Source organism: Tachypleus tridentatus, chromosome 2 (genome assembly GCF_004210375.1).
Source record: "Tachypleus tridentatus isolate NWPU-2018 chromosome 2, ASM421037v1, whole genome shotgun sequence".
NCBI lineage: Eukaryota > Metazoa > Arthropoda > Merostomata > Xiphosura > Limulidae > Tachypleus > Tachypleus tridentatus.
Genome location: NC_134826.1, coordinates 64,398,312 through 64,460,328, shown reverse-complemented (window position 1 = coordinate 64,460,328; position 62,017 = coordinate 64,398,312). Strand labels below are relative to the sequence as shown.

The 62,017-nt window shown below is 32.8% G+C and overlaps 2 protein-coding genes across 5 annotated transcripts; one reads left to right on the top strand and one right to left on the bottom strand.

The window, feature by feature from the left end:
- Window positions 1–2,061: 2,061 nt before the first annotated feature.
- Window positions 2,062–40,629, bottom strand: Mccc1 (Methylcrotonoyl-CoA carboxylase 1). 3 transcript variants are annotated; one of them, XR_013024867.1, is made up of 18 exons: window positions 40,558–40,629; window positions 38,214–38,257; window positions 37,218–37,366; window positions 33,828–34,045; window positions 32,994–33,141; window positions 31,444–31,565; window positions 30,454–30,565; window positions 28,612–28,693; window positions 26,340–26,467; window positions 23,659–23,842; window positions 22,294–22,403; window positions 20,977–21,190; window positions 20,725–20,811; window positions 20,263–20,453; window positions 19,187–19,366; window positions 18,776–18,996; window positions 18,375–18,467; window positions 2,062–4,314 (listed from the first exon to the last, which is right to left on the bottom strand). XR_013024867.1 is itself a non-coding variant. In XM_076487952.1 (16 exons), the coding sequence occupies exons 1-16, from the start codon at window positions 40,602–40,604 to the stop codon at window positions 18,862–18,864; spliced, it is 2,151 nt and encodes a 716-aa protein (XP_076344067.1). In that variant the 5' UTR covers window positions 40,605–40,629; the 3' UTR covers window positions 18,626–18,861. The 3 variants fall into 3 exon arrangements, 1 of the variants encoding a protein (XP_076344067.1); XR_013024868.1 differs by lacking the exon at window positions 18,375–18,467; XM_076487952.1 differs by lacking the exons at window positions 2,062–4,314; window positions 18,375–18,467 and having other exon boundaries at window positions 18,626–18,996.
- A 4,859-nt stretch (window positions 40,630–45,488) lies between these two features.
- Window positions 45,489–49,267, top strand: LOC143244011 (protein FAM43A-like). 2 transcript variants are annotated; one of them, XM_076487950.1, is made up of 2 exons: window positions 45,489–45,640; window positions 47,059–49,267. In XM_076487950.1, the coding sequence occupies exon 2, from the start codon at window positions 47,301–47,303 to the stop codon at window positions 48,216–48,218; it is 918 nt and encodes a 305-aa protein (XP_076344065.1). In that variant the 5' UTR covers window positions 45,489–45,640; window positions 47,059–47,300; the 3' UTR covers window positions 48,219–49,267. The 2 variants fall into 2 exon arrangements, with proteins under 2 accessions (XP_076344065.1, XP_076344064.1); XM_076487949.1 differs by lacking the exon at window positions 45,489–45,640 and adding an exon at window positions 46,762–46,910.
- Window positions 49,268–62,017: the final 12,750 nt, after the last annotated feature.

The following is a 62,017-nucleotide window of genomic DNA, read 5'->3' as shown; positions in this document are numbered from 1 at the left end:
GATTAATTAGTTACCCCAGCTTTTTCGCAAAACGACGATAGATAACGCTACTAAAGTGTATGAGTTTCACTGTGTGGGTATTTGGGTATTGATGTTGTTAAATACCCAGGAGGGTCAGGTACATTTGACCTCTTCCTCCCTCCCGAACGATTATAGCGTCTGTCTTTAGGGTTTTTTTTTTTTTTTTTTTTTTAAAGCTTTGGGCCAGAGTAAAAGTATAACATTATACTCAGGTCCATGACTCGAGTGCAAAGGTTTGTTTTTGAATTTCGCGCAAAGCTACACGAAGGCTATCTGCTCTAGTTTTCCCTAATTCAGCAGTGTAAGACAAGAGGGAAGGCAGCTTGTCATCACCACCCACAGCTAATTCTTTTACCAACGAATAGTGGGATTGACCGTAAAATTATAATACCCCCACGGCTGGAAGGGCGAACATGTTTGGTGCGACGGGTATTCGAACCCGCAACCCTCGGATTACTTGTCGAACGCCTTAACCCACCTGGCCATGGCGGGCCTGAGTGGAAATGGAATGTTGCAAAGACAATGACATCATAGTTCCAAGAAAAATAATCGGAGGGCGCCGCGTTTCTAGACCCCTATGACTTGTGACAACAACGTCAGAGTTCCACATGTTGGGATAAGCACGAATTTCATTCAGATCAATATAATTAATACGGTCTGTTTAACCTACTCAGGTCGTATTCCCGGGTTATCGGTAATTTCAGACTTGACTATCAACCGAATTCCAAGTATAGCGGGCCCGGCATGTCCATGTTGTTAAAGCACACGACTCGTAATCCGAGAGACGCGGGTTCGAATCCTCGTCACACCAAACATGCTCGCCCTTTCAGCCGTGGGGGCGTTATAATGTTACGATTAATCCTACTATTCATTGGTGAAAGAGTAGCCCAAGAGTTGGTGGTGGGTGATGTTGCCACCAAGCTTCCTTCCCTCTAGTCATACACTGCTAAATTAGGGACGGCTAGTGCAGATAGCCCTCGTATTGCTTTGCGCTAAATTTAAACAAATACTGTATAGCGGGAATGGGAAACGCCTACATTTAAACGAAGTCAAACTAAAAGTAAATCAGATAATCAGAATAAAGGTAGATTGTGAGTGCGGTATTAATATTATTTTACAAATGGCAGCCTTCGGTTAACGCCAATTTCGTTGTTTTTGTAAAGATATTTGCTAATTTTTTTACCATAAAGCGTAGCTTTCTTGAACGAAGCACTTCGAGTGAGAAAAGACAAAGGCCTAGGATGTTTATAACTGCTGAGGTATTGCAAAAATTAGATGAATCAGATGAAGATGAACAGGAATTCGATCAAACGTGTCCTGAGGATGACTTGAAATCAGTTGAAGATGAAGAAAGTTTAGAAGAAGAATCTGAAAGTGATGATGATACACCTCAAGCCAGCGGGCGTGGTCCTCGATTGGTTGATGGTAGGGGTGATGTGGATGTTCCAGATGCAGGTTGAAGTAATATTTTTTTCTGCATCAGGTACTGATTTACAGTTTTATGGTAACAATTCAGGCATGTCTGGAAATTGTGTGTGTTGTGTGCAGTGAAAAAACCTCAGATATAAAAGAAACCACCCTGGAATACCATACAAGGGCATTCCTTTCAAACTGGTCAAGAGCTCAATTGGGTGCTACCTCTGCAAGAAATATCTCTGCATCAAACACGGGTCAACATGCTGGGAAAAACTGGTACACCAAAGTCCAGTATTGGTACTTGATTAAGAATAAACCTATTACAGATAATATCCTCAAATTTTATTTTATGTATAGTAGTTTTTCATGTAATTTCTGTTTCCGTGACAAGTATTTTTGTGCATTTTTGCTGTGGAGCTTAGGCCAAAGGACAGTTTGCCTCCCTTGGGTCAGGGCTGATAGGATTAAATATGTAATTTATTAGTTAATTATATTTCTTGCCATTTAATTAAGCCATCCTGAAAAACAATATCAGAAAATAATAACTGAAACTTACTACTTATTTATAAATTAAGTGAATAATGATTTATGGTAACATGATTATAATAAAATAATATGGACATATTTTTTTTCCAACAATTTATTAATTTTCTCACAATAAAAATTTTGCACAAAACAACACCATGACACTTTGGCACAACATGTAACCTATTCATCATTCTCGGCTGTTCCATCCTCTAAACTACATTAAAATAATTTTAAAAAATTATAGCGAGCTGTTATCATTCATATACTTATCAAGCTTTTTTCTTAAACTCACTTAAATTTACTACCCTTACAATGTCTGAAGGCATCCCATTCTAAAGGACAACCACATCTCATAAAATTGAAACTTTCTCAGCTGAAGATGACTCCAACCCTTCCAAAAGTTATATTAAAGTCTCTTAGTCCTGCTATTCTCACTGTTAAATATTTAAAAAATATGATACATCAACAGTTGCCACTCCATTGAAAATATTAAATATCTCAACAGATTCTCCTTAAACTTCTTTTATCAAGAGAAAGCAATTTAAGAAATTTCAGCCTCTCCTAGTATGACAACATCTTCATCACAGCCACCATCCAAGTAACCCTTCTCAACAATTCATTACCTTTATTAAGGTAATAAGCCCAAGATTTAATATAATATTCTAAATCTGATGCAACCAGTGACACATTTAATGAAATTATAACCTCTTTAGACTTGTATTAAATATTTTTATAGATACAACTTAAAATCCGATTTGTGCTCTAACAATAGCTGCAGCACACTATTTAGATGGTTTCTAAGAGACTGATCCAACCATTAACCCAAGTTCTTTTTCTTTCATGACATTATTACGGTTATTACCATACAAATTTACTTATAATTCAAATTATTTAAATACACATAAAACATCTTAAATTAATCATAATTAAAACCCATCTGCCATTTATTTGTACAACTCACTAAATGATCTAAATCCTTTTGTAAACCAGCAGCATCGTTTTCACAGTCAACAACAGCCAATAACTTGGTATAATAATTAAATGTAAGTAATTTATTAACCATTTTTTCATACCATTACTGTAAATCAAAAAAGATCAATGGTCGTAAAACAGCTCTGAGGCACCCAACTTACAACATTAATCCAGTTTGACTGAATTCCATTTGTAACAGCCCTTTGCTCTTTACCATCAAGCCACTCTTCTAATCCAAGTAGTTAACTTATCTCCCACACATATAGAGATAAGTTTCTTTACAAACCTTTTATGTGGTGCTTCATCAAATGCTTTCCAAAAAATCCAAATACACCAAATCTACACCCTTACCCTCATCTGATATAAGGAGTAATGTTTTCAAATAATCTCAAAAGGCAAGATTTTTTTAATGAAACTAACCAATGAAATTTTAAACTTTGTTAAATGACTTTGCAAAGCACTGTTTAATAGAATTTACAAATCTCTTCCCATAACTGATGTAAGACTAAAGGGTCTATATTTACTGGGACAATTTTTATTATGTGTTTTGAGAAAATAATTTACCTTAGGTAACTTTCAATCCTCTAGTTTCTGCATGCTTTTTAAGAATTGAGAAAAAAATAGTAGTAAGAGGCTCACATATCCAACCTTTAGCTTCCTTCAAAAACATTGGGGAAATATTACCTGGCTCAGGAGATTTATCATTTTTTTCAATCTTCCAAATTACTGCATTAATTTTTTTCAGTCTCATTTACATTTATCAACTGTTGAAGATGTGGAACACTGCTTAAATCTTAGTACATAAAAATCGAAGAAAAAAGCCAAATTTAGTAACCTAGCCATCTAACAATGATCAACTACTAGAATTTATCACCCACAAAGGGTCCTACCCCCATTCTAACATTTTGTTTACACTGTTAATGTTTTCAGTTGTAGCCAATCTTTTCACGTACCTTTTTTATGTCTTAATTTCCTATTTCACCAGCTTTATGACCTTCTATAAGTCTCCTGTCATACCAGTCAAGTTAAATATCTTAAATTTATGATACTTTTCTTTAATCTAAAATTCCACTGTAAGTCTTTGTATTTACTGCACTAACATTAAGGATTCAACTCTTTTTGGTGAACACAGCAAACAGTCTGATGTGGCTTTTCTATTAGAAAAACACACAAACACTCTTCTATTTTATCTCTTAAACTCTTTGTAAGCCAAACTGGTTTTGTACTTGTACTTACCCTTTTCGTTTTATAAGGAATATGTTTATGCTGAACGTTGAAAAATTTTTCACAACTGATCAGTGTCACCACATGACTTGTCTGACCATTCCACAATAGATGATTCTTGTTGTATCCTTTCAAAATATGTTTTTTTCAAATCTGTAACCAAAATATTGTCATTCTTTATCTCCATTTGCAGCAAAACATTGAACCTAATAGAGAAATTATCATTTGCCTGCAGATGTTCTCTTATTTCTATCCTCTTGATCATTTCTGCATTTAAAGTTAACAATACATCTAAAGTAACATTGTTTATAATAGTTTTTTGACTAATTGGTGAAGAAAGTCATTCCAAAAAGATTACAAAAACATTTTCCCTCATAGTTTGACTCTATCATTTTTAATATATTTAAGCCTAAAATTAAGATCACCCATATTTATAGCTTCATTATCAGCTGTAGCCTTACTCTCGTCATTTCCAAAAAGATTACAAAAATATTTTCCCTCATAGTTTGACTCTATCATTTTTAATATATTTAAGCCTGAAATTAAGATCACCCATATTTATAGCTTCATTATCAGCTGTAGCCTTACTCTCGTCATTTCCAAAAAGATTACAAAAATATTTTCCCTCATAGTTTGACTCTATCATTTTTAATATATTTAAGCCTGAAATTAAGATCACCCATATTAATAACTTCATTATCAGCTGTAGCCTTACTCTCGTAAAAGTTCTCACTAATTTTATCAGTATCATCTGTTGGACTGTAACATATTCTCACAAAAAGGCTTTTCCCTTTATATCCACTAATAGAGACCTCAATTTCAACAGGATGTTACATATGTTTTACACATCAAGCCACTTTTCTCCACTCAATCTTATTAAATATCCAATATATCCAAATATGAAATATATAAAAATCATTTATGTTTAACCATGTGTAAGTTATTCCCATTATATCAAAATCCTTCATTTCTGCTAATGCTCTAAAATCACCTATTTCATTTCTTATAGTTCTAGCATTACAACAGTAACAATGAAGCCTGCCCATGTAATCACTTCTATACTTATTTCCAATGTTAATCATTTCTCTGCTTCTTAATCTTTTTGTATTTAGATTTTCCTGATCCTCAACACTGTCTAATCCTAGTTTAAATCTTTTCCTACAGCTGAGATGTTACTGATTATTCATAACCAACTTTTCAGCACAAATTTGCTAAATTTGTGAAATTATTACAATTGAAGAACATTTAATATTATGTGATATTAGCTTAATTCATTAGCATAAATAATTATGCTTGGCACGACTGTACTGACTGAATGAGAGTGATGACAAGAAACTGTTAATCTAAATTCCATGGCGTTAGTATGAAGAAAGCTATTAACTGTTTTAGAGAGGAAAAGCTACGTACATATGTTTTAAAGAATCTGGTTGGTTCTGTAAAGTAAAAATCAGATCTGAATAATAGGTTCTGATCCTGAGACTAATGTTGGTCACTATCAAGTGGTTCTTTCTTATTTGGTGTGTGTTGAGAAAACGTCATGATATCCAATGAAAAAATTCTTGGTTGTGAAAAAATGTGTGGCCAAGAAAGGATTCAGCTTGTGACATAAAGGTGCAAAGTCAAAATTGGCAGCCAAACTGGTATCTACAATAATAGCGTACATAAGGTTTTACCTCAAACATTCATTCGTTAGGTAGTTAGATAACATATTTTATTTTATCGATCATCATACCCCAAACTAAACAAAAATATGAAATCCATAATATGATTGTAACTGGTAGATGTTTTAATCTTTAAATGTAAATATAACCTTAGCCATTCTAGTCAGCTAAATGTTTCTCAATGAACTGTAATGGTTCATATCAAATTTTTCTATAATAAAAAAGAATGCTTATTAACCCATCTTTTCACATTTTGATGAAACAAAGTTTTTTTTTTTTTATTTTGCACAAAGCTACTAAAGGGCTATCTGAGCTAGCCATCCCTAATTTAGCAGTGTAAGACTAGAGGGAAGGCAGCTAGTCATCACCATCTACCATCAACATTTGCGCTACTCTTTTACCAACAAATTGTGGGATTGACTGTCACATTATAATGTTCTCACAGCTGAAAGAGCAAGCATATTTGGTGTGACAGGGATTCGAACCTGCGACCCTCAGATTACGAGTCGAACGCCTTAAGCTACCTGGCCATGCCAGGCCTAATGAATAAGTAGAAGAAAATGAAAATGTACTATAATTTCCAAAATTAAGTCTAAATGTTGAATATCTATAAAAAAAATAATGGAATATAAATTAATATACTAAAAATGAAAAGTTTTTATTTGTGTATAGTTTTCCATAAAAAAGGCAGGAAAGTACGAAAAATGCAGGATGTGTGATTGTAATTTTGTAAAATTTTCAAACAAAATTACATTATATTTTTTTTCTTCAAAGCAAATCATGGAATTCTTACTTATATGATACTGGAAAAAGCTTCTTTATTACGTGATGTGCAACCCTCAACCTCATGATATTTTTATCCTGTGCATATGTAGATTTGCGAGAGGAATCATGATTTTCCCGTTTTGCATCTGTTTCCAGCCACGGAAAACTTTATTATTCTTGATTCTCAAGGTACAGATATGAGGTAATGAATATGTCACACACGGATCTAATGTACTGGTGCTATCTATATAAATATAATAGTACTGCTTGTTTTATGTCTATGTAATTACTTTGCATGGTTTGGTTGGATCTTCACCAAAATTGGTGTGGAGGTTCACTGGGTCCATGGAGAGATACATACGAATTTTCAGTTTTGCAGATTTTAAAGGGAGATTTTATATTTTTTACCATTACCTCACTTTCTTTGAATGGACCATCACCAAATGTGGTAAGGAGGTTCATTGAGTCTGTAGAGAGATGCATAGAAATTTTCAGCATTGCATTTTGTGGATTTTAAGTTTTTTTAACCACTACTTCGCCCTCTGTTGATGGATCACTACCAAATTTGGCATCAAGGTTTGTTTGGTCCATGTAAATTTGCAGTTTCACATTTTGCACTTTGGACTTTTTATGGGCATTTTTACGTTTCTTTACAGTTACATATAAGAGTTACATATAACTTTCCATATCTTAAAATAACCTTTCATTAATCATGAATCTACATAATTTCCGTCCAGGTGACGGGTACTCTAGCTAGTAATAGTAAAGGAAACTGACTTTCAAATTCAGTACTCTTGCTAGTTCGAAAACAGACAGTAATCAACTACATGTAGCTAAACTTTTTTATGATCCTATAAATATTTTTTTGGAGATAGCCAATAATAAGCCGTGAATCTGAGTATGACAAAGTTTTGAATTTTGCGCAAAGCTACTCAAGGGCTATCCACGCCAGCCGTCCCTAATTTTGCAGTGTAAGACTACAAAGAAGGCAGCTAGTCACCACCAACTCTTGGGCTACTCTTTTACCAATGAATAGTGGGATTTACCATCACATTATAATGCCCCCACAGCTGAAAGGGTGAGCATGTTTGGTGCAATGGGGATTCAAACCCACAACTCTCGGATTATGAGTCGAACGCCTTAACCCACCTGGCCATGCCGGGCCTTAGTAGGATAAAGGGAGAATGGTTCCCTCTGGCAGTAGGAATACATACAGAGACTAAAATGTCATTCATGATATTATTATTTTAGTATTATCCCTTTCTTGTGAAATTTAAGAGGATTTGGTTTGGCTTTATAATTGTTAGATTGTTTGTATTTTCAGATTTAGCAATAAATTAGAAATAGAAAATGTTAGTTTTTTTTATCATATTGAGCTGAGCGTAGTCCTTGTTTAATGTGCCAAACTACGGATCTGAGAACCTGCGATTTGCACCTTATTACTGTCAAAAGTTAAAAAAATATAGAGCTATGAACTCTACATTCATGGGTACACCTTAACATCCCTTGCTAGTACAGCAGTAAGCCTTTGGATTTACAAAGCTAATATCAGGGGTTTGATTCCCCTCAGTGGGCTCAGCAGATAGCTCAATGTGGTTTTGCTATAAGAAAAAACACACACATACACCTTGAGAGTGATGGTTCAAATTTCAGTTTTCAGTTAATGAAATGAGAAAGAGGGCACTGGGTAGTGTTAATTAGTTGTTTTACATTTTGTGTACCACTGTAAAATTATGGATTATTGTAGATAGCCCTCGTATATCTTTGTGTAAAATTTAATAAAGGAATAAACTGCATATATTTTACTTAAATTTTCTACATACACCACAGTTCTATGCCTATTGTAATATTTAATAAAGAAACAAACTGCACATAATTTTTACTTAAATTTTCTACATTCACCACAGTTCTATACCTATCATAATATTTAATAAAGGAACAAACTGCATATATTTTACTTAAATTTTCTACATACACTACAGTTCTATGCCTATCATATTTAATAAAGGAACAATCTGCACATATTTTACTTAAATTTTCTACATACACTACAGTTCTATGCCTATCATCATATAAGCCAAAGCTTAACACTGCATGTATTTTCTAGAATAAGATTAAAGGAACTCTTATTGTTAAAAATTAAAAAAATAAACTATAAGTTACATATGATATACTTACACTTATATATAAACGTTCTTAGCAGATTAAAGCGTTTTCACTAATGTGTCACTAAACAGGTGAAACAAAAATAAGTTAAAAATCAAAAGAATGTCATTTTCACCCCCATATTTCGGTATTATCGCTAAAATTTACAAATTATATGATTGGAGGAATTATGAAGACATATTAAACATTAGAATAACTTTATCTTAGCTACCTTAAAATATATAGGAGTCAATAAAACACCTAAAAGTGTAGAAACTAGTTTTCTTGTCTTGTTTCTATATATATACACATTAGTTGTTTTCTGTATGCTATCAGCAAGTTTTTCAGTCATGGATTGTTTTTTCACCTTTAAATAGGTATATGATATTAAACAGTAATATGAATAAAGTTTTTTCACTGGTCTACATAATGAGTACATTAGGCTAAGATGTTTAATTTTAACAGTGACTACTGTACATGTAATATGTTGACATATTTTAAAGGAATGAGTGTGATTAATTTTATTTCTCATATGACCGAATCTAAGCAACGTAAAATCACAATGTCCCAGTTTGTCAGTAAGACGAGAATATCCTAGTATTGTATTCAGTTTATTTTCTATGTTAAAAACATTCAATGTTTTTATTGATGTTCAGTTAACTTTATTCTAGAAAAGACGATCATTAGACGTTCTAAAATGAATGTTGACTTATAATGTTTACTGTGATATTAGCTTGAATACTTCAAACATGTTAGAATTAGTAAAATTCTAAACGAACAGAGGAACTTGAAAGAATTGATTATGTTGTTATGTGCTTGCAAATAAAAGTGAGAACTGTTTTCATTCTCATAAAATAGATATAATTTAACAGTGTTACTGCAATGTTTTTTGGTAAAAAACAGCAATATAACTTTGGTAAGTCAATTATAAAGGCTGCCTGGCAAGAATGTTTTGTTTCAGTGTTACACTTGCAATATTTGGATTGTAACTTATCACTGAACACATTTGTCCTTTCTACTTGTGGTCCTTATTACATCCTGTTAAGTTTCTCAGGAGTTGACGAAGGTTAGTGTTGAATAGTTCACCTCAAAATTATATATGGCTAGCAAACAGAACGCACAAAGCCCATTGTGCAACTTTACGCTAAAACATAGTGAAACAAGCAGTTCATTATAATATTATATATGTATTGTTACGAAATAGCATTTATTAAGAACGACAATAGTGATTTATAATAGGGGTCATAAGGAATTGCACAAAATCCAAATAGGACATTTGGGCAAAAAGCACCTAAAACAGTAATGATTTTAGTTCAAACAGCACCTTAAAACATTTACTATTGACTGCTAAGGTTGTAAACATAAAAATGTTCACAAAAAGGAATTTATGTTAGACTTGCAAGAAAAAGTAAACCTGCTCAAAACAGTCTATTTGTAATTCTTACTATTTTCTTGCTAGCCTGCAACAAAAAAAGTGACTTGTTATATTGTACTGAAACCATTTTTAGAATAGTAAATAAGTACTGCTTAGTCTGTGTGGGCATTGAAGAGTCGCTTTGTTTCTTCCGTCCTTTATATAAGCTAAAAACATCATAATTCTAGTGTAAATAATGCACTTTTAAAGTTAATTTTTTCTAATATTTGGTGTTTCTTTAGTTTTAACCTGTATGTAAGCTTTGTAGAATTACCAGCTGATAATAGATGAACAATAGATAACTAACATGCACATACTTAATGTTTTGTACATTATACAATAGGTGTTTTTAAGGAACCAACCCTATACTACATGTGAAGTGAAGAAGTAAAAACATGTATTAAATTTCATAACACACATTCATAAAATAATTACTTTAAAAGTCACAAAGGTTTATTTAAAGCAATGTTTCAGATGTATATGTTTTATTTTAAAAAAATGCTGTTTTTCTACAGAGGAAATGTTATACATTCTAAGTGCGGGTTGTGTCTTAGTCTAAATAGAGAATTTAGTTACACAGAAACTGTAAATGTTTGCTGTATTCCAAAACAAATCCCCAGCTGCTGCTGAACACTTTACTTTTTGAACTAATGCTGTCAAATGTTCAATAGCTACAGTAAATCATCATGTACCGAAACAGATACCTACTCGCTATGTTTATTATCGTTGCAACATATAAAGTTAGTTACCAAATCATGTAATCCTAGACTCACGGTTTAGCCTAAAAAAACACAAAACAACAAATAAGATGAATAAAAAATTGTTAATTTCAAAACTTACACACAGGAGTCATAAAAAGCAAGGAAACAAAGATGGAGATACTGTAGACATTATTTACTCAAACTACAAACCCTTATTTTGGCCCCACGGTGTTACCTAGAGTTACATTTGGTGAAGTCAAAATAAGGTTTTTAACACTCCTACGAAAAGACGTTTCTAGTCCTGATTTCTCCAAGCCCGTTCCCCTGGCTGTGGTTTCGCTAGATAGTAGATAGGGACAGTAGGAATCTCGTTAATCCATTCATTAATGGATTTAAATGGCAATTTCATTTAAATACAAAATTATTAGCCTAATATTAATAACCTTTCAAGTTGCTCTGGGGCCTATTAGGCCCCACTTTTCGTAGGAGTGTTAACTTCCCAATTTTTATTTATCTGGTATACAATAAGTTGTACTAGATAAGAAGACTTTCCAATGTATCATTTCATAAGTAATATATATTACACCTTTTCTATGTTCACACATGCACACATGTCCAATCTCACAATTAAATTCATCAGTATGTTGTTTCATTATTTTTCAAAATGTGCAAGCACATATCTAACTGTATCATTACATAGAAGATCAATATTCAAACTGACTATCTGGCAAAAAGAGATTTTACATTCTTCTTTCCAATTATATCATTAGAGAACAGGTGTGTTTAATAAACACTGCAAGTGTTATTGGAATGATCAAACCTTGTGCCTTGAAAATCTAACTGTGGATGTTTTAATTGTTATTTCACTATCCTAATGCTCTTTCAGTTTATTCAACTATTGAGAAATGGTGTTTAGAGCAGGAAAGCCTAAGCTACTTTGCAGGACTATCAGTTGGACATAAGTAAAGGTCTAAACTGTTAATGTGATAAGTGCAAGAACGAGGGAAAAAAAAATATCGGGCATCATGGGGAATTGTCCAGATATGTGACCTTTGCAGTTGCATTTATTCTTTTGAGGCCACTGACCATTACATAGGTAAGTATTAGATGCTGGAGAATGATGGACAGTGAGAAAGATATTTAAAACTGTTCAAATTAATTCACATTATACTAAATGCCTTCCTAGATCATGTGTAAACCAGATATTGTAAGAAAGTTTGCCACAAAAAAATTTAATGTGTGAAAGTTTGCTGCATGAAGTTTCAGAGAAAAACGTGCTGTAAGTATCTGTGTGTGTAGATTGTACATAACACAGTTGCTTATGAATTCCATTATAGACTGAAGTTTGTGACTTTCCCAGCACTTAATTTTATTTAAATGGAATTGTTTTTAAAGGTATAGTATGGTAAATTTAAACTGAGTAAACCTTAGAGCAATGGGAGAGTTCTGCTTAATAACAGGAAGTTCAACAAGGTAGCTATTACAAAGTAATATTAAAACTCCAAATAAATGAGTTCATGAAAAAAAAAAAAAGGGATACAATGTCAAATACAAAGAATCAGTTTTCAGTAATTCATAAACACAATAAGTGTACTTGCCTCTACTGGATTAGTCTGATTTGTACTTCACAAGAAATGTTATATTTACCCAGATATTGAAACTGCTAACCCTGTGACAAGCCATTCTTTTTCAAGCATGTGGGAGGTCATAGCCTCACGATACTACCTCAACTACTACTGAAGGACACTGCTGTTGTCATTCCTGCACAATGTATAGCATTATAGCAATATCTTTCATGAGCAGAACGGCTATTATTTCCAAGAAAATTACAAAAGAACAAAGTTACTAGAATGAGTTTAATAGCTTTCTCAACATGTTATGTAAAATCTGCACATATAAAAAATAAAGGATAAATTCAGAATAAATAATGTAACAATAAAAGATAGAAACATGATCTACTTATTTTTTAACACTGTTGCAAAGATACTCATTTTAATTTTGAGAATAATATGACTACCTGTACTTTTATGGCAGTATGCTTGTGTGGGACTGACCAATTGGTTGGATGGAAGCTAATTATAGTGTAGCTTCAAAATATGACTGTACTCTGGTATAATGGTTTTTGAAAGAGACCCAAATCTTGATTAGTTCACAGTGAACTATATACAGCTAGTCATAGTGCAAATATTAAGAAATGTTTCCCCTCAGTGAACTTGGAATAAACCCTAGACCACTTTCATGGGGCATCCTACAAAGCAGGATGCTTCACAAAGTAATTGTTTATTGTTACAAAATGAAACACCATGAAAAATTTCTAATTATACAAGTTATAACAGTACATAGCATGGAGATTAAGTTAAAGTATGACTGGATAAAGAGTTTCATTAATACAATTGGTAGCCCTGTGGTAATGCTGAGAATATGAATGCATGAAAGGTATGCAGTTTTGTGGTTGTCAGAAAACTTACTTTTTAACAATATATAGGTGTGCTGGGCTAAATATTCTTCTGCAGTAGGTGTCTGTGACTTGTTAGTGATGAATTTGATAATAAACAAGCAGCATATAATCCACTCATTTTTAAAATATATATATTCAAAGTTAAACATATATACAAACATTCTTCACAGTATGGAGAGTATACTTGTATGTTAAACACTATACAATTATTTTCTTCTTGTCAAAAGTCCAGTTAGGTCTAGTCAATTGCTTTAGAATTCAGTTGACAAGCCAAAATATTTTTCTCTTTCTTATTGCTATGGTGTCTACATATAGTTCACGTGTGTTGTTGCTGAGTTATCACAATTGTATCCTGAATTTCCAATAATCATCTGCCTTTTGTAAAAGTCCACTTAGGTGAGTTCAGTTATTTAGAATACCCTTTGACAAGACTTGTTCTCTTTATCTTCATTAAAATTGTTGATCTCACTCTAACATCAACCGTTAGGTTTGTTACTCGCACAACAGTTAATGTACATTTAACTTTTCTCTGACTGGTCTTCTCTTTTGCATGACTTTACCTTTTCTCTCTGTTTCCACTCATCTGGTTGCTGCTATCTAAACATCTACTGCTTAAGACTTCTAGAAATCTCTATAGCCTTGATATCAATGAATTACATGTAATGCTTAATACCCTTAAGATCAATGAATTACAGGCACAAAATAAATCAATTAATAATATTACTTACACTAAACAATCTTTTATATCTGATAATGATGTTGGAATAGGAACTTATGAAAAGTAAACTAGTAGAAACAGTAGATTAGTGGTTATATTTAAAGATGAGGAGTTAAGCATTTTTGTTAGGTTAGTCAAAAAAAAAGACACCCCATTTTTAATTAAGTCATACCAACAACAAATTAATCTTGATCTAACTTTGTATCACAAATAATCTAGCAGATTTTAACATTGGACTTAAATATGGAAACAGTGATCAAAATGGGTAAAAAATGCAAATATTAAGAAATTTCCTCACCTCCCTTTTTGGTATAAAAGTGAACTATACCAGAGTAAAATTTCTGGTTAAGAAGTTACCACACAGGATCACACACAAAAGTTCATTGTAAACTAATCAAAATGGTTCAAGTTGTGGGTGGTTTCTTTTGAAAAACATTGCAACTTCTAAGAAATAGAGAAAAACAGTTCAGCTTGTGAACTAAGTGGACTTTAGACAGGAAAAAAATATTTTAAAAACAAGTGGAGTGTGTACTATTTGTTTATTATCAAACTTATCACTAACAATTCACAGACACCTGCAACAGAAGAATCCTTAACCCAATGCACCTACATATTGCTATCTATACTGTTAAAAAGTAAATTCTTCTAACAACCATAAAACTACAGACCCTTCAAAAAATGTATTCTCAAGATGTCATAGGTATTATTGAGAATACATTTTTACTCCAAGTGGGTTTCTCATCATCAAGGAAGACCCTTTGTAAATTCATATTCTTAACATTACCACACAACTATCTATTGTATTAACCAAACTCTTGATCGAGTCATACTTTTTCAGCCTTTTTTGACTTAATCTCTGTGCTATGTACCGTAATAACTTGAATAGTTAGAACTTTATCATATTATTTCATTTTGTAACAATAAGCAATTACTTTGTGAAGTGTCCTGCTTTGTAGAATGCCCCATAAGAGTGGTCTAGGAGTCATTCTCCCAAAATTCTTAAAACCTGGATTTTCTGAGCTATCATGTTTAGCCTGTTTGGTAGAAGGAAACGACTTCTTATCACTTGTAGAAACAATAGTAATTTTAATATTTTTTGTATACTTAAATTTAGAAAAAAAAAAAAGGTTCAGAGAAGCTAATCAAAATTCTGGTCGGTTACTATGGGTTCTGAAACGTGTGTCCATATAGGCCTGTTTCCTGTGTAATCATATTTCTAGGATAGGAAAGTATTTTAACATTAAATGTGCAAGACTGAACAGTATCATCCAGGTAATTGTGTTTCATAGTGTTGACAATTTCACTTGTTTGAGTACTCAAGTTTCAAATGTTATTTTTACATCACAATGTGCTATTTTTAGATAAAACATTTGAAAACTAACTCATCACAAAGCTATTAGAACGTAAAATTACATCAAATCAAAAAGAAATTTAGCCTTCAATAACACTTATGATTTTATCTTTGCAGTTTAGATTGACTGAGGAAAAACAGTCTTTATTTCAAGTTTAACATAGTAACAAATGCATAATGTTTGAAGGTTTTGCCACAGAGAAGTACGAATAGATTAACTAGAAGTTGCATGATTGCAGATTGCTTAAGGCCAAATAAAAGTATCTTCTTCATGTTTGATTCTTTGTTTTAAATTGATACACTATGGTTTACTGAATGCAATGTTTGTAAACATGAGTTTCTTTTGATTATGCCCACAAAATCATCATCAAACCATATAAACTTAAGTTTACTGATTAGTGAGTATTTCAAATTTACCCATTTTCCAGAATATTCCAGGTAGATTCAATGATCACAAAACATTGTTGCCATGCCATAATGTTATTCACGGTTAGTAAAAAGTAAGTTTAATCAACATTTGTCTTACACACTAGAATTATGATTATTGGCAGTTGTTTTGATTTTCATATTTATTCAGAATCAAAACTTTTTACATAGATTTCTTGTTTCGATCGTGCTCGTAGAGATAGTCTAGATTATTCAACTGTCTGGTTTGCATAATAGTTACTCTCATTCACAATCAAATCTGTGAACGCATCTGGTAAAATATCCTATCATTAGAATGGTGTTGGGTTACTTGGGGAAAGTACCTGAACACCAGGTGTCCAAGAAAACTTTCCTGCAGTAGAATCCAGACATTAAGGGCATCCTCCCAAGTACAGCATGGTGCCATTAATATCAAAATGAAACCATGCAAAGCTGGATTTGTTTGGTGTATCCAAGATATAAGAATTCTTGAGTTCCACATTACTATAACATAGAGCATTGTCATTAGCAGTTCTCAGAAGATGGATTAGCTGTGCCCTTTTTCTTTATTATTAGTTGCAAACTTTCAAACTATTTCTCTTCACAGTCTGAACTGCTAAACATTTCATGTTTATTTTACTGTTAATGACTGAAGTCAAAATCTGCTGAAAATAAAACAACAAATCACTACTTGTGTCATTAGACTTTACATAAAAAAGTAATACAAAACTCTTGAGAGAAATAAAGCACATGCACAGAAACAGGCCAACTTGACCGTTACCCTGTGCACAAAATGTGGAACGTATCAGTTTATGTATCCTACAGTGATTACAACAAGAAGTAATAAGACTCTGTAAATGTATGAAAACATTAATTACAGTATCTGGTCAGGGCCAATCCATTAAACATCATAAGTGTTTGAATGCTGGTCATCCTTCTGGGATTTTTGGAACTTAATGGTCTGTCATACAGTCATACAAAGACAACTGTCCATTTTATTGAGTGTACAGAGAACAAGACTAAACATACTGCCCTTAAACCTGAAAAGTTGTGTGCCCATTATCACAAGATTTATTTTAGTTACGAATAGTAGAAAAAAGAAAGAGACTGATAAAGTCTACCCTTAATGGTATGATGCCCATTGTTTTGAGTTGCCAAATAATCAAGGTTTTGTTGTAACTTAGGGATGATCTTCATTACATCTGTGAAGTTTCCATGGAGAACATCCCTAGTTTGCCCAGCTCAGGACATCACTTGATATAAATAACTCCCTTCTAGATTTATATTCACATCCTCAATATATTTCATTAAATTCACTAAAAAAACAGCAACAAAAATATCATGCAATAACATCTTAGGTTTGCCTGTAGCAGCCATGTTTGACAAGCAAAATGGAAGAAAGGATAAAATTGTACAATACAAACACCACAGATCTTCTGTATACTACACAAAATTTTCAAGGGGCACTAAGAATACTTGCTGTTTATTAAGGGGTTAAACAGTTTGTTTTGAAAGTGTTGCATCCATCATTGTACAACAACTTGCTTTAAACTTGAATATTAGTGATCTTTCTGTATTCCAGTGGAAATACTTTTTGAGATACTAATAATGGTTCTAGTACAAGTTATCAATGCTTACATGAAAATGAAATCATGTTTAGATTGGTCAGGATGCCAGCAATTTCATGTAGCTACCAGTTTGGCCACATATTTTGGTTTCATTCCTTTAAGTCAAAAAAGGATTGAGCATGTGACTTAAAGAAATGAAACCAAAATCTGTGGCCAAACTGGTAGTTACACTTATAGCATTGATAAGAATTTCATAGTAAATATTCATTAATTAGTCAGCTAGGTCATGCATTTAATTTTACCCACAATTATGCCCTGAGTTGAATACAAAATGCAGCCTTGGTGACTGATGAATGAATATGTGGTGTAAAGTTCCTATCAATGCTGTAAGTATAGCTACCAGTTTTGATTTCATTCCTTTAAAGCATACCCTAAATGCTATTTTTGGCTGTACTTTTTTTTTTCACCCAACATGATTTTGATTAGAGTTATTTCCAACTGGAGCAATCAAAAATACAAATTACATTCCAACCAGAAAGTTTTTTTACTGCTCGTTTTATCACAAAAATGTAAACAATTACTATATCTACTATAGTTGTGTTGGTGATGTTTCTTGACTAAAAATCTATGCACATTTGAACTGCCAATAAATCAATAAAGAAAATGTTTAATAAAGAAATAAAAAAACCATTTGCACATTTTTTGCTTTTCGGTTTGTTTTAATTTGTAAAGAATCAAATCCATCATGATTAATTACTGCAGTAGATGGTCATCCATTTTTAAAATATGTGCTCTTTATGTTACAATTAGAAACAAGTTCTGAGATATACCGAGTATCCAAAAAGTCACCACATAAGTTGAGTAGTTGAGTATTATTGGCACTGCTAGCATCAAGCTGCACTCTATCCATAACAGGTAATCAAACCCTATATTTTAGAGTTATATGTCAATACATTTAGCACTGGACTTCCACGAAACAATGAGGACCAAAAATTTACAACGGTTAGACACTTTTTTACCTACTTACTTTTGACGCAATGTTGTTGGCATAAAGGTTGTTTTAAAGGTTCTTCAGTGAAGGATGCTAATCACACACAAACTATGTCATGGAAACCTACAACTGTGGATCACAATTTGGTATAAATAAGGTTTAAAAACAGTAGATATTATTATTCTTATTAAAATCTTTGACATATATAGTTTTGTTGTGTAGTGTACTCTGGTGTAATATTACCAATGAAGCAACTGAGGGCAGAAAGTTTGCAATGCATCACATAATTATATCACAACATGATTTATTCTCTTGTATTAAAACAAGTTATTACTGCAGATTAAAATGTATTCAAGAAATGACATTGTTTGTGAAATATTCTTTAAATATAAAACAGTGATCACTATAATTTGTATTTATAATTACAAAATGCTCACCTATTTTACAGATTATTGTATGTACTACTACATATCTTCTCACTGTATACAAAATCTTGTCAGATGTATACATATGTAATCTCATTTTAAGCTTCTGAATCTGTAGAGCCAATGGGAGCTTCTTCCTCGAAGTGAACTAGAGGAGAGTTCTTTGAAACTTTGTCTCCAGCTTTGAACAGTACTTTCTCAACTTTGCCATTCTTTGGGGCTTTGACGACATACTGTTGAAAAAGGTGAATAGGGTTAATAATACGTTTTTGATAAAGGTTCACAACTATCATGTTTCATTACAACTTTTTAAAAGCTCTAATTTATCCTCCTTTTATGAAGCTTTTGATGAGTGTTAAAATAATTAATATAATTCAAATTCTTTATCCCAATATCAATAACTGAAATGCTATTTATTCTAACCTCCATCTTCATAGCTATGATCACCACCAAAGGATCACCCTGCTGAACTGTATCACCATCATTCACATAAACTTTTTCTACAACTCCTGGCATTGGTGATACAGCATCTTGAGTACCTGCTCCAACTGTTCCAACTTTAAGGTACTTTGGAGTGGGAATGGTGACTTGGTAAAATCCTTCCTGTAAAACCAACCATGAAGAACCAAGAGAAAATTATCAAAGAGAACAAAATTTTCCCAAAATTGCACTAAAATTAGAATCATAAGATTTGCTCAGGAGAGTATAGACATGGTATAGTTTGCTTAAAAACTTGTGTTATTTCTCTTGCTTTCACCAATACTGTGTAATGTGGCTTCACTACGAGTTTTATTACTGATCCTTATTTCAATAAAATCATTGATGTAAATGAAGCTTATTGAAAAAAATGTTGGATGATCGCATTATCATACACTCGAAAGAATGAGCCAGTGAGATTGTAACACCCTATAGCACATCGACATTTTCTGAAACTTATCCCTTTCGCTCCAGGTCAAGAAGCTTTTAGGATATGAAATATTTATAAACAAATCTGTATTTTTACACTGCACCTGGAATCTCCATTATTAGGTAAGGTTTACATACTTAAAATATTAAGTTTAGTCTAAATGGATGTAACTAATAAAAACAAACTCCTGACTAGAAAGTTCGAATGAAACTTTGAAATATTTTGTTCCATTCTAGAACACTTCATTGCAATAAAATTTATTATATTTGTCACACTTAAAGCATTACCATTACTCCACTTTCAGCTTATTAGGTAATATTTCCAACTGAAAAAGAACATGCATCTTTGGAATTTTTAACTACATTTCTTAATAGAATATTGCAATTTCAGATGGAAAACTTGCTATTTGCTGCTGCAAATTTTGGACCTTGTACTGTCATTGTTGGTACCAATACTACAAAAGACTTGAAAGATATTTCAGAACAAGTTATCTAAGTGGCCTCTTAAACTTCTTTTCAATAAACATTAGTAGTTAATAAAATAGTTTTACAATGTAGGACATAAGAAAAAATGTTTCAATATACTAACTTACTCTGGTGAAAATATGCAGACTGGGCCCCTCTTTAACTAAGTTTGTTTTGATATGGTTTCCATCTATACTGCACTTCAGTTGCAAGAAACCATCCCTGGATCTTTCAAGATGGCCATGAACAAGATGATTTATATCTCCAACTCGTATTGAGTAGCCTTCATCACAGTTGTATGTCACTTTGATATTGTGTACTGTTTAATACAAATACATCCAATTTTAAGGATATAAAAAATAAAAACTCTGCCAAAATCTAATTATTATTTGTACTCAGATGTGTGATTTACTCTTTGTCATTTGACTAATCATTGCACATGAAAGTACTTGTATCACTAAAGATATGAGAACATAAAGCAAGTAATACTCATGACACAATCACACATTTAAATATTTCTCACATTTTAAAAGGTGAAGTTAAAACCTTTTTATACACATATTTTAAAGAAAATACAAATACAAACTCACTTGTTTCCTTGTGCTGCAAGTTAATTTCTCTGACAAACTGTGCATTAGCTCTTAATGCATCCATAATTCCAAAGGGGGAGAATGGATCTGTGAAGTGACATTGCTGTTAGTGACTTGGGTTGATCCTTAGTTTTCAATCCTTACAAAATAATTTAAAGTTGTAAATTTATATAATAAGTAAGAATATTTAATAATTAAGTACCTTAAAAATACTGTAATCATGGCTTACAACTTATATCATCACAATTTTACCTAGGTATTGTAGAGATGCACTGAAACCTTCTATTCTTTCTTGCAGAATGAATCCAAGTGCAGCAGCACACAATAAGTTATTAGAGATTGACCTCTGGGGAAACAACTCCTTTCTGTACATTGAAATAAAGTCTGTGTGAACATTCCCGTTCAAAAACTCCCGATGAGAAGCCAAATCCATCAGAAAAGTAATGTTTGTATTCAAGCCTACGATCTGTTACGGAAAAACAAAAATCGGGTACAAACTCAAGTAGTCAAAATAATGAGAGAGAACTAGAACCTTCTAATTTACCACTAATATGCTCTTAATATTTAAAGCAATATTAAACAAAGTGATAGCAATAAATCATGATAATATGTAAAAAAACTCTGTTTTCATTTTGGCCTTATACTCAAGTTCAATGTCACACAAAAAAACATTACCAAAATTCAGCAATATTTTATTATTCATACAGCTTATGCATATTAATTTCAACTTTGTTCACTCATTTCTCAGAGTGTGGGTTAATATAATGCATCAAGGAAAAACATTATAAACCTGCTGACAAATTAAAATAAATTACAAATTTCATGTGGAACAAACTTACTTGTTTCTTAATGAGAGTTATTTTGATATTTTAATGTAAAATTTATTTTTTATAAAAATAATATTCTTAATACTAACAGTAACTTTATCATGAAATGCTGAAACTTTGGTTCAATGTAGTCAGTAATGTTAAAATTTCCAATTGTTTTAAACATATCACTTTGAGATCGTTTTTAAATAAAAGTTTAACTGAAGGACTTCAAGTCAACTAATAAATTTTAACAGCCTTGTAATAGTATTAGTTCACACCATTTCCAAACGAGCTAAACAGGTAGACAAAAAGTCCATTAAAAGTGTTGAAAATACATCTCAGTTTTTTCATAAACAACCATGTCCCATGTTATAGACTTGGGAGAAATAACGAAACAACCTGACTGGTTAAACAGAATCACTGTAAATGTATTTTCTTATATGAAAACTAAATCATTTTAGAACTGAATGCACCTGTTCACTTAGAAACTAAGTATATAAATGTTTTATTAATTGGTTGTATATCATGATGCTCAATAAACCTTGTCATTGTTATTATCCATAAACTCTTTATCCTTATTCCATTTTACTTCTTTAAATATTAGGATGCAGCCTTTGCATTTCTAATAAGTTCATTTAGCTAGTCATTACTGTCAAAATGTGCAAAAGAAATAAGTGAAAGCCACTACTGTTAACAAACAATAATACATTTAATGCTAGAAGACACCAATAATTTAAAAACAATTAGGGCCAACACTTACATTATACTCAGACAGACACTGATGAAGTTTCCTTAAGGCAAGGTGACGATTAGGTCCCCAAACCACCAGCTTTGCAATCATAGGGTCATAATGAACTGACACTTCATCTCCTGTTAATTTAAAGAATTATTATAAAAATAAAAGAAACAGATTAGCAATTTATTGAAAAATAACTGTTTTTAAAAGAAGACAATGTTTAAAAATAACTTGTATTTGCTTTTTCTTTTACTACACAAATATCTAAATCACCACAAAGTATTCTACACCATACTTTGATGTATCTACCTGCTTTCAGTTTGTAAAGATAAATAGTTGTATTCAGTGAGGACCATACAGTATTGTAATCTAAATATTACTAAATCAAGACCCCACTGGCCAGATTCCTAACTGGTTTAGTACTATTGGTCAGATTCCTAAGTACCTTAATACTAGTGTTGCATTAAAAAGTAGCCATTTTGATACAATATAAAAGAAGTAGGCATTATAGCTGAAACAGATTTTTAGAAAGATGTTTCAAAAATGCAATTTTTTAAAGGTTATTTTATCAGTTTCAGAAATACTGTATTATAGAGGTCAAAATGGACAACAACAGATTATCTTAATGATTAGTCTACAATAATTACATTTCTCCTCTTTAGTTTCTGCACACTTCTTTCTCTAACAACATACATTAATTAACTGGTAAGTTTTTTCACATTAACAATAAGTACTTTAGAGAAAGTTTACTATCTTACAAATCAGTCATTAACATATATTCATAAAAAATGGATTTCATATTTTGTATCTTATGAAATACTTGCAAGTTAAAGCAACGTATCAAGCTAATGTGTGGATTTGATGTTCCACTTGATTGACTGTCCACACACCAAAAAACACTTTATATCACTGTTATTTTCATTTAATCTCTCCATTACAAACTTTATTCTGATAATTACAGGGGATACAAATTTTATTAACTAAAATATTCTTACCACTTAAAGAATTAGAAAATGTCTATCTAAATAAAAAGTTAGTGTATAAATTGGCTTACGGATTACACCCTTGTCAGTAGATTAAAAACTTTGTATAACTGGATAGCAAGCATAATTTTTCCAGAAACTTAACATTTTTAGATCTGGGATTCCTTGTACAGACTGTTTAGAGTAATAGCTTCAAACTGATGGATTGATTAGCAATCGATATTACATACGTACGTGTCTAATTTTCCTTAGTTATAATACAAATTATTAGATAGTTTTTTTTAGTTTTATTTAATCTACCACAGCAATAAACATTTCTTATTAATTATACATAAGAAAATGTTTTTTTTGTTTTTTTTAATTGTAGAAGAAATTACAAATATCAAAATAAATGAAATTTCCATACCTTGTTGAACTCCAGTCTCTATTCTAATCCCTTCTTCTGGAACAGGGATGTTAAGATATGTCAAAGGACCAGCTCCAGGCATGAAATCACTGTCAGGATCTTCAGCATAGATCCGAGCTTCCAGTGAGTGACCATTTAGTCTAAGCTCGTCTTGTGTCAGTGGCAGTATTTCACCAGCTGCTACCTGAATAACGTTAGAGCAAAGGTGAAGAGAAGCAGAGAGAAACGAACCCAGAAACATAGAATGCTGTTTGTCTCATATTTTAAAAACTTTAGCTGTTCTTGAGAAAGGCTTCACCTTTAATATTAATTTTAATGTTTCTTTGTTTTCAAAAGTTAAATCATTTTATAAAACCATTATACTTCTGGGTACAACTGACAACTAAAATGTCTTTAACTGCTTAAGTACACAAGTTGAGAATTACTTTAGTTTTTATACTCATTATACACGAATGCTGATTGTACCAGGCAGAAATAAAGGGTAAATTTACAAATACTTTGAAATTACTAGATATTAGCCAAGTAACACAAGTTTAATGGGTCAAAAAATTAACATATTAATCTATTTTTGACTGGGAAAACAACAAAACGTTAAGGTACCATTAAGTATAAGTATTTGTATGGATTCTATATGAAACAATACAGCTGACAATGTCTACAAGTTCCCATAAACTAAAACAAGATGTCACTCACTTGCTTGGGAATTTGTGAAAGTCCAGTCTACAATGTTTTCATCACACTGACCAAACTGTATACAATGTAGTCCATTACCTCTGGCTGGTACATGTGGTGATGTTTTTGGATCATCGTAATTTAGATTATATATTCAACGTAAATGGAAACCCAATCAACAATGTGAATGAAGAAAAGAATCTTGGTGTATTAGTGACAAAGATGCTCAATTCACTAAAGCAGTGCTCTGCTGTTAGTAGTAAAGCTAACAGAATTTTAGGATGTATTTTAGAGACAACTGATTGTAATTTCAAAACAGTTATCCTTATACAACTCACTATACTGCTGTATACAGTTTTGTTTCTCTGTTTGAGAAAGGTCATTAAGTATTGGAAAGGGATACTAGAATAATTTAAGGAATGAAAAGGTTGTCTTATAAGAATTAATTATCTCTATATGAGTTACTATTTAGGTCTTATTTAGAAACTGTTATAGTTTTAATTCCTTCAAGAAAGGATACAAACTTTGTGAAAGAAGATACTAAAATGAGTAATATGACGATTTCATAAACAGGAGAGTTATAAAATAGATTATGATATTCACTTATATTCTCTTGAGAAAAGATGGATAAGAGGCATTCTTATTGAAGTTTAAAGATCATCTACTGGATATATAAGATTTAAAGTCTTCTGATTTCTTTCTGTTATATTCTGAAGAAAACAGGAAAAGATGTTTTGTTTGATTTGAATCTTACATAAAGCTAACCAAGAGCTATCTCAGCTAGCCAGCTCTAATTTAGCAGTGATAAATTAGATGAAAGGTAGCAAAGCAACACCACATTTCACTACTCTTGGGCTACTCTTTTTATTAATGGTGGGATTGACTGTCACATTATAGCATCCCCACAGCTAAAAGGGCAAGTACTTTCAGTGATAGAAATCTGAAGCCACGAGTTGCAGGTTGCAAGTGCCCTAACCATCAAGTTTAGGAAGAGAGGAAAAAATATTTAAGATTTGAAATAAAACAGGCTAGTCTTTATTTAATAATTTTGTTTTTCTCTAATAGAGTGACTGACTTATGGAATGAGTTGCTTTCAACAGTAGCTGAAGCCAGAAATTTAACAAGAGAAACTCCTTGAAAAATAAAATGAGGATTAAAGTTCTCATGCTTCTCAAATATAAGCATACAAGGATAGTCCTGAAGAACCAAATGAACCATGTCATATAAAGTGTCCCCATAAGTCTTCTACTGACTGTATTTATATCTTTCTTCATATTTAGTTTTCTAAACATTTTAACAGTTTTAAAACATGTCTATACTATATTTGTTTATTCAATTCTGAAAATCCTTTATAAGAGTGGATCGTAGTGACAAGTAAACAATAAAATGGTGTAAGAAAAATGAGAATGTTACATCCAGAAGCAAAAAGTAACGGTCATGTCACAGACTATGAAAGAAAACTTAAAATGTCATGAGTTTAAATGACAGTTGATACACGGGTTTAATGAACATCCTAAATATGGTCAACATCATGATGTACCAAAGAAAATGTTCACTGAACATCATGTTTTCAAATTACTACACACATAACAATGTAAGGTAAGCTATGATAAAGCCATAAAATTATAAATACAAACTAAGTTATTACATTATATAAAAAAGTTGTTTCCATAAATTATGTAGTAAATAGTCTTAAATTTGATGGTAATATCAACAAGATAAAATTTCTGATTCTACAAAAATATGTAAGAGGTTTATCTTAATTATACATTTTTCTTTTAAATATGCAGATCAAGAAAAAAATAAAGTTGTTGATTGATTAAAAAAAATACAAGATACAAGTGAAGATTTAACAACAACTTCATAATTTAGTTAAACTAACCTTAAACTAACTTATAAGTTGTTTCAAATGAACTGCCAAATTTTATGATTTTTAAATACATAATTTTTTTTCAAAATAAACAGTACATACTTATAGCTGAGAAAGAAATCTGTGGCTGAAATCTTACCCTTAGCTGCCACTCCACTAGGTCTGTTCCTGTCACCATTTCTGTCACAGGGTGTTCAACTTGCAGCCTAGTGTTCATTTCCATGAAGTAAAACATCTGATGTTTATCCATAATAAACTCTACAGTTCCTAGAATTAATAAGGTTTTAATTAGTCTCTTACTAGCTCTACTGTCATCTCAATCAACAGGAAATTGTTCATCACATTTGATTAATCCTGTTTTTTTTCTTTGTTGTTTTTGTCAAGAGACGTTCAAGATAGGATTTACTTTTAAAATGAATAAAGACAATTCCAAGCTTTTTAGAAATAACCACCTTTTTTAGAATATTTTGAGAAAATTAAATTTGGGTTTAACATTTAATGGTGAAATATGCACATTAGTTAATGTCCCATGTAGAATTCTTTATTTGACGAGATCCCCAATGAACTACAGTATTCTTATATTGAGAATGATTTGTCATCCTTCTTGTCCTTAGCATTCTTAACAGTTCCTCACAACTAAACTAAATAACTGTTCTCTAACGTGTTTTGGTAACGACTGTTATTTAGTAAGTGCTTCTAGAACCCTCAGAGAAGTTTTTCATGCTTTTTGTTTTATTGCCAAACTACTTCAGTTTTTATCAGTTTACATATGCATTTGGTTTGCTGATTTTTCATAAATTATAACATACAAAAGGTTTTTCAACTTATTTTATAATCTGTAAATAAATAAAAAAGTACTCATTAAATATTAACTGCGTATTTTATATTACTATTGTTATGAGTACCTGTTAACCCTATTGCCATAGGTAGGTTAAAGTGAACATTGAAACCTTTTACGAAGTCATGTACAAAATTTAATCTATTTTATCATAAATGTATTTGAATAAACCTGGCATTAAAGTGTAGTTAATAAATCAACTTTTAATATTATATAGGTTTTATTTTCTTAATTTTGAAAGGAAGTATTGGAATAAATCTTTAATTTCTCCTTGCATAAGAGTCATGATATCTGTTCTCTATGTCTTTGCCAAATTACCACTACTTTCTGAAGTATGGAGTTTAACAGAAATTACTCATTATAATAGTTTGATTTTCAGTCTTCAATATCTGTTGTTAACAGAGGTGTAAACTAGAAAACAAGACCTACTTGACATGTTCACCTGTCACATTCTTTCAAAAATTACCAGTTATTTTATCTGATATTTTGTCATTTATAATCTACACAAAGACAATGTTTTAATCTGTTTAATGATATATTATATTACATTGCTTTCATCAGAGGGTACTAAGTATTTTCAATTTGAAACTTTCTCTTGTGGTTTTCAGATCAAGAAATTTGGAGAATTATTTTATGGCTCTCATATGCCATATTTAGAAAACCAGTTAAATTATAACTGTTATAGGACATCAGTTGCATTGTCATTATTCTATATTCTTATGGCCATTATTTCAGTAAAAAAAAATTTCATGTACTAAATTTAATTGGCATTTCACAGCTAAAGAACAAGAGGTGAAAGTTGATTACTATATTTTTTATTGTTATAGAAGTAATTAAAATGTATAAATTAAAAACTTATTAGGTTAAATTATGCTAATTCAATTAAGTTTAATACTAACAATTTGCTATATGCCCTCAAACAGCTCATGCATTATCCCATTTAATATGATAACTTAAACTGCATATTTGCTAAGTGATTCACAGTTCAGAAGGGAATAAAACATACAATTAAGTTCACACAAATGTAAACTGTTCTAAGCTTTATGCTATTTAGAATAAACATAGTTTCTTGTTGCAATATGCAGTCATTATAGAAAGAAAAAAAGAGTAAATTTATTTTGTATTTTTTACATGGAAGGTACAATGCTGATTAGATGGACAGAGTAAATGAAAAGTTAAAATAGAAAAACAACACATAAAATATAAAGTTTAATTAAAAAGAAGTAGTTAATATTTACTTAGGAGGTTTTAAAAGTTAGACAAATACAGCCTGAAAAATTTCAGAAAAAGGAAAGTTTTTCCAAATTTAATATGTAAATCATATGTAATCAGAGCAGTCAACCCTCTCTCTCAAAATATTCACAGACAAATATTTAATAAAAATACTCAATTAAAACTTGCCATGTTTAGGAAAAATACACAAAAATATTAAGTTACAGTATGAATACTCTGATGACTGTGGTTACAAGGTTGGTCAAATTTGATGACCCCCATATGGAAAGAGTTACTGTAGTTATATACTGCATTTGAACAGACATGAACTTAAAAGTTATAGAAAATTATGTAAACATACCTGCTCCTACATAGTTAACAGCTTTTGCTGCTCGTACAGCTGCTTCCCCAATTTGCTGCCGAGTTGTTTGTGTCAAACCAGGCTAGAGGAAAATACAGAATGTAGTTATAGAAGATAAAATAAATGTTTAAATCATTTTATAAGCTACTCATCAATTATATTGGTATCACATGGCAAATAACAATGATTGGTTGGTTGGTTATTTTAAATGTCGAGCATGGACTATATGCACTAGCCATCCCTAATTTAGCAGTGTAAGACGAGAGGGAAGGCAGCTAGTCATTACCACCTACCATCAACTCTTAAGCTACTCTTTTATCAATGAACAGTGAGATTGACCATCACATTACACTGCCCCCACAGCTGAAAGGGCAAGTATGTATGGTGGGACAAGGGTTCAAACCTCCAATCTTCAGATCACAAATGGAACCAACCCCCTAACCACCTGGCCATGCCAAGATAAATAACACCTATGGGTACTACAAATATTTTAAAGATGCCTTTTTTTTCAGTACAGTCACAGTCAGAAAAATAACAGTAAAGTATTGAAATCCACTAGTATTTCTCCTGTAGTCAATTTGTATTTCACAATATAGTAATTATAAGCTTAAATTAAAACACAAGTTCAAATAACTGACCAACAACTTTCAGATGTCAAACAGCACCTCTTCACATTATACTAAAATATAACAAATGAAACATTAAAAAAACACTTAGTATTGGAAACAGCAGAATATATTTCTTATCAAACATCCTGAACTGAGCACTTATATATGAGTCACTGAAGTCCCAAGAATCTTATAGCAGAATGGTTTTATAAAAAAAGGTTATTAAGAGAAAGCAGAATAGTAAAAGAAGTAGTTTTTAAACTATATTGGATAAATAAGAAAAAGCATATATTAACATTTCAAAACAAACTGGGGCCTTTCATTAATTATATTTGAATAAAATTAACCATAATTTCTAAGCTACTGATATCAACAACATTGAAAATTGTATCGCATAGGAAATAACAATGATAACAATGTTTTTCATTTGTCATGGTTGTCATTGTACTCATAGGGTAGATTATTTATAGTTAAATTATACCTTCCAAATGTAAAACTATTGTAAAAATAGTACAATTTATAAATAATAATGTAACACTTTATTTTTAAAGCAAAACCATGTGATTTGTGTCATCTTAAATAATCATAGTAAATAAGTCATATGATTCTCAACCTTCAGCAGCAACAGGAACAGAATTTAGAAAAGTGAATCACAACAAAGGAACAGGAAAAAACAAGTGTACCATTTCAATGAATATCAATTAAACAGGAATTACTGCACAATTTACCAGTGTACAATTTCTACAGATCATGTTGGACATTATAATGTAAAAACAATCATAGCTGACAAAACATATCCATTACATAAAGTTTTTGTAGGAGAGCTATGCAGAGCACCAAATGACCAATAGCACTTTGAAACTAAACATTTTGTGTTAAATCTGTTTCATTTTTGTTTTTTATATTTGAAATCAACAAAAATGTTCGAAGTTGATGATATGATCAGGTTACTTATAAAAAGAGCTCTTTAATGCAATACTTAAGAATCTAATAAAAACAAAGTGAATAATTTTATTCACAAAATTAACATAATCTAATTAACAACACGCATGAATGGATTAACGAGATTCCCACTATCCCTATCTACTATTTAGTGAAACCACAGCCAAGGGAAGGGGCTTAGAGAAATCAACAGAGAAAGAAGACCCTGTTGAGCTTTGTAACAGTTTATCAATTTTATAACAGTTCAGTTTATAACAGTTTACTGCTGATTTAATAAAAATGATTTGCTTACAGCTGGAGCCTCTTCTATTATTTTCTGATGTCTCCTCTGAACACTACAGTCTCTTTCAAACAGGTAAACATAGTTTCCATAATGGTCCCCAAATATCTGTACTTCCACATGGCTTAAAATAGACATCAGTAGTATATGCAAGTAGAATAATTCATCTTCAGTTGAGTTATACAAGAAATTGGATATTTCAAATCTTTTATGTTACTATAATTTATAAAATAATTCATCTTCAGTTGAGTTATACAAGAAATTGGATATTTCATATCTTTTATGTTACTATAATTTATAAAAGAAAAGTTAACCACAATATAAATAATACAAATAAGAGCAACCTATATTCATAGACGTGTGATTTTAGGCACCACTATCTTTGTCCACTTGTTAAGCTACTTCACTTTTAATATTTAATCACCACATGAAAATGGTCAAGCTAGTATCTTCCTAGTTCAAAATCAACTTCTGATGACCAAGTTTAGCTAAGAACAAAATAACCGAATAAAACACTTAGCTTGTTTTTATAATGACAGAAAAACTAAAAGCTTGGGAACATTTTAGGGTTAACTTAATTAATGCTTACTTAATGCACCTTAATTAAAGTTATATGAATAGTTTTTATGTGGGATTGTGGCATTATATTTAGTTTTCATAAATTTGGCTTAACATTGTTTTATGTTCAATAAAGTAATAATACTGAAATAGCTCTTCAAGTGCGTGTGTGTGTGCGTGGAGAAATTATGGTCACAGGTATTGAACCTTTAGCTGCAATTTGTTTTTTATTTGTGTAACTAAAACCAATCTATTTTCCTGAAGTGCACACTTCAAAAGTTCTCTTTACTTTGTTGTACTAACCTTTACAGCAAGATAAATACAGATTTATATTTTCACATATATGTTCACATTAAAAACTCAACAAGACAGACTATAGTTATTACAAATGAATCAAAATAAAACTATAATTAAAATGGACACAAACATCTCAAATTTTCTTACCGAGGATTTTCAACAAATTTTTCAATTAACATGGCATCATCCCCAAATGATTTCATACCTTCCCTACGAGCTGATTCAAGCTGAGCATCAAATTCTTTTTCTGACATTGCAACCCTCATGCCCTGAGGAAAGTTTAATTATTGGTTAAACCCAACAATCAGACACTAATAATTCTACAACTTTAAAGAGGGATGTTATAATTCAAACAATACCTTTTTAACATAAACAAAATAAGCTAAAAAAAATTAAAGAGATACATTTCTAAAAGATCATAAAACACTAAAATAAAATGGACTGTTAGCACAATGCTTAGATTTAATTGCATAGCAAGCTAAGAATGATCCTTTCTTCTAACAATTAATTTATTTTACTATAGTAGGACATACTACTGACAGAGACAGAACCAAAAAAAAGCAAATTATCAGCTAAAGAAAACTAGTAATTTTTAGTATATTTCGCGTATACTGAGCATATTTATATTTTATAATTCTACTGTTTGAAATACATGGTATTTCATGGTACCTACAGTATTATATAGTGATCTATTATTTTATTTTTTTTAGATAATACTATTTCAGATAAGATCAACATCACATATATCCAACACCAATAAAATCTTTTACAGCAGAATAAGACCAGCGTGAATTTTCCATTCAACTGCTGGATAACAAAACAATTCAAAGTTTTTTGTTTGCTTCAACCAACTAAAATTCTAAATTAATAATATAATTAAACAGTTATGTCAATTCTTACACTTTTAAAAGTTAGAATTATTTTGTACATGTGCAGTGGCCACTATCTACACTGCACAAAATATTTTTCTTTCAAATCAATCAAATAACAAAATTTTCCAGGTTCTAACGTGTTTCATGATACTGCTTTTTTAAAAAAAAAAGTGTTAATATTTTCTACGGTAACATATTTTAAGCATTTAGGTAACCTTTTTCATGCTTTAAAAGATTAGATAATTGTTATTTTATAGAATCTTATCTTAAAAAACTACATGCGTCATTTTGACAAAATCTACATGGCAATACTAATAGTAAATATTTTTACAATAATGTTAGAGAAAAAATAAAATATTTACTTTCCAGATAGTAATAAAACTTCTCAGCTGGCCTCATTAGAACTAGTAGTACAAGATCTAAACAGTACTTTTCAAAAGTTTTTGAAAGTTGCAATCCATATGAACTGATGTACATAAAACAATTTACAGTGCATGTACAAATTAAATAAATATACACACACAGCCTTTAGTTACTTGTATAAACAAGATTCGTGTATTGATGTTAAGTCTTACACTTATATCACCCACGTGCTGGAGTTCACTTGTTCTATAATCTTTGCACTCATCTACTTACAGCTCAAGCCCCAAAACAAAACCTACTTATGTTTTTATTGTATAGATTGTGCTAATTATGCCTCAATCAAATCATCAAACAGCAGCACCATTCTGGGAAAACAAATATATTAGTGGCAAGAAAAAAAAATCTTACTGTATATGAAGAAATGACAGTATAAATTAAACATATCTATGTCAACTTGTTTACCTTTCCACCACCTCCTCTAACAGCTTTGATCATTACTGGGAAACCAATCCTTTTGGCTTCCTTTCTCAAATTCTGATCAGATTGATCATCACCATGGTAACCTTCTATAACAGGTACTCCAGCTGCAGCCATTATTTTCTTGGAGGTGCTTTAATAAAAACATACCAATAAATTAAAGTTTAAGAATAATCATATAATAAATATCCATTTATTCAGATCCAGATATATATATATATCGTTAGCTTTAAAATATTAGTTCAATTTTATTTATTTATTTGTTTCATCAATAACAATAAAACATTCTAAGTGCACAATCCTGAAGTTTAACTTAAAAGTTTACTAAAAACCCACAGGTTGGAAACAACAATTTATTTCAGAAAAGAACAAGACATGCACAACTAGAGCAGTGGTTCCAAACCTTTTTTATGCCCCGCAACCCTAAAAAATTTTAATATGTTCTTGCATCCTTCACAGTAATTATGTATTTAAGAATAAAGGTGAAGGTGGCCAAAACAAATGTTATCTCGCACCCTCAAGGGAACCACTGCACTAGAGGATAAGTGGATTGTTGCAATATTGAAAATAGAGATAACTGCCTTCTTAATATAAGAAATCCTCAGTTGTAAGAGTCAATTGCTATTTGAGCTAAATGGAAAACAACATTTGGAAATACAGCTAAAACAAAACCAAATAAAAATTGGCAATTTAATTTTTTTTCAAATAGCTTTTAATCTAGTTAACAAAAATTAATTTTGGAAACACATAATGGAGCAACTGTTAAATTATTTTATATTTCAAACAATATCAAACTTTTGAAACAGAAAGGATTCATACCTTTTTATTCCCATGTCCCTGATGGCTGTAGCTGGAGGTCCAATGAAAATCAACTGAGATTTTTTGCAGAGTTCTGCAAATTCAGTGTTTTCAGACAGGAATCCATACCCTGGATGTACAGCCTGAGCACCAACTTGCTTAGCCACAGCAATAACCCTTTCTTGATTCAAATAACTTAATTGAGATGCAGCAGGACCAATGTTGTAAGCTTCATCTGCCTGATGCACAAAACAATTAAAACAATAGTGTTGAAGCCTTTACTCTTGGTAATAACAGTAACAAAAGTTAGTATGTTAAGCCTTATTTGATTACCTGGATGTATTTACAATAGCTTAAACTAAAATTGTGATATCAGTTCATAACATTTCAATAATCAATATTAACTTCCAATCACAGCAGGCTATATACTTAATGTGAAAATGAAATTTAGCCTGACAATCAGAATAGCCAATAAAAATTACTTTCCTTAAATTTATATTTATAAAGATTATAATGATCTGTTTACTTAAGAGTTCTTTCACTGTTAATTATGTTTTTTGCCATTGCTCCAATAATATAAAGTTAGGTCAAGTTAGGAGATTTTCGTTAGTCCTAAATACATAGTGTAGATAACCCTCGTGTAGTTTTGTGTGAAATTAAATACAAACCAAACAAACCTAAATACATATGTAAAGTTAACAATGCAAAATAATCTTTACAACACCAGTACAGAAACAGAAAGTGCTTACATTTGAAACTACATAACCACTATTGTCAATAAAAGTACCAATAAATAAATAATATAGTGTACTTTACTGATGGAACACAGAAACACTAGCTGTTGGCTTGAACAACTTTCGTGAAAAGACATATTTGGAGAACATGAACTAGCATAGTATTCTTGTTCTCCAATCATCCCTGCCTTTTGACAAAAAAAAACAACAACTTCTTAATTAACTTCACTGTCTGATATCAGAGGCAAGTGACATTTATACTCTTAAACACTACTTTTAGGTTTTTTTATTTACCATTCATTTATTATTCGTTCTCCTGTTTAGTTCAATTAATAATTTTTGTTATATTGCTAAGTCACCTTGAACCTAGAGCACATTGAATTTGAGTATGTATGTATTATGAAATGACAAGCTTTATTCATCTATTCGCTCCTAAGCTCAGAGAAGCTCTGGATAGCTAATGTGTAAGATAGCAAAATCTGCATTTATTTTGTTATGGTTTTGTTTAGCATTAATTTATTATTATTTCTGTGGTGTATTTCAGCCATAAATGTTTTGCTACCTTAAAAGTCATAACTCACTTCCTATCTAAAACACAGTGATTTTGAGTAAATATATATTAAGAAACTGACACTAGATTCTCCTCGTGTTGTCATTCAAGTGTTAATGTTGTGAAATATCATATAGATGTATGGTAATAGTTAGTCACATAAGACGTAACATAATGGCATAACCACTAAATAAATAGTCTTCCTCGATCCTCAAAACAAGTTAGAAAGAATTATTGCTCATAACTGTTCAATATTGTTATTGGTTTTGACAAGTAGTATAATTTTGGAATATTGTGCTGTTGTCTGGTGAATTGGTTTTTCTGGTTCTTCATAATTCCTTTGGTATTTATGAGGGATTGTTTATCAACATTTGTATACAGACCTAGGGGAAGGCACAAATTTACTAATTGTTTTTTGGAGTCACAAAATTTGTATTCTAGTTGTTTGAAAGTTTTAATTTGGATTTCTCTTGTTATATTTTGTAAAATTGGTTTTTATTAGCTCAACTGTAGTGATGTTTTATTTATACTGTTTTAACCCTTTCACTATGGGCTTGGTATAATATACAAGTTTGTCTACACTGCACACATTAAGTATTTGCACTGTAACTTTTGGTACAGTATGTGTATTTTCACAAAATTTGGTAGGTTTTTAGTGAAAATTGTATGCAAGAAAATCAGATATTTTAATGAAATATTTTTCCAAAAGACTTGTTTGGGAAAATAGAGTCTGCTTCATTACTAGTCTCAGAGCAAAGTGATTTCATATTATGATTACAAAAACTATTATTTGCCTTAAAAATATCAAATATTATCTGTGTAATCTCTAAAACCTCCTAAATACACAAACATTTGTTTTCAGTAAGACTACATATTTTTTATTTTCTATACTCTAACTATGCAGGGTCTGTCAATTGACCAACCTTGTAACCATCATAAAAAAAATTAGGAACTACAAGTTATGTTTTTTTGTGCTAAAATGACTACATATTATAACACAAAAATACAAATATTTAGACAAAGGAGCTTAAGCCTCATAACACTATATAATTACAAATATATTTATTATTTATTATATTGACCTTCCAGTCATGCTTAGCTAACATTACATAACTTGCATTGATGAAGTACACATTCACTCATGTTATGCTCCCAATAATACAAAATGACCTTTAGTCTTTCATCTTGGCTATATTTTCATGGACCTATATTTTGCAATATATAGTCACATTTCAATTATTATACATTATTATTATTTAGAAATAAATTATTAAACTTATTTTTCTTAAAACATTGAACGATAAATCAAGAAGTAAAGGAAACAATTATCTCTTCTCACTACGATCTTTGTGCTTGGTTGCTGAGCCTTTTAAAATCTCACACGTGGAGGATATCGAACAAAGTTTTTTTTAGGTTCTATATATACAGTTGAATAACAATAAAATTACACCACAGAATTACATTATAATATATTAAGCTCAGTAGCAAAGATGTATTTAGATTTTAAAAAATATGAAACTTTGAGCAGACTAAAGACACAACCTACTTCATTAAACTCTGGGATCAAAAGAACATGATAGCCTTTTCGAAGATTAAAAAAGCTGAGAAAATCACTCTGGGGACATCCTGAGCTGTTGATTGGTTATCCACTTCATATATTGAAGTGTATATAAAGTACCATTTCAAAAGATAGAAAGAAGTGAATGAGGCCACTGTGTTTGAAATTGTACATAAGCCACATCTGAACAAAACAAAAATATATGAGGTTCTTATTTTATATTCTAACTTGATAGCATTAGCAATTTGAATTCCTAATTTGTACAGAACTACAGACTTAGTATTTTGACATCACAAACATTTAATTTTAAACAGTGTTGTATTCAACATACCGTATGACTCATTAAAAGCTAAATTTGGATGTGTTCTTTTAATAATTGCTTTTAAATTAAGAAATTAACTTATATATAATATTAAAGTTTGAATTATAATCTATAATTTGATTCCAAACTTACTGGCATAAATTCAATAAACTTTTGAATGCAAGTCAACAAACCCAATGACATAGTATTTGATCCATAACCCACCATGAAAGAATTAATATACATATAAAAAATATCATAGGCATACCATTCCAACATGCAAGGAATTGTAGTCAGCATCACTATAAACTGCCACAGTTCGCAATCCAAGTTTTTTAGCCGTCCTTATTACACGACATGCTATCTCTCCACGGTTTGCCACTAATACTTTTTCTATAGGAACAAAGTGTCCAGAATCTACATAGGAAAAAAAAACTTTTTTTGCTTTATTACATATATCAAACATACATGTGATATAATTTACAGACATTATATAGACAGTTAGATAATAAAAAGTGAAAACTATTAAATCCCTGGCAATTAGCTTGTGAATGAGTTGATTTCAAACATTTATTGAAATCTCAAGAACTTTGTTCTTCACACTTTTGAAAGCCTTTCTTACAGTGAAGACGTGGAGTTCATCTGTTTGGAATATGTAGCATTTATAGCTCAGGTGATACAGCATCGATCTTAAAATGTTATAAGAACCAAGGATCTTGAGCTCAAGTTTGATCATAGGCAATTGATTAATGTCCTAAAACATTAAAAACCTGCTACAAACAGGTTTATGCACACAAAAGTGTTATCTAATTAACATGTTATGGTTACTGGGCCCAGGAAGTGATATGTATTGTTCCTTTTGTCTCAGTTGAGTTATAAAATGGTAGATGTACATTCAGAACAAGTTTATAATAAAAGACTTAATGTATATATCTCAAATGATTTTCTAAAAATCAAAATAAGTAGCATCACAATAATTAAATGTGCACTCATAATGATTAGTGATGAACTAAATGAGTGTATGGGAAATTATACACTGGCTACGATTAACACACAGTAAATGATTATAACTCAGTAATTAATATTTCAGAATCTATGTGATTAATACAAGTCTAATGTTGAAAATGATTCACCATACCTTTGTCTATCTTCAGGTATCTATGCATATTTTATATTCTTATGAAAATACCTTTGAAAGTTTGTTATTGTTTATTACTATTCTTTGCTACTGACTCATAAAACAAACTTATGAAGTGATTCTCACCTGATGACTGGTACCTGGCCCATGCTTTCAAGATAGACTGCCATCTGCATAATGCAGAAAAAAAAGTTGGAATATGTAAAAACATAATAAAAACATATTTTTAACCAAAATCTAACTTAAAAAAACAGTGGAACAAAGTAAACACCATCAAAGGTCACATTCTTTCTTAACCTGAAGATGACCTAGAAAGGTTGAAATGTTGTTCTCTCCTTATCAGTAACATTGTTAATACCCATACCAGCTGTTCTGAGATACAAAGTAAACACATTTATGACACAACTCATTTTGGAATATCCCCCCCCTGAAAAAAATTAAATACGTCTTTATGGAAGAGTCATTCTTAAAGTACACAGAGTTTAAAATGGTGGGTGATATTTGATAAAATACCATCAGTTTACAAAATGCAATCAATATTTTAAAATTTTAAGTTATTTATTTTAGTAATTTTAAAGAGAAATGACAAAATGTTTCAAAGAAACTAACATTGGCATACTACTTGCAACATTCATATAAGTATTGTTAAATAACTTTCTAATAATAGAAGACTTTAAAGTACCTATGAATATCTACAATGTAAGTAATACATTTGGTTAAAAACTGGGGGAGGGGGTAGAGAGAGAAAAGAAAGGTCTTAGATTATAAAATAACTTGCTTTCAAGACCTTTTCAACCATAAAACAAGACTTTAGAAAATATATATAGGCTTCAACAGCAATTTAAATCTTTGAAAAAGCACAGTATAAGAGAGTAAACTGTAAAAACACCTTGTTTGTTTCAATAAAGTACTTTGTATTCTTTGATATAGTTAATTAAACAAAATCTCTTCTACTCTGAAAACTGAGTGTTCTATTTTATTTCTTTTTCAAATAGTCAATTATGACAGAACTACATTGTGAAAAATGAAATCATAATTGTTTATAGTTATACCACAATTTAGACCTCTTCCTGTGTAAGAGCTTGGGACGTAAATACTTTATGCACCTTACTTTCAAATACTAGTCTTTTACCTGCACTGACAAAATGACGAGACAGTTAAAGGAAACAGATCTAATGTCTAGCAAACTATACAGTAAAGATGTTAGAACATATATCCTTTATATTGCAAGGCTATTGAAAAAAAAGTCAATATACTTTAACAAATAGTTAATTCTTTAAGTGCAGTTATCATAGTAAGTTTGAACTAACCTTCTACAATATGATAATCTTACTTGGAATACTAAATACTTGGTATGCATAAGTTTGCATTATGTTACTAGATCCTTACAGGCGTGCAATTAAGTCACAAAACTTTGGAGCCCCTTCTGCTCAGTTACTGTTTAGGTGAAAAGAAAAAAAAAAACACCACAGATTACATAATTATTTTAAGATTGAACAACAAGGGTTTTTGCTTATGTGTCTATTGTTACTTGTGGCTGATGGTTCTGCAAACAAAGCTACTCATTTCTTTCCTCTCAGACAGTTTGTGCCCAGCAGTATTTTAAATTCTTTCCATATCAATTTTTGAGTGTAACACTTACTCTTTTCACTCAAATGAATATGTGTGGACTATACAAATAAATTAAGATTTTGATAAACTATTTAAACCTCACGAACCCCAATACAACACATTATTTTGGCCGAGAATTTCAAGACATGGCAATCTTAAATATTTATTTGTAAAGCAGCCTAATTATAAAACTTATATGGAAAAGTTTTAATACTGAAATATTTTTTTGATGCATGTGAAATTATACCTCTTAATATTCAAGACAGCTATTTGTGCAGAAAAACGCTGACAATCAAATTTTATTTCCTCTGGATAATTCTCATATTTAATAGGGATTTTTTCCAATTAAGATCAATATTTATTTCAAATTCTGTCCACAATTTTTATGACTTGCACTTGGAGATAGAGGTGCGAAAGCTTAAACAATCATAATATTTAATGCTTTGAATTCTAGATAGGAAATTGCGTTTCATCCTACGTGGTCCTTGTGACTGAGTATATTTATTTTTACGTTAATATAATAAAAAATAAACCTTAGTCAATTCATTTATTAACGATTTAATAAATTACAATTTACAGTATTACGCCTAACTTAAAACCTATGCTAGTTAATAATGTAAATGAAAAAAAACAAGTGACCTTCTCCTTCATAATTATCTGAGCATGATCCAGGAATGCAAATATAGACTGACCCAGAAAAAAAGAGGGAGGAACATTTACTTTCATTTTTAAGAACGAGACGATAAAGCACAGTAAAGGCTAAAACATTTTTTATATTAGATAATATTAACTATGTAACTTTATGAAATAATAACATATTTCTGAATTAAATAATAATGAGTTGGACACTGCAAGTTACCTATTTCTATTCGTAGAATACAAAGAAGACAGCCTAACAGCTGCCATTTTAGATTACTACCCTCTCTAGCGGACATTTTTCTGATGATAATTCATATATATATATACTGCTTCATTATCATTTAAATTTATACTTTCGTTTTAAACTCTTATAACCAATAATAATTACCACGTACCTATAATTAATTAACATGTAATAATTTATAAACCTTATGGTACGACAGCCTATTTTTTCCATTTTGAAATTTGAAAATGTGTATGTGGGTGTTTTTTTTTTTATAGGAAAGCTACATCGGGCTGTCTGCTGAGTCTACCGAGAGGAATCGAATAGATGATTTTAGCGTTGCAAATCCGTAGGTTTACCACTGTACCAGCTGGAGACTTTTGAAAAAGTATAATGTTAATCTACAATAAATGTTCCTTTCGCAAATTACTTTTGAATTTCCAACTGCATGTTATTTGTAAACTTTGCCCTTTAGATTTCAGGTTTTGTTGGCAATATAATAGTATTTAAGGTTTGAATATGTAAAACAAGTACAATCATAAACAATGCATACGAGATGCCCACTTTTTTGTCAAAACCCAGTTTCATAATAAAAATACAAAAGTGAGACTCTTAGTCACTGTAATTATGAAAAAATACTTCTAATTTATGTTAATTCTTTATGGAACAAAATTGGTAATTCACATGATGGAATCCGGAACAAGTTTCGTTATTTTGATTAACAGTATGTCTGTGAATATCTTAAAGTTAAATTTCTCTTCCTTCCTTTCAAATAAATATTAAATTCAGGGCCACCTTACAATTCAATAACACGAATAAAGTAAAAAGATTAAACTGTACAAGCTAACCAAGATGTAGACGATATATTTCCTCACAAAATAATATTAAGTGAGGGTTTGTTTGTTTGTTTTGGAAGTTCGCACAAAGCTACTCGAGGGCTATCTGTGCTAACCGTCCCTAATTTAGCAGTGTAAGACTAGAGGGAAGGCAACTAGTCATCACCACCCACCGCCAACTCTTGGGCTACTCTTTTACCAACGAATAGTGGGATTGACCGTAACAATATAACGCCCCCACGGCTGAAAGGGCGAGCATGTTTGGCGCGACTCGGGCGCGAACCCGCGACCCTCAGATTACGAAGCGCACGCCTTAACGCGCTAGGCCATGTCAAGCCCCTAAAGTGAGGGAGTTCAAGCACTTCAGGCAAAATAAAAGTACGTGCAACTGTTACCAAAGGTTCATTTTTATAGATGATCGTAAAGTGAGTGAAGAAGAAGGATAATGGTCAGCTATAACTGTGTACTATTTTAGTTGAGAAATAATGACGATTTACCTTCGAATTTTGGATAAGAAAGTGTTTAGCGAGAATTTTTTTCTTGTCACGTTCAAAAGTGGATTTCCTGGCACCATAATTTTGCAATCTTTACTTCTTTTTTAGTGCTTTGGTTCCAGTGACAAATACATTTCAGCAGTCATTATCAGGAGAAAATATCTCTTTCCAACCACTGTTTTTTCTTTCTTTGAGTTATTAGATATTAATTAATCCTGTTATAAAATCTTTGTTGCGCATTATGCTAGTGGTTTGGATTGTTTTGAATTTTCCTCAAAGCTACTCGAGGGCTATCTGCGCTAGCCGTCCCTAATTTAGCAGTGTAAGGCTAGAAAGAAGGAAGCTAGTCATCACCATCCCCCGCCAACTCTTGGACTACCCTTTTAACAACGAATAGTGGGATTGACCGTAACATTATAACGCTCCCACGGCTGAAAGGGGAAGCATGTTTGGTGTGACGGGGATTCGAATCCGCAACACTTGGATTACGAGTCGAGTGCCTTATTCAACTGGCCATGTCAGGCTTAAGATGAAATTAAGGCTAGACATTACTCTTTGTAAAGTATACATCGATTGGATGTCTTGCACCCAGTGACACAACGGAAAGTCTGTGGTCTATTAACACTAAAACCAGCGTACCCGTGGTTGGTTCAGCACAGGTAGCCTGTTGTGTAACTTTGTGTTTAACTACGAACAAACACCATGGATATCTGAACGTACATGATTACTACCCATTTTTCTCAACAAACGTTCACAGCTTTTCTGAGGACAAAACAACCTGGTATAGTCCAGTGTTCAGTTCAGGGAAAAATTCCTCTTGTACAAATATTTTCCATTTTGTCTAATTTGAAGTAGAATAAATTCACTCCTCCTTCCAGTTTCACACCCACCTACAAGTGGAAATGTCTGGTCTCATCTATCAAACGTAACAAAGTAAAAACGAAATCCACATTTAAATATATTTTTTCTCCTATATAAAACATGCAGCTTCACTGAGCGAAAAAATAAGACAAAAGATGAAGATCAAATATTTCTAATCGTACACCTACAGTAACAGTGAAGTAGTAGGAATGTTATAAGTTCAGATATACAACAGCTGAATCATCATCCTATGTAGAAGTACACGGTTGTAAGCATGCACCAATAACTGTAGGAGTACGGTTGTAAGCAGGCACTAATAATATTATTATTTTGTAGAAGTACATAGTTGTAAGCAGACACCATAATATTATTATATTGTAAAAGTACATGGTTATAAGCATGCAGCAATAATATTATTATATTGTAGAAGTAAGTATACGGTTGTAAGCAGGCAACCATAACATTATTATACTATAGGAATACACTGTTCTAAGCAGGCATAAATAATATTATTATTTTGTAGAAGTACACGGTTAATAATATTATTATGTTGTTGAAGTGCACGGTTGTAAGAAGGCACCAATAATATTATTATTTTGTAGAAGTACACGGTTGTAAGCAGGCACTAATAATATTATTATTTTGTAGAAGTACATAGTTGTAAGCAGACACCATAATATTATTATATTGTAAAAGTACATGGTTATAAGCATGCAGCAATAATATTATTATATTGTAGAAGTATACGGTTGTAAGCAGGCAACCATAACATTATTATACTATAGGAATACACTGTTCTAAGCAGGCATAAATAATATTATTATTTTGTAGAAGAACACGGTTGTAAGCAGGCACTAATAATATTATTATATTGTTGAAGTGCACGGTTGTAAGAAGGCACCAATAATATTATTATTTTGTAGAAGTACACGGTTGTAAGCAGGCACTAATAATATTATTATATTGTTGAAGTACATGGTTATAAGCATGCAGTAATAATATTATTATATTGTAGACGTATACGGTTGTAAGCAGGCAACCATAACATTATTATGCTATAGGAGTACACTGTTCTAAGCAGGCATCAATAATATTATTATTTTGTAGAAGTACACGGTTTTAAGCATGCAGTAACAATATTATTTTGTTAAGTGCATATTTGTAAGCTTGCACGGATAATATTATTATATTGTTGAAGTAAAAATCTGTAAGTGTGCAAAAAGGAAATCATTATACTGTTGAAATATAGAAATTGAAAGCGTGCAACGAAGGTGTCATTATATTGTTGGAGTATATACGATTGTAAGCACACAGCAACGTTAGCACAATATTCTGGAAAAGTATAACCATTGTTTTAAAGGGATTAATATATCGTAAAACATAGTTTTTAATTGTACCGAGTATATTTCATAAATTTGAAATCACGAGTAAAGATTATATTATGTTTTTATATTTATTAAGAAAAGGTAAATGCATTTAAAAATCATTTATTTGAATCAGTATCAGAATTAATTGTATCATTCGTACACAGTTTTGACGCTTTGCACTCGGTGAGAATTTATAAGATGACTTGGGAATGTACAGTACATAGATGTAACTTTAGTTGGAAATTTAAGAATACTAGAGAAATTATGTTAAGCACACACACACACACAAAACAGTAAAGTATTTTATTACTATAAAGCCTTGACTATTATTAATGAAAAAAAACTTGAAAGTCAGGCTTATAGAAATAAAGTTAATTACTTTCTGGAGAAAACAGGATAAAAAGCTTACGCAGGATGAGTGGCTGGCCTGAAAGCTGTGTCATTGTCGAGCGTGACATTTGTTATATCTGCAAATTATCTGTTCGTTTTTCCTGGTATGCTCGCTATATGTAAACTGCCCGGATGTTAACGTTATAAGCCTTTGGACTTGCTCCTAAACCGGCCTGGCATGGCCTAGCGCGTTAAGGCGTGCGCTTCGTAATCTGAGGGTCGCGGATTCGCGCCCGAGGCATGCCAAACATGCTCGTTCTCCCAGCCGTGGGGGCGTTATAAAGTTACGGTCAATCCCACTTTTCGTTGGTAAAAGAGTAGCCCAAGAATTGGCGGTGGGTGGTGATGACTAGCTGCCTTCCCTCTAGTTTTACACTGCTAAATTAGGGACGGCTAGCACAGATAGCCCTCGAGTAGCTTTGTGCGAAATTCCAAAAACAACAATGCTCCTAAGCCAATGGGGAACATTTCTTAAATGGAAATTATTTATTAATTAAGCCTAAATATTTTTATGTAAAGGTCCAGAATGGAAATACTTTGCAATGTGTGAGAAGGATACATATAAATTATATGTATATAATTCAAGGTTTCACTTCAAAATGAATATGTATGACAAAAGTTGAATCCATTTTTGCCAAATTATTCTTTATTTTACCGATTTCATAGCATCAAATGTACTAGTTATATACATATGCGCTCGTGTATGTCAGCTATTACAGTTCAGTTTTCATGTTTGTTCGGTTTCAATTTTTTCTATTATCCGTACCCAAATATGTGATTAACTATAATTGCCCAAGCATTTAACACAGTTTTAGCAAAGCTGTAGAACCTAATGTTTACAGTGTCGTATGTCTTGCTTAATTCGTTAATGTGGATACGAATCAAAATTGTGAGATTACATCCACTAGATAGCAGCACTGCCACGCAGGTTAAAGAGAAGATTTTGTTGGGTGTTGTGAAGCTGTTTGAAAGCTTCCTGTACTTTTCCAATTGCGGATATTGAGAATAAATTTTTAGTGTTATAAGCCCTCAGATTTACCGCTAAGCATAGGGGAAAGGAAGAGTGTTGAAAAATAGTAACCTCACATGACAAACAAAAATATATGATCTAAGCGAAGTTTGACCAAACAAGGTACGTGCTATCATTAGGGAAATTCCTTGTTAGTATGGTTAATTTTAATATACTTGAATTTGCAGGCTTACAACACTAGAAAGTGGATTTCGATACCCATAGTGGGCAGAGCACAAATATGTCATTTTGCAGTTATGTGCTTTATTACAAATAAACCTAACAGAACACATCGATTAAAATATAAAAGTTGAATAGCTGAATGATCTCTTTTCAATTAAAATATTAACTAAATTTAATGTACTAGTAAGATAATTGTTGTTTACTTATAAAAATGTAGGATACACGTATCTATTTAAGGAAATTAAATCAATTATTATCAACTATAAGTTAAACATGATTAATTAATTACTGATAGTAACTCGAATGAGGCTAAAAGTTCTTGGTTTAAATCATAATTTATATTTATAATCTAATTACACTGTATTCTGCTGTATTTTATCAATACTACTTACTGAATTTATAAGGTAAGTCAATTAAGGGGTGTTGCATTTATTAAAAATCAAAGAGAGAAACGAAAACTGTACAATTCCAAATTATCCGAATACCTTGTTGTTGTTTTTCTAAATTTCACGCAAAGCTACACGAGGGCTATTTGCGCTAGCCGTCTCTGATTTAACAGTAGAGGGAAGCAGCTAGTTAGTCATCACCACCCACCGCCAAGTTTGGGACTACTCTTTTACCAATGAAGAGTGGGACTGATCGTAACATTAAAACGTCCCCACGGCTGAAAGGGCAAGCATGTTTGGTGTGGAGGGAATTCGAACCCACGACCCTCAGATTACGAGTCGAGCGCCTTAACCACCTGGCCATGACGGGCTTACATTATGTTAACGCAGGAATCGAACTTTGAATTCTAGCATGCTCTACCAGGATCCAAGTGAATATAACAAAACATTTATGTCATTAAACGGAGAGTTAATCCCACGTTTTAAAAGCGTATTTCAAAAAATGTCATTTTTTTAGCTGCTTATTTTTATAAAATTAGCAGAATCAAAGTAAATGCTTAAAACAATTGTTAATTCCTTCATAATGAAGGGTATAATTAGGTACTGGTTTTGTTTTGCTCTACACGACCTTGAGCTCTGACTTTATGGTTACGCTGTAAAACTACGCGCTCTCAGAAGTACAGGATTATAAAACTTTCCAAGTACTGACAACAGCCATAAATTGAAACCAATCACAATCAGCTTGATTTCTGACGTCACACTTCTAGGTAGAAGGTATAAGTGGAAAGCAGATGGACATTGTAAGAGTGCTTTCGAGTTGACGCGTAAGTAATTTTAACAACCTTATGTATTTGGCCTAAAATGTACAAACTTTGCTAGTTCTGTACTAAATGTAGTTAGTGATTTATTGTCTTCTCGTTTTTTTTTTATTCCCTTAGTAACCTCCATACTGACTCTATTTTACTTACTTAGGTTTATGACAGAGGGGATTTTACAGTGAAGATGGTTATGCGAACACAGCTCCTATGAGGAAGGAACAAGCTAAGAAGCATCCGTTTATAACAAGGCAAAGTCGCTGAATATTATAAATACTTCCGACTGAAACGAAGTTAAACATCTAATGTTAGCAGCAGTAGAAGCGATTTCTCCCTTCCACTTTAAGTAAGTTACATCGTAAATAAACACGCGGTGTTCGGTTGTTTACTCTACAACGAATGATCATGTCAATTTCTCTACCATTCTCCACGTCCCACATTAAACTGAAACTTAAATTCTGGAATAAACGATCTATTTCCATCAACGAATGTGACTCCACTTATAAAGCAGTGTATTTAGGGAACGTGGTCACGCCTTGGGGTAAAGGAGACACATGCGTGGATATGGCCTTAGCCACTCTGTGGAGTAACTATCATACCAACGTTAAGCAGGATATTTATATGACCCTAACCGTGTGTAATTCGGGGCTGAAGGCTATGACCAAAGAATACGGACTGATGGAGTACTGGGCTAATCGCATCACCTACTGTACAGTCCACCCTCAGTACCCGCGGGTGTTCTGTTGGGTGTACAGACACGCAACTCGCCGTCTTAACCAGGAACTTCGTTGTCACGCCATCTTGTGCGGTAAGGAAGAAAATGCTCAGATAATGGTAAATCAGTTGAATCTCAAGTTGACCGATGCTCTCCAAGAATTCCGACGGGAAAAGCTTAGCCGACAAAACAACCGACTGTCAGTGGCCAATTCCTTGTCTGTTCTCCCAACCATGCCACGCCGGAAGCAGCTACTCATCACGGGGTCAACTAACTTCCGACCCCCTCTACAGCGAGTAAGAAGTGCCCCAAAACTGTCCTCAATAGAAGAGTTGGAAGAAGACGATGACGACATGGATTCAGAATTTGACGATTTGGTTTCTGACTCCTTTATTTCGGATCTCGAGCCATCTGTGGATGTGCTGTCAGGTGACTTTGGCTCCTTGTCTAATCAGTTCTCAAATGCTGTGCAAGGGAGTGACACGAGTGTACAGGAAGTGACGGGCATCAAGGATCCCAAGTCACCAAACTCTGTAGACGGAGCTCAAGCAAACAGTGACGATTTTTCAACCGAATCTGATTATTCGGGAGACAAAGAATGAGGTTCAGCAAGACAACCAGATAAACTATAACTTTTCGTTAAGTGTTTCCTTTTTAATCGTCAGCAATAGTTCTGTAGGTAATAAATGCTGAATACCAAATGAGACAAACAGCAAAAAAGAAACACGAAAAAATTCAACTGTTTCAAAAATCCATGGAGAATTTCGATTAAATTACGTTAAGAAGCGAAGGGGGTATTGTACCTGAACATTATCAAGAAGAGTCCCCTGAAACATGTTGAGCCTTGTGTATGGGGTTATTCTACCCCAGGATTATCAGAAAGAATCCCTTGAAACATGTTGAGCTTGGTGTATGGGGGGTATGTTACCCCAACATTATCAGAAAGGGTGTCTCCAAACAAGTTGAGCTTAGTGTCTTTTTAATAAATTAATTTGCACTTTTAACGTTATGATGCTTTTTAGTTAACTCGTGCATAAGGATCATCTTTTACCATAGTTATTAAGTGCTTAGAGTTTTTGAAATATTTTAAGCCATTTATTGTTTTTAGGAGTTTTGTTTGTTTATTTGAAATTAAGTACAAAGCTACACAATGGTCTATCTGTGCTCTGCCCACTACGGGTATCGAAATCCGGTTTCTAGTGGTGTGAGTCTGCAGACATACCGCTGTGCCACTGGAGGGACTTTTAGGAATTTATTGGAATGGACCTTTTTTTGCCTCTCGTTTAAATCTTGACTAAAGACGACTTGTCAATAATTTATTTGGTCTGAAACAATATTATTCATGACTCTTCATGCTTAGGACGCTTCTACATTTCGAAACTTGTTTTTCTTTTACAATATATAAAGCTTTTCTTTACTCCATATTGGAGAGCTGAAAGAGAGAAAAAAAGTGTTTCATTTGTTTTGTTGAAATTTCAAGAACAAAGAAAAATAAGAAATCGAGGGTCCGATTCTCCACGGTAGACAGAGAGCAGGTAGCCCATTGTGCAGCTTTGAGCTAAAACAATCAGTGAAAACATCCAAGTAAAGCTATTCTAAATGAATGCATTATCAACGAACTATTAAGCAATAAAACATATTCATACTTAATTAATTCTTTGGATTTCGACGAGAAACCTTACGGTGTGTCATGTTATTATACCTCTTTTTGCATAGAGCTACACAATGGACTATAGGCGTAATGTTTACTGTGTGTTTTGTTTGTTTTTGAATTTCGTGCAAAGCCGTCCTTAATTTTGCAGTGTAAGACTAGAGAAAAGGCAGCTAGTCATCACCACCCACCGCCATTTCTTGGACTACTCTTTTACCAACAAATAGTGGGATTGACCTTAATTTTATGATTCTCTTGGCCATGCCGGGTCAGTGTCTACTGTCGAGAGAAGTTGTGTGAAGAATCAAAACTAAATAGGAAGAAAACTCAAAGTTTAAAACTTGTTAGATATACCCTGTCTGCTTATTTATTGGAAATATAACTACTTTGTAATTTTGACATAAAGAATCGAATCATATGTTGCTGTTTTGTTTTCTCGAAATGTGTGGCAAAAATTAATTTATCAAATCTTACTCTGTAGTCAAAAGAGCAAAAGGTTTCGACCTTCTCAGTAAAAGTGTTAACACACATATCAAAAGGTTTCGACCTTCTCAGTAAAAGTGTTAACACCCATATCAAAAGGTTTCGACCTTCTCAGTAAAAGTGTTAACACCCATATCAGCCGTTCTGAGATACATTTTTACCTCAGGTGGTTTTCTCGTCATCACGATTATATATGTTTAGTTTTAATTTTGATGAAACCAAAAGTTACAGTTTTGCTCATTTACTGACTGTTTGCTCTTGATACCCCAGTGTACATGTGTTTATTTGCTGCAGAATACACTTTTCCAGCACTTGTTTGTTACTTGCTTATTGCACACAACGTTCCTCTATCAACCGCTCATTCGTTGCTTAAAGCACACTACGGTTCTCTGTAAGAACCTTTACGTACCTGTGTTGCAGTTGGAACTGATTTAAAACAATCTGGGCCTGGTATGGCCAGGTGGTTAAAACATTTGACTTGTAATCTGAGGGTCGCGGGTTCGAATCCCCGTCACACCAAACATGCTCGCCCTTTCAGCTGTGGGGACGTTTTAATGTTACAGTTAATCCCACTATCCATTGGTAAAAGAGTAGCCCAAGAGTTGGCGGTTGGTAGTGATGACTAGCTGCCTTCCCTTGAATCTTACACTGCTAAATTAGGGACGGCTAGCGCAGATAGCCCTCGAGTAGATTTGCGCGAAATTCAAAACAAATTATAAAATTTGTCATAAAATTGCTAATCTCAATTGAAGCATTTATATAACATCTGCAATGAAGCATGATTCGATGTTATTATGTATATGTTTCTATATATACTAATGAGGAACGTGGTGGTGCAACTTGCAGTATCACGAATATAGGATTTAGGTCGTATAGAAAATCCTGGGAACATAAGTGTATATTTATTGAGGTTGTATATTTGTATGTGCTTACATATGGTTCACTGATTTATTTTTCATGGACTGACATTGTTCCAACCCTCGTGAAGATTCGCGAGGGAACGTAACACAACCCAATACACGGATTGTTCTAATGACACGAAATATGGACTTCAATTACTGAATTAATCTTTATTTGGAGGTTATTAAAGTACATTAGCTTGCAAAATAAAACACGAACGCTCTGACCTTTAGCAACCAAACGTTGTCCCCTTGCATATAGGAACATGACTGATCACTCTAACCTCGACATCAAAATATCAGGTGCCTTTCACCAGGATTTTCTTTTCTAGGGAGGAAGCAATGTTTATTAATACTTGATAATTTTAGGCTGTATAAATATATATTTCTTCATGACATAAGGACACTTTCCCACGAGAGAAAGAGGACTGTTTTAGCCATTCGTCGTTGTTCCAATGACGTATCACTTAAGCAGATAAGTCATAAATTATGGTAGTACTGAATTACTTACAAAATGAAGAATAATTATTCAAACTGTTTGAGAAGAAGGAAGTCATACAGCAGTACACATTCCCTTTCTAGATCTCGCGCAGCCTGCTACCCACAATTCCGTTCTCTTTAACGATTTAAAAATAGGAAATATAGGTTTATGGCAAATGATGTGCCCCACTATTGAAGAAAAGTTTTAAGGGGTCGGGAGAACAAGTAAAATGTTGATGACCAATACATATATTTTATTCATATTCAGTTAATTATATGCTTCAACGGAATAAAAAATTATGATAGAGATATTTCCAAGGATGTCGACTTTACACACTTTGCGAAATGACAAATGATTTTGTATGTTGTGTGTGGTTTTTATTTAAAAGCATGCTAGTTCGTGATTATTAAATAAACTGTTTATTTCAAATATATGTATACATTATTAGACGAAAGATAAAGAAACTGAGAACTGAAGAGAAAAAAATAGCCTGTGAGGAAATCATATCAGTTTAGCTTTCACTTGAAAATGATAACCATGCATTTTCCACTTAACTTTTCTGCTATAAAAGTGGGAAATACCATAAAGGAAGTCAAGCGTGAAAGACAGAAAAAAGTAACAATTTCTGAGATATTTATATGGCGATTACGAGTTTTGTTATTTTTTATAGATGGCGCAAATGTAGCTTGAACGGGCTCCATTAAGAATCAAAAATTGTTGGCGTCGTTTCAAAATATACACGAATAAAAGTATTTTACGAAAGTTGAATGCAAGATGAGGTTCTATTCAAGAGAATGGTATTTGTAAACGTGTATGTAAGTAATTGAAGCGTATCAATTTATCTGACTTTTTAACTTTACAGTCTATTCAGTGTGGAAACGGCAAGTGCTGATAATTCAAATAGAAAGCCTTGAAGTTAAACATGAGGAAACATAACTGTACAGTGGTAAAAACAAAACCAAAGCCTAGACATCTATCTATTTATATACTGATAAAGAATACAATGCTGGTTTTCCAACAAATAGTGTTGTGTGTTTACATGTAACGTTTCGAATCTGAGAACTTCATCATTAGAACTCGTATCAGAAATACTATGTTGATATTAACATAATACTGACATCTATTAACTATTGCTGAAAGGTGAGGAAAATGGCCTGAAGCTCCAAAAACTGACTCGATGAAAAATTTGATTTAATTAAAGATGCTTCTTGAAGTAAGTTTTGTACGTAGACTCCAGTTTTTGTTAAAAAATAAAGCAAAGATTCTAAAGCTGGAAGTCACTCCTCCCTACTAGTACAGCGGTGTCTGTGGACTTGCAATACTAGAAAGCAGATTTCGGTACTTGTCGTGGACAGAGCACGGATAGTCTTTGTTTAGTTTAAAAAAATCGCTCCCCTTGTTAATAAATATTGATTTAACCTTTGACCTTGACCCTCCAAAAACTAATCACTTCTGAGTTCAGTTATGATTCAAATTTGTACTAACTTTTGTTCAAATCTGTTCACCCGTTTTCGAGTAATCCCTCTGACACTACCCCCCCCCACACACACACACACTCATACCAATAACACACGTAAAGGTGAAACATAACCTCTCTCACTTTCAGTGGCACAGGTAAAAACGTGTATATAAATATTGTAAATGCTTACAGTAATTATTGATGTGGCCCCTTATGTATCTCACATAGAAAATAAGTGATTTCATCTAGATGTTTTGTCAGCTCTGTACAAAAGCGTTACAAGAAGAAAACACACACACATAAAAGTACTTGATACAGTGTGCGTGTGTGTTTTTTCTTATAGTAAAACCACATTGAGGAATCGAACTCATGAGTTCAGCGTCGTAAATCCGAAGACTTACCGCTGTACCAGCATGGGACATTTGATAGTCTCTAAACATCAAGAATTGTGTGAAAGAAAAGTGGTAATAATTTTGTATATTAAATTATAATCTCTGATGGATCTGAAATTACAAAATATCTAATTAATACAAACTCCCAGGTTCATACACGTCTGAGTTTGTAAATTGTCGACAGCGCGATATTGATATTATAGTAGCGATATCTTTGTTTTGTTTGTTTTTTAATTTCGCGCAAAGCTACACAAGGGCTATCTGCGCTAGTCGTCCCTAATTTAGTAGTGTAAGACAAGAGGGAAGGCAGCTAGTCATCACCACCTACCGCCAGTTCTTGGGCTACTTTTTTATCAACAAATAATGGTATTGACCATTACATTATAACGCCCCCATGGCGAAAGGGCGAGCATGTTTGGTGTGACGGGGATTCGAACCCGCGACCTTCGAACTACGACGTCGAGTGCATTACCCATCTGGCCATGCCGGGCCAAGAGTGACAGACAAGCCACAAAAAGTCACTATACCCACCCTGCCTCGGATTAGCGGTGTTTTCAGCCCGTATTCCAAGAACACTTGATGAAGCTGGGCCTGCTAAGCGAATTATCTAGCACCAAAGCAGATGTATCACATGTAAAGGAATTGAATGTTACATATGAAATCTATCTAGTGTTATAAATAACTATAATCTACATTAATGTAACTAAATTTAACACTGTAAATTGTATACACAAATGTAAAGTTTCATCTGATATAGTACTGGCAAGTTCCAGCTAGATGTCTGTTTGTTTGTTTGAATTTAAACACAAAGCTGCACATAGCCTGTATGTGTATAACTTCTCGTGCTATTGAACAAGTGTTACTTATTATGCGTTTACGGTTACCTTCATGAAGCGAGTCTGTCCAACAGCCAGACTTGAAAGAAGGTTTTGTTTGTTTGTTTTGGAATTTCGCACAAAGCTACTCGAGGGCTATCTGTGCTAGCCGTCCCTAATTTAGCAGTGTAAGACTAGAGGGAAAGCAGCTAGTCATCACCACCCACCGCCAACTCTTGGGCTACTCTTTTACCAACGAATAGTGGGATTGACCGTCACATTATACGCCCCCACGGCTGGGAGGGCAAGCATGTTTAGCGCGACGCGGGCGCGAACCCGCGACCCTCGGATTACGAGTCGCACACCTGACGCGCTTGGCCATGCCAGGCCCTGAAAGAAGGCTTATAAAGAGAACAAAACAAAGGTGTCCATTTCTTAAAAGCAGAAAGATAATTTAAGGAAAGTTAGCATAGAATTTGAGGAAGGTCACAAGTAAGAGATGCACTTTTCAATTCCTGTGGCGCAGTAAACGTTTAGATCTGTAACGCTGGAACAGAGAAAGTTACTTGTATTGTACAGCAAACTATGGCAGATATAGTAGTGAAAGGTTAAATACTTAGGTCCGTACTGGAGAAAATATGCCTAGGATAAAGAAAGTTACTTATATTCCGTATTAAACGTTGATAATGATAACATTCGTTAAAATCTGGGGTTTGATTCCCTTCGGTGAACACAGCAGATTGCACAAAGTGGTTCAGTTATAAGACAAACACAGACTCCATGGAAAACAACAGTCTGGATATAAATTATGTTACGCGCCGAACATAATTTAACTTTGAGTAAAATTGTTTGTTTTTTAATTTCGCGCAAAGCTACACGAGAACTCTCTGCTCTAGCCGTCCTTAATTTTCCAGTGTAAGACTAGATTATCACTAGTCATCGCTATCCACCGCCAACTCTTAAGCTACTCTTTTACTAAAAAATAATGGGATTGACCGTCACATTATAACTCCCCTACGGGTGAGGGGCGAGCATGTTTGGTGTGACGGGGATTCGAACCCGCGACCCTCAGATTAGGAGTCGAGTGCCTTAACTACTTGGCCATGCTGGGGGGTGAGTAAAATTATGTAAGGATAGATTAAAGAAATTTATGTTTGTTCCGCAGCCATTGTGTTAAATTGGAAAATAAATCTTCGTAATATCCTTATTGAAGATTGTACGAAAAGTGTCGAAATGGTCAAGATTTTATATTTTGGTTAAAAGTAAATTATGTTTACCCCAACATTTAACAATTTGTAATTCACTGAGAAAAACAACAACCTGTAATGAAAAAAAATACACTGCTGGCCAAAATCTTAAGGCCAATGAACATAAAGAAAAATATGTATTTTGCGTTGTTAGACTCAATCACTTATTTGAGTAGAGCTTCGAAAAATGATAATAAGAAAAGGAAAAATAAAAATAAAAAACTTTTTAGCATTTAGTAGGGAAAATGTGAACGCTATGAAATAGCCTAAATACTAGCTGGTCAAAAGTTTAAGACCATACCAAAAAGAAATCCTAAACAGGGTAGGAAATGCCCAACAAGAGGTATCAGTAGTGAGTTACACGGTCGCCATTGCGAATAACGTCAAACATTTGCTTTGGCATGGTCGATATAAACGTTTGCAAACGGCTGGCTGGAATTTATTCCAAGTGGTGAAGATGGCTTCACGAAGATCATGCACTGTTTGGAATTGACGTCCATTTCTATAGACTTTCCTTGCCATCCATCCCCAAACGTTTTCAATGGGGCTCAGTTCGAGCGAACATGCTGGATGGTCCAAAAGAATCACGTTATTTGCCATGAAAAAGTCCTTTGTCCTGCGGGCATTGTGGATTGCAGCGTTGTCTTGCTGAAAGATCCAGTCATTTTCACATAAGCGAGGGCCTTCAGTCAATAAGGATGCTTTTTCCAACATACCAATGTAGCCAGCTGCTGTTTGACGCCATTGCATCACCTGAAGCTCCATTGTTCCATAGAAGGAGAAAGCACTCCAGATCATGATGGAACCTTCTTCACTGTGTCGTGTAGAAAATGTCTCCGGTGGGATATCATTATCTTACCAGTAACGTTGGAAGCCATCTGGACCATCCAGGTTAATTTTTTTCTCATCAGAGGACAAAACGTTCGTCCACTTTTCTACGTCCCATGTTTGGTGCTTCTCAGCAAAGTTTAACCGAGCTGTTTCGTGGTGTAGAAGGAGGCGTGGTCTTTTAAGACGTTTACGGGTTTTAAATCCTTTCTCTCGTAGATACTGTCTTATTGTTCTTGAGCTGCATTCTACGTCCGTAAGGGCCTTAATGTGGTTCGACGATCGGCTGGTGTCTTGCCGGACAACCCGTCGAATCCTTCTGTTCAACGCCGGCGAAATTTTCTTGGGCCGACCACTTGACATTCTCCTTCCATATCCCTCAGGGCCTTTTAAGAGATTCGCAACAGCAGTTTTACTACGCCCAATCTCGCCAGCGATGGCACGTTGAGAGAGATCTTGCTTTTGCAACTCGACAATTCTACCACGTTCAAACTCTGTCAACTTTTTAGCCTTTGCCATGTTTGTACCCAATGTAACACAGGAAATGGCAGTGGGAAATTTTGACAACGCTAATGCTTGAACACAAATGACTAAATTTTGTTACGTGTTTACTTATTAACGCTTCGTTACAGTATGGTCTTAAACTTTTGACCAGCTAGTATTTAGGCTAATTTCATAGTGTTCACATTTTCCCTATTAAGTGCTAAAAGTTTTTTTCCATTTTCTTATTTTCATATTTCGAAGCTCTACTCAAATAAGTGGTTGAGTCTAACAACGCAAAATGCACCTTTTTTTTATGTTCATTGGCCGTAAGATTTTGGCCAGCAGTGTATATGAGTTTATGAGTTCTTCTGCGTGTAAAGAAAACACTGAATGATTAATAATACCAATCTTTAGATCGAGGTTGCGTTTGTTTCGCATATTTCTTTTATGTTTCCAAAGTCTGTCGAATGGATATGCTTAGCCACGTCAAGAAAACTTGATTGGTTTATTTCGGCTATGTAAACGTAAAACTTAATGATAATTAGCGTTCACACGTGAACTCAAAATCTTTGTTCTCTGAAGTGACATCTTTCATACATAATTATTTAAACAGAAATTTTGATTTTGGAACTCTACTTCATATCTTCTTGTGAAAATGTAATAAGTAAAATAACCAATCTGGCTTCGATTTATGGCATAATGTAAATAGCAAAATAAAACTATAATAACATTTTCCCCGATTACTCTGTACAGAAGTGGCCTTCAGTTTCTTTACACATTATGTCATTTTGAATTGATGGCTATAAAGCCATGGGTTGGTCCTGTGTTTGTTGCGATATACATTGTTCTACAAATACAGTTTTGCTTACTATTGACAAGTATTGAACCTTATAATTACTAATCGATTCCCCGTAGCGCCAGTGCATTAGATCTTTGTGGGACGTATTGATGACGTCAAATCTCCACCATCAGAATGGAGAAAAACTAAAGTTCTCCCTGATAGAAAACGGAGGTGAAACAGGAAAATCGTTTTTCCTATTAATAATCTACATGCACTCATAATAAGAAATTCGCGAAGTTGAATTTGCACATGGTGTAATAAAAAAGTTTTTCCAGTATCATATAAGCAAGAGTTCTATTATAGTATGATTCATTATATAACAGAAGACTGTAGTTCGTGCCACGAATCATGCTTCACGGCCCACCTGCTGGGAGTCATTGCTCTACGGTTACGCATCATGCTCCTTTCTAAGATGACAGGTGATATGCTGACTTTGTTTTGTTTTTGCTTCAAACACGTCCTTTGTGAAAAGATTCGTTTTCTCCATTGTTTAAGTGAAAATATTACGGCACTTATGATGTTTCGCTATTTGGTGATTTTTGTTATCTTAATACCACTCTAAAGAATATCATATTTAGAAACACAACACTGCTTTTCATTATTATACAATATTAACTTTACCATCTTGGTAATGAAATAACACGTACGGGGAAAAGTTCTCCTTGTTAACAAAAAAAATCATACTAAGGGGAGCATCCCCCTGTTAACAAAATCGTGTGTATGGGTAAGGGTTCCTCTTGTTTACAAAAATCATACTATGGGGAACATTTCCCTGTTGGCATAATTATGCGTATAGGTTTCGAGAATGGGGCTTCACTGACTGAATTAGTCTCAATAAAGTCATGTGTTCACTGCCATATAGTGTTGTTGATTTTTTATTTGGCAAATGTTTTTTCAACCATTGTTAAAGTTTGTTTTTAGTTTGCTGGTAATGCTTGTTTGTTATTGTTAAGTCTTAATTTTGATCTAATTAGTAGCTATGATAGTATCACTACAGATTACCCCTATATATGGAGTCTCCCTTGTTAAGTAATTAGAACCGGAGCACTGGAAACATTGAGTAGAAAGTTATAAAAGGTTTTTTCTGTATCGATTCTTCAGTGGCATAGCTTTGGTTTCTAAAATGTGTGTGGATAGATTATTTGTTGTGGTACGCATAAGAGTATTCTATAAAAATTATTTAAAAAAAAAGTGTAGAGAAATATCCCACATGAAAAATCTCTCAAGTGGATGCCGCCTCAAATGTTAGGTATTGGGATGTTGTTAAACATCGGAGGTTGTCACGATTTGTAAGTAATAGTCATATAATCGTTGTCATGACGAATCAAGTTAGCCCTATATCCCGGTTAAACTAAGCTCTATTAATTTAGCATGTTTAAAACCAGTTAAACGACAAACAATTGTGTGTATGTACTTAGCTCCACAGAAAATATTCAAATAACTAACTTTTTTTTTAACAATTAACTCACCTTGGCACAATGCGCATGTTTTCTGAATTGTCTGCACGTATTGCAGTAATCTTATGCATGAGCAATAATGCAAGATGCTGAAAATTGTCTTCAGATTATAACGATGAAGTTACACGTACATTATCTTATTTGACTGGGCTTTGAACAAATTTTATTTTTCTTCACAAAATATGTGGTGTATATCAATGATGAGATAGGATCATTTTGTTAATCTCCATTCCATAATTACCAATTTATTTTATTTCTGTTCTTGGTGATCTTGAGTTTTCAATACTGTTGAAACGAATGTGTAATAAGTCTATTCACTTAACTTCCGTCCCTGTTCCACTGAATTCCCCTTATCTTCGTAAATTAGACTGTTGAATACAGTGTCACGATTTATTCAGTTTGTTTGTGGCTAATCCAGAGCTATGGTGGGCTATATATGCTGTGTCTAACATGGGTATAGAAACTCAGTTCCTAATGTTATAAGTCCGCAGACTTGCCGCTGTGTCATTTGGGGTTGGGGGAATATTCTGAAGTAAAAATGTGTTTATACAGAGATAATAATAACACTTTATTTTTTATTTTTTGTCTTGACAGTTCCAGGGTAGATTTCAACTTAGAAAATTGCCTGGACATGTTTTCTAAATTTTGTTTATCAAATATTTCTGTGGACGACGTTTGTCTAATATCATAGTTCATCAGGTCGACTTAATCGATGGGTTACAACACTTGAAGTTTAAACTGCATCTGGGACAATATGATTTTATTTACACTTGTGACAATGTCAATAGTCTGTCTATCTGTTCCTTAGACGTTGCCACATATCTTGATCAATCAGCACCCAACTTAATACAGTGATAAGAATGACATGAGGAAGGTCAAGAGGAAGAGGAGAGTTTGGAACCCCTTCTAATTTCATATTGACAAAATTGACAAAAGTATACGAATGATATACTATAGTGTTTTTATTCTTACTCCAGTTAAGTAAATAAATACAAATGATACACTATAGTGTTTTTATTCTTACTCTAGTTAAGTAAATAAATACGAATGATATACTATAGTGTTTTTATTCTTACTCCAGTTAGTAAATAAATACGAATGATATACTATAGTGTTTTTATTCTTACTCCAGTTAGTAAATAAATACGAATGATATACTATAATGTTTTTATTCTTAATTCTGTCCCATAAGATGCCCCCTATAAACCTTTATAGCAAATAAGTGCGCACTGTATGCACTGAATTGTGATTTTCTATTCCCTATAATAAACCATGAAGTTGTAATATGAAGACGGAAACACAATAAAATTACGATTATTGCACATTTGGGAGCCTGGTGGTAAGGGCGATAGGCTCGCAATTTTTGGGTCGAACAATCACATCCCATTTCCCAAAGTGTCTGTCCTTTCAGTGATGAAAGCTTTAAAATGGAAAAAAAGTAGCCAATGATTTAGCAGCGAATGATGTTTACTAACCCTTCTTCTATGTAGTCACTTCAAAATTACGATTGGCTAACGCAGGTAACCCTAGATTATATTTGCGTGAAATTCAATAAACAAAATATTATTTAACATCTGATTGATGTGATCAGTTACATTACTCTTTCCACACTCATTCCAAACAGTCACCTTGTTTAAATTGTCTTCCCAAATCCCTCCCTGGATCAAAAGATGCCACATCAACAAGAATCCAGCGTTTCCTAGGGCTCTATAGATAAAGTAGAGCTTACCAATTTACCAGTTAAATTGTTTTGTTGTAAGTGTATGTTAAATTATAAACATGTTTACAAACACATTGGCCCGGCCTGGCCTAGCGCGTAAGGCGTGCGACTCGTAATCCGGGGGTCGCGGGTTCGAGCCCGCGTCGCGCTAAACATGCTCGCCCTCCCAGCCGTGGGGGTGTATAATGTGACGGTCAATCCCACTATTCGTTGGTAAAGAGTAGCCCAAGAGTTGGCGGTGGGTGGTGATGACTAGCTGCCTTCCCTCTAGTCTTACACTGCTAAATTAGGGACGGCTAGCACAGATAGCCCTCGAGTAGCTTTGTGCGAAATTTCCAAACAAACAAACAAAACAAACACATTTATCGCCCGATTATAACAGTGCCATCTGTTATGAAGTATTCTAACTAAACATCACAAAATTCACTAATAAATTAAATAAATCAACTTTTTTAAGAAGAAAGGTTTTAACTTTCGGACACTCGAATCTTCAGGTCTTTTTGTCAAGTATGTTTTAACAAGTAATGTCGATCGAAATATCATATATATCCTTGATAAAAATCAAAATGAACAAAGGTCCTAAGACTGATCCCTGAAGTACCCCACATGTGATATTAATCCAGTTTGACAAAACTACTTTTGTAACAACCCTCTACTTTCTTACATCCAGCCACTCTTCTATCCAGTTTGCTAACTGATTCTACAGAGGTAACTTTTGAAAGCCCTTTTATGTTGCATCTTGTCAAAGACTTTCTGAAAATCCCGTTACACCAAACCTACATCCTTGCCATCATCAATATCAGAAGTAACCTTTTCAAAGAATTTCAAAAGATTTGTAAGGCAAGATTTTCCCTCAGTGAAACCATATTTACTCTCCGATAAAATTCTTAACTAGGTTAAATGATTTTGCAAAGCACCTTTTGAGACTTTCCAAAACCTTTTCCACAACTGATGTAAGACTAATGGGTCTATAATTATTGGGACAATTTTTATGAACTCCCTTTACAAGAGGAGCTACAATAACTAGTTTCAAATCCTTTTGTGCTTGCTAATTATTCAATGACTGATAAAAATAAGTGGCTCACATATTCAATCTTTGACATCATTCAAATCCTATGGTGAAATATTATCTGGTTCAGGAGTTGTATCGTTCTTCAAACTTCCCAATATTTTCTTAACCATCTAAGAATTAATGCAGTAATCTTGCTCAATCTCATTACCATTATATGCTCCCACATGTGCAAGGAAACTAGCTTCATTATATTATTAATTATAAAGTAGAAAGACACACGTATATAAATCCAGATTTGTTAAGATTTTACATCGAAATAATTATGATAGAATTCTGTATAATTTATCGATAGCAATAGATGGCGAAAACGTAAAAAAAAGGGCATCATAGAAGATAATGTTTTTCAAAACTATGTTTAAGTTTCAGTACTTTTTATATTTTAGATAGTTCCCAAACTACCCTTCTTCCAATGTATTTTTAACAATAAATTAGTTATTTTGACATTAATACTTGAAGCTATGCTAATAAAAGAATTACTTGAAACATTTTTACGTATTTGCAATTGTATTTTGTTTTAAGAATGTCGAAACAAGAGTTATGTATTTCTAAGATTTAAAAAAAAATTAATGAATA

What these genes read in the sequence shown, in the direction of transcription:
- Mccc1 (XM_076487952.1), bottom strand. Translation starts at nt 40,604, where the DNA reads ATGGCAGCTGTTAGGCTGTCTTCTTTGTATTCTACGAATAGAAATAG. An exon ending in AAATTTGTTGAAAATCCTCG is followed by an intron (nt 30,566 to 31,443) that starts GTAAGAAAATTT and finishes GTCTATTTTAAG; the next exon opens with CCATGTGGAAGTACAGATAT. An exon ending in AGTGTCTGTCTGAGTATAAT is followed by an intron (nt 21,191 to 22,293) that starts GTAAGTGTTGGC and finishes TTTCCGTAACAG; the next exon opens with ATCGTAGGCTTGAATACAAA.
- LOC143244011 (XM_076487950.1), top strand. Translation starts at nt 47,301, where the DNA reads ATGATCATGTCAATTTCTCTACCATTCTCCACGTCCCACATTAAACTG.